This window comes from Bufo gargarizans, chromosome 2 (assembly GCF_014858855.1).
Source record: "Bufo gargarizans isolate SCDJY-AF-19 chromosome 2, ASM1485885v1, whole genome shotgun sequence".
Classification (NCBI taxonomy): domain Eukaryota; kingdom Metazoa; phylum Chordata; class Amphibia; order Anura; family Bufonidae; genus Bufo; species Bufo gargarizans.
The window spans coordinates 716,360,998-716,421,945 of NC_058081.1; the positions used below are offsets into that span (position 1 = coordinate 716,360,998).

Genomic DNA, 60,948 nt, shown 5'->3' on the forward strand with positions numbered 1-60,948 from the left:
ATAGGGACTTTTGTCACAGGGTCATTTTGAAAATGACAGGCAGAGGAAGATATGAGAGAGAGAGAAAGTTTTGAGGGTCAGACAGATCTGTTGGAAGGGATTCCACTGGATCTGAAAAATTTGAGGCGCCTCGGGTTTGTAGGAGTGGGGTGGAAAGGGAGTAGAGGGCTAGATACTAGAGGCTGCTCGGGGTTTGTCAGGTCGACAAGAGTGTCTGCCTGTAAAGAATATGAGAGTGAAGTGAGTAAATAAGCCTAAGATACTACAGTATTTTTTATTACCGTAAATACTCGAGTATAAGCCGACCCGAATATAAGCTGAGGCCCCTAATTTTACCCCCCAAAAAATGGGAAAAGTTATTGACTCGAGTATAAGACTAGGGTGGAAAATGCAGCATATGTGGGGGATCTGTGGAGGACGCTGTTATGTGGGGGATCTGTGGAGGACAGTGTTATGGAGGATCTGTGGAGGACACTTATGGGGACCTGTGGATGGCACTGTAATGGGGTGGATCTGTGGAGGACGCTGTTATGGGGTGGATCTGTGGAGGACGCTGTTATAGGGGATATGTGCTATGACACATAGGGCCATGAGGGGGGGGCAGCATCAGACATATAGCATCTTATGCTGATCCCCCTCATGGCCCTATGTGTCCCCTCGTGTCCTAAACTGCGCACATAACTGCCTTTGCGTGTAAAGTATGTTACTCCTGTGTAAAACAATCTCTCTCCTATTGATAACAGGTCCGGCCTCTGTACTCACTGTTACGATGAATGCACTACAGCGAGCGGGAGCTGGCTGGCCGGCGCGTGACTGACATCACTTAGTAACGCTCCTCCCACTTCAGGAAGCAGTAGCGTTACTAAGTGACGTCAGTCACGCGCCGGCCGGGCCGCTCGCTGCAGTGGCATTTTCGGGTCGGCCAAATCGAGACTCGAGTATAAGACGAGGGGGCTTTTTGAGCACAAAAATATGTGCCAAAAAACTTGTCTTATACTCGAGTATATACGGTATATGTACTCGTATCCTTTTTTAAACAGATTTTACCTATTTGGTACAACCCATTCGCCCTATTACACCACACTATGTCATGTATGACACTAAAAAACACGGTCTCTTAGGCACTTGAGACAGAATGTAGTGTACTTATGCTCATCCATTCCGAATTTGTTACTACCTGTGTGTATATCTTTATATATATATTTATATACAGTACAGACCAAAAGTTTGGACACACCTTCTCATTCAAAGAGTTTTCTTTATTTTCATGACTATGAAAATTGTAGATTCACACTGAAGGCATCAAAACTATGAATTAACACATGTGGAATTATATACATAACAAAAAAGTATGAAAAAACTGAAAATATTTCATATTCTAGGTTCTTCAAAGTAGCCAAATTTTGCTTTGATTACTGCTTTGCACACTCTTGGCATTCTCTTGATGAGCTTCAAGAGGTAGTCACCTGAAATGGTCTTCCAACAGTCTTGAAGGAGTTCCCAGAGATACTTAGCACTTGTTGGCCCTTTTGCCTTCACTCTGCGGTCCAGCTCACCCCAAACCATCTCGATTGGGTTCAGGTCCGGTGACTGTGGAGGCCAGGTCATCTGGCGCAGTACCCCATCACTCTCCTTCATGGTCAAATAGCCCTTACACATCCTGGAGGTGTGTTTGAGGTCATTGTCCTGTTAAAAAATAAATGATGGTCCAACTAAACGCAAACCGGATGGAATAGCATGCCGCTGCAAGATGCTGTGGTAGCCATGCTGGTTCAGTATGCCTTCAATTTTTAATAAATCCCCAACAGTGTCACCAGCAAAGCACCCCCACACCATCACACCTCCTCCTCCATGCTTCACGGTGGGAACCAGGCATGTAGAGTCCATCCGTTCACCTTTTCTGCGTCGCACAAAGACACGGTGGTTGGAACCAAAGATCTCAAATTTGGACTCATCAGACCAAAGCACAGATCTCCACTGGTCTAATGTCCATTCCTTGTGTTCTTTAGCCCAAACAAGTCTCTTCACAGAATCTAAAGTTCTTTGCTGTCAGGTGAATGCCTAATGGCAAATTTTTGGGGCCTGTACTGGAGTGGCAAGTTCTCACAATACTTAGTGCACCAATCACTAAAATCCCATGAGACAAAAATGTGAAGTTGTGTGTACCACAAAAAAAAGTTGCCAACTATCTTTTCTGATCGCATTCAACTTCGGTCTGGTGAAAACCAGTTGCTGTAGTAGGCCGCGCCTATTTCGTGCATGCACATATGCAAAAATTACATTGCCGATATTTTGCATTGAAAAAAATAATGGATGGAGATCGCAAATTTGAATAATACATCTGGTATGTCACTGTCCATGTTGTGGGACTATTTGTGCACTTCTAGTAATTATTTGGTGGCTGCAAATATGACCTGAAGGTTTTTCAGGTTTGCCTGTCATTCAAGTCTATGGGGCCCGCTGCGAAAACGCGGTTTAAAGGCATTTAAAGGTTATGGACACCTTTTGAGGGCAATTTTTTCATGATAGTATTTTACTCATTTTGGGCTAATAATCGTTTATCAGTAGGTCTTTATTAAAAATGTTCAGCATAAAGGGTCAAGTTTTAGCCTAGCTTTGAGCATCTTACTCTTTCATTTTCACTTTGTGCCATTATCTGATTCCCTTATCCCTAAATTACTTCAACAGCTCATAAACACTTATTTAGGCCACAATCTCAACAGTAAGATTAGAATTGGGCTATTCTATTCTTTCCGTGTACAATGACCTCTGCACAGGTCACAGAGCACGACTAGAAGAGTATCTCATAGAAGTCAATGAGGTCCTCTCTTGACCATTGTGTATGGACCATGGGGCTGCTGTAAAGCAATTTTATTAATACTTTCTAAATACTGTTGAGGACAGTTGAGTCAAGTAGGACACCCCCATAATCATGTTCAGGAAATATAATTTAAAATCTGTCCTAGAGGTCTACATAACATTCTTCAATGGGAGCTTTATAGACAGGGAGGTCTGCACAAAGAAAGGAAAACAAGCACCCCCACTGTGTAATATTTTTTTATTTTTTATTATGGACTATGATGATCATGTCCATCGATTGTGCACCACCAGAAATTTTCAACACAGTAAGCAGACCCTAGACAGCTGTGTTGGACATACTATATGATGTCAAACTAGCATATGGATACCAAGAGACTATTTGGCCAAAGGACTCTATAGGCAAGTAGGTCAGCTGAAACCTTGAAACAAAAACAAGAACACTGGTTCCTCCTTTATTTATTATACTCACTTAATATACTGACATATTCCGCAGAGCTTTACAGACATTAACTACAAACAGTCCCCAATGGGGCTCACAATCTAAGTTCCCTATCATTATGTCTTTGGGGTGTGGGAGGAAACCCACGCAAACACAGGGAAAACATACAAACTCCATGCAGATGTCTTCCTTGGTCGGATTTGAACCTAGTGCTAAGCACTGAGCCACCATGCTGCCCATATTCTTTCTACTAGATTATATATAATTACTAGAAATTCAGATAAATTGGTGTCTTCCAGAAATACACTACTCACAAAAAATTAGGGTATATTTGGCTTTCGGGTGAAATTTATAGAAAACTTAAAAAGTTCTGGCTCCAGTGATATTATATCCTGAAAGTAGGGCATTAACCGCCTCCGGACTGCCTAACGCAGATGTGCGGTCCGGAGGCGGCAGCGCTGCGCAGAGTCACGCATATACGCGTCATGCGCAGTTCGGGCCGGCATTTCGTCAAGGGGGGGTCGCGTCATCAGCTTGCCAGCCAATGATCGCGGCTGGCAAGCTGATGATTTTTAAAAAAAACAATCAAGTGCCAGATAACAGATCATATTAGTAAATATGATCTGTTATATGGCTGCCTGCTCCTCTGCTGGTTCTTTTCGTCGGTTGGATCCAGCAGAGGAGCAGGCTTCACAGTGAGTAGCACCAACAGTACACACTTAGCCCCAGATCACCCCCTGCACCCCAATTAACCCTTTGATCACCCCTTTGATCGCCCCTGTCAATCACTAGTGAAAGGAAAAAAGTGATCAGTGCAAACTGTCACTTTTTTTTTCACTGGTATTGACCGTTAGGTTTTAGGATAGTTTAGGCCCCTTGGTTAGGTAGTTTAGGGATCGGTTAGCGCCCAGCCCACCGCACCGCAGTCACTGATTCGCTGATTAGCGTATCGCTAATCAGCATTTGCACTTTTATAGTATCTGGAAGTGATCAAAACTGATCACGGTCAGATCTATAATAGTATTAGTGTCACTTTAGTTCGCCCTCCACCCAAAACGCAGTGTTTGCCCGATCAGGCCTGATCGGTCGCCCACACGTGCGTTCGCCCACACCCGCCGCACCGCAGTGACAAAAAATATTTTTTTTTTGATCACTGCACATTCACTTTACACGCGCTGCGGCGATAAAAAAATCAGTTTTGATATTTTTTATCAACCGCAGCGGCCTCCGGTACTTCGCTAGCCTCCCCTTTGTAAGACAGGCTTGCTTTTTTTCTTGGGTAGTCTCAGGGAATACCCCTAAATTTAGTTGCCCACATGTCTAACAGGGGGTATTCTTCTGAAGAGGCCTACAGGCTTCTGACCCAGTCGGATGAGGAATGGGAACCCTCATCTGATGAATCTAGCGGGTCAGAATACGAACCTGTAGAAAGCAGTGGCTCTCTGACCCAAAGTTCGGACGAGGAGGCTGAGGTCCCTGATAGCACCAGGCGTACCCGGCCCCGTGTCGCTAGACCGCAGGTTGCGCAGGATCCGCTTCAAGAGCAGCAGAGTGGGGCTGGTGCTGTCGGATTACGTGGTGAGGCATACACCAGCAGCCCAGCCCTCCCTGGACCTAGTACCAGCACTGCCGTACAACCTGGTGAAGTGGCGAGCACCAGAAGGGCAGTTGAAGCTGGTACAGTGGCACGAGCAGTAGTGACCCCGTCGCAGCCACCGCAAAGACGGGCCCGTAGAGCCCCTAGAATCCCAGAGGTGCTGGCAAACCCTGATTGGCAGTCCCCAACTTCTGCCGCACCTGTAGTTTCCCCTTTCACTGCCCAGTCTGGAGTTCGGGTTGAGACAGCTCAGATCGGTTCGGCCCTGGGATTTTTTGAGCTGTTCTTGACTGCGGAGCTCTTAGACATAGTCGTGGCCGAAACAAACAGGTATGCCACACAATTTATAACCGCCAACCCGGGAAGCTATTATGCCCAGCCTTTCCGGTGGAAACCAGTCCAAGTTTCCGAAATTAAAACTTTTCTGGGCCTTCTCCTCAACATGGGTCTAACTAAAAAGCATGAATTGCGGTCATATTGGTCCACAAACCCAATTCATCACATGCCCATGTTCTCTGCTGCTATGTCCAGGGCACGTTTTGAGGCCATCCTGCGGTTCCTGCACTTTAGCGACAACACCGCCTCCCGTCCCAGAGGCCACCCTGCTTTTGACCGGCTCCACAAAATTCGGCCCCTCATAGACCATTTCATCCTGAAATTTGCAGATTTGTATACCCCAGAGCAAAACATCTGCGTAGACGAGTCCCTAATACATTTTACCGGGCGCCTTGGCTTCAAACAATACATCCCAAGCAAGCGCGCCCGGTATGGGGTCAAATTGTATATGCTCTGTGAAAGGGCCACAGGCTATACCCACAAATTTCGGATCTATGAGGGAAAAGATCAGACCCTGGAGCTGGTCGGTTGCCCTGACTACCTGGGGAGCAGTGGGAAGACAGTCTGGGACTTGGTGTCACCCTTATTCGGCAAGGGGTACCATCTTTATGTGGACAATTTCTACACAAGTGTGGCCCTCTTTAGGCATTTGTTTCTAGAACGGATTGGCGCCTGTGGCACCGCTCGAACTAGTCGCGCAGGCTTCCCCCAACGGCTCGTTACCACCCGTCTTGCAAGGGGGCAGAGGGCCGCATTGTGTAACGAAGAACTGCTCGCGGTGAAATGGAGAGATAAGCGTGACGTTTACATGCTCTCCTCCATTCACGCAGACACGACAATACAAATTGAGCGAGCAACCCGTGTCATTGAAAAGCCCCTCTCAGACCACGACTATAACCTTCACATGGGAGGGGTGGACTTTAATGACCAGATGTTGTCTCCGTATTTAGTTTCCCGCAGAACCAGACGCTGGTATAAGAAGGTGTCTGTATATTTAATTCAATTGGCTCTGTACAATAGTTTTGTTCTCTACAGTAAGGCTGGGAGAACACGATCCTTCCTCAAATTTCAGGAAGAGATCATCGAGAACCTCCTGTACCCAGGAGGTTCCGTGGCCCCATCCACCAGTGTAGTTAGCCGTCTACACGAGCGACATTTCCCCAATGTCGTTCCTGGTACCTCAACCCAACCGTCACCCCGAAAAAGATGTCGTGTCTGTAGCAGGAGTGGAATAAGGCGTGACACCCGCTATTTCTGTCCTGACTGTCCTGACCACCTTGCCCTATGCTTTGGAGAGTGTTTCCGGAAGTACCACACACAGGTACACCTAGCATAGGGATCATCTCACCAGGACAGGCACACAGGGCTATTAGGGCCCATTCACTCACAGCTGCTGCAAACGTCTCCTTTCACCTGGGACAAAGTGCATAACGCACTTCGCCACATCTTTGGGCGATTTGCGCTTTGCACATTGACCCATGGGGAAGGAGAGGTTTGTTCTATAAAGGTAAAAAAAAAAAAAAAAAAAACACCAGTAAGCAAAAAGGTTAATGTTTAGTTCAAAAAGTTAAAGTTTATATGTTCTGTTCCAAAGTTAATAAAATTATTGCGTTGCGGGCTGGTTTTTTCATATTTTTTTTTTACCTTCCAGGTGGACCAACCGATCGACTAGCTGCAGCACTAATGTGCATTCTGACAGAAGCATTGCGCTGCTGTCAGATTACACGCAAGTCGGTGTATGCGGCGCTGCAAGACGAGATTTCTACTCTGCAGTAAAAGATACGTTTGCCAAGGCATACGAGCTGAGGAGGAGGCGGCGTTCCTATGCTTTGGCAAACACTTTGTATATAAAAAAAATAAAAAAAAACCCTGGCAATAATTTATTCTTCCACATCAATTGATGTGAATGAAGAAATCTGGTTTGCCAGGGCATACGAGCTAAGTGGGTATGGATGTTGGGCGGAGTTCCTATGTCCTGGCAGACGCCTTTCCCCTCCTTTTTTTTTTTTTGGCAGAGATTTTTTCATCCACATTGATCGATGCGAATGAATAAATCTGTGCCGTTCATTTTTTTCTTTCAGCCCAGAGGCTGAACGGAAAAAAAAAATCTCATTACCTGTATGCTCAATATAAGGAGAATAGCAGAAACTCCTAATGCTGGCCATACATGTAATGATTGCGGAGACCCTCAAATGCCAGGGCAGTACAAACACCCCACAACTGACCCAATTTTGGAAAGAAGACACCCCAAGGTATTCGCTGAGGGGCATATTGAGTCCATGAGAGATTTAAATTTTTGTCCTAAGTTAGCGGAAAGTGAGACTTTGTGAGAAAAAAAAAGAAGACACCCCAAGGTATTCCGTGAGGGGCATGGCGAGTTCCTAGAATTTTTTATTTTTTGTCGCAAGTTAGTGGAATATGAGACTTTGTAAGGAAAAAATAAAAAATAAAAAAAATCATCATTTTCCGCTAACTTGTGACAAAAAATAAAAAATTCTAGGAACTCGCCGTGCCCCTCACGGAATACCTTGGGGTGTCTTCTTTCCAAAATGGGGTGACTTGTGGCGAAGTTATACTGCCCTGGCAATTTAGGGGCCCAAATGTGTGAGAAGTACTTTGCAATCAAAATGTGTAAAAAATGGCCTGCGAAATCCGAAAGGTGCACTTTGGAATATGTGCCCCTTTGCCCACCTTGGCTGCAAAAAAGTGTCACACATCTGGTATTGCCGTACTCAGGAGAAGTTGGGGAATGTGTTTTGGGGTGTCATTTTACATATACCCATGCTGAGTGAGATAAATATCTTGGTCAAATGCCAACTTTGTATAAAAAAATTGGAAAAGTTGTCTGTTGCCAAGATATTTCTCTCACCCAGCATGGTTATATGTAAAATGACACCCCAAAACACATTCCCCAACTTCTCCTGAGTACGGCGATACCAGATGTGTGACACTTTTTTGCAGCCTAGGTGGGTAAAGGGACCCACATTCCAAAGTGCACCTTTCGGATTTCACCGGTCATTTTTTACAGATTTTGATTGCAAACTACTTCTCACACATATGGGCCCCTAAATTGCCAGGGCAGTATAACTACACCACAAGTGACCCCATTTTGGAAAGAAGACACCCCAAGGTATTCCGTGAGGGGCATGGCGAGGTCCTAGAATTTTTTATTTTTTGTCGCAAGTTAGTGGAATATGAGACTTTGTAAGGAAAAAGAAAAAAAAGAAAAAATCATCATTTTCCGCTAACTTGTGACAAAAAATAAAAAATTCTAGGAACTCGCCGTGCCCCTCACGGAATACCTTGGGGTGTCTTCTTTCCAAAATGGGGGTCACTTGTGGGGTAGTTATACTGCCCTGGCAATTTAGGGGTCCAAATGTGTGAGAAGTACTTTGCAATCAAAATGTGTAAAAAATGGCCTGCAAAATCCGAAAGGTGCACTTTGGAATGTGTGCCCCTTTGCCCACCTTGGCTGCAAAAAAGTGTCACACATCTGGTATCTCCGTACTCAGGAGAAGTTGGGGAATGTGTTTTGGGGTGTCATTTTACATATACCCATGCTGGATGAGAAAAATATCTTGGTCAAATGCCAACTTTGTATAAAAAAATTGGAAAAGTTGTCTTTTGCCAAGATATTTCTCTCACCCAGCATGGTTATATGTAAAATGACACTCAAAAACACATTCCCCAACTTCTCCTAAGTACCCAACTTTTTTGCAGCCAAGATGGGCAAAGGGGCACATATTCCAAAGTGCACCTTTCGGATTTCGCAGGCCATTTTTTACACATTTTGATTGCAAAGTACTTCTCACACATTTGGGCCCCTAAATTGCCAGGGCAGTATAACTTCGCCACAAGTGACCCCATTTTGGAAAGAAGATACCCCAAGGTATTCCATGAGGGGCATGGCGAGTTCCTAGAATTTTTTATTTTTTGTCGCAAGTTAGTGGAATATGAGACTCTGTAAGAAAAAAATATATAAAAAATAAAATAAAATAAAAAATAAATCATCATTTTCCGCTAACTTTTGACAAAAAATAAAAAGTTCTATGAACTCACTATGCCCATCAGCGAATACCTTGGGGTGTCTACTTTCCGAAATGGGGTCATTTGTGGGGTTTTTCTACCGTTTGGGGATTGTAGAACCTCAGGAAACATGACAGGTGCTCAGAAAGTCAGAGCTGCTTCAATAAGCGGAAATTCACATTTTTGTACCACAGTTTGTAAACGCTATAACTTTTACCCAAACCATTTTTATTTTTATCAAAGACATGTAGAACAATAAATTTATATATGGATGTCGTTTTTTTTGCAAAATTTTACAGCTGAAAGTGAAAAATGACATTTTTTTGCAAAAAAATCGTTACATTTTGATTAATAACAAAAAAAGTAAAAATGTCAGCAGCAATGAAATACCACCAAATGAAAGCTCTATTAGTGAGAAGAAAAGGAGGTAAAATTCATTTGGGTGGTAAGTTGCATGACCGAGCGATAAACGGTGAAAATAGTGTAGTGCAGAAGTGTAAAAAGTGGCCTGGTCATTAAGGGGGTTTCAGCTAGCGGGGTTGAAGTGGTTAAGTAGAAGCAGCAATGGGGATTTCCTCATTTCAAACAATTTATTGAAACAAAAGCTGATTTTCGTGGTGGGTACACGAGAACTTGTCATGTGGCCTTGAGCATCAATTCAAGCTTGATAATGATGTCTCATGCTGTTCACAAGTCGATTTATTGTCTGCTGAGGCATGGCATCCCACTCTACTTGAAGGGAGGCCCTCAGGTGATTGAGGTTCTGGGGTACAGAGTTACGAGCCTCTGCACGACGACTTAGCTGATCCCATAGGTTTTCAATGGGATTCAGGTCTGGAGAAAGTGGCCACTACATTTGAGGTATCCCAGTCTCCAGCAGCTGTTCCCTAATGATGCAACCTCGATGAGCTGGTGCATTGTCATCCATGAAGATGAAAATAAGCCTATGTTGTTCATTCTGAGGCACAATGACTGGATTAATGATGTTATTCAAGTAGTATGGGCTTGTCACTGCATTCACAAAGTGTAGGGCAGTTCTGTATTGACTAGACACACTTGGCCACACTGTAACACCACCACCACCAAAGGCTCGCATAGCACTCTCCTTGATGCTTTCACCATCGTTGGTGGCCATTATTTCTGCTCAGAGTGAATCAACTTTCATCAGTGAACAACAGTGAGGCCCACTGGTCCCTCGTCCAGCGTAGATGGTCCCTGGTCCATGCAAGACGAGTATGCCTGTGGTCAAGTACCCTTGCAGGTCATCTAGCACACAGACCACACTGATGTAAACGTCTTCAAATGGTCTCACGTGACACTTGGGTGCCTCTCAACTTCCTTAAATGTGCTTGAATTTGTATAGCATTCAAAGCATTGTTTACAATGAAGTGGTCATCAGTGTGGGATGTGGCCGAAGAACGTCCACTTCTTTGCCTTTCTGTGACTCTTCCAGTCTCTGTATCTCTGATACAACCTGCTGATCACACTCTGTGACTGTCATTCCCTGCCCTGTGAGTGACCTGAGAAGATCTGTCAGACTTGTGGCACGTGAGCCTATCTGACAGATTGCTTTTTTTTGGTGTTGGGCAGGATCCCACCTCCTCACAGGTTCTGCTCATTTGTTAGTTAATGATGCTATTTATCTCAGCCTCTCGCTATAGCCCTTGCGGATTATAGTTTTCTACAGGATTCTCTCCTGGTGCTTGGTGGATCTCCTGCTCCCAGTCCGTCTTGAGATAAGTCCTCTTTATCCTCCTTTTTGTTTTATTTCCTGGCTAGGCCTCAGGAAGACACTGGTTCCTTCATCTCGTGCAAGGAACCGGTTGTCTTATCGCCTGCTCCCTAGCCTAGGGTTTTTTTCAGTTGCAGCAGGTATTAGGTTCCTGTGCATAAACACTTCTACCATTAAGATTTGTTTATGTGGTTAGCAGACAGGGAAAGGCTTAGGGATTTTCAGGTGGTGACCTTTCCCTATTCCTTAGCTGTAGGGCCTAGCCTGTTGTTGTTTTTTTCACTTGTTAAGTTGTGTTTGGTTTGATTTCCTTCCCTTACCTTCCGTGACAGTGACACTCTAAGCTCAGTGGCCACTTCCGGCTGAGAACATCCTGTTTGAAGCCTGATTAATTGTTAGGTGTCGTCTTGGTCTCATGATATCAACATTTGAACAGCATGATGAGGAGGACTGTTTAATACCAGTTCTACTTGAAACAGGAGATTTATTGGGTGATTCATGGATCAAGTACCTGTTGTGAATTTTGCTGTTCAGCTCCTTGTTAAAGAACAGCAAGTTGTACAAAAAGTACTGAAACACTGAACAGTTGGACATGTGCATTCAAAAGCTTAGAGAAGGTCACATAAAGTTCAACTGTAAAGGCTAGAGGGCATTTTAGGTTTGTCTTGAAATTTCAACCACAAGTTAAATATCCCTAACTTTTTGTGAGTACTGTACATGCCACATTCTTGAGTTGTTAGCCAGATAAATCAGAAAGTCCTTTAAGGCATCTTAGTCCAAGCAAATCAATGATTTGCACTATAAGCAAGAAGGCTTGTCAGAATACATAAAAATATTCAATTTTACAATGTGCTATTACCAAAAAATAACAATGAAATAAAAAAAAATAACAATTTAATTTTTTATTTATTTATTTTTCTTTTAATTTTCCTGGTTGTAAAAAATAAAATAATTTAAAAAATTTAATAAAAAAATACTAAAATAAACATGACATAAAAACAAAGCCCCAAATCGAAAAAAGTTCTGGTTTTCAAAATGTATGTACTAAAAAAACATGGAAAATGAGCCCAGTCTGCAACTGGTTAAAATATGTCCCCTCAGTGGGACCTATGGAGAAATCTTTAATGGTCCCTGTGGCTCATAGGCCGTCTTCACCGGACTACCGATCCACGTCTCTTAATTTCTCCATGTACAGGGTCACGTGTGCCCTTGCAGCCAATGACTGGCTTCAGTGGTGATATCTTCCTAAGTGGCCCATGACACAGCAGTGATGTTTTGCTTGGGAACAGGTCACTACTGAGGTCAACCGTTGGCTGCAGTGGTGCACGCGACCCTGTCCATGTTGACAGATGGTGACTGGAAGTCCAGTGAAAAGAGCAAGGGAGGTGAAACCAAGTGCAGGGACCAGGTTTCTCTACAGGTTCTCTTAGGAAGGTTTATCTAGCGAGACGTGAGATACTGTATCTCATACATGACCACATATAATTCTTTCACAGGGGCCCTTTGTCTATGTCTGCTCTGATGGTCAGTTACAATATAGGAATCTAGATTGCATTGGCTGAAGAAACCAAGACTATTAGCACATGGTAACTGCTTCCCTAAATAACGTCTGGTAGGTGCATCTCAAGATGGAAATTCACCCGCGGCATTACACAATGATTTCCTCCTTACTGACTAATTACTTCCCTTTTAAAGCCTGTCTTTAGTCTAACGATCATACTTGCTGGATTCGGTTGCGACCATCATGAGGTACTGTATACTTTTACTATACACAATTCCATAATACAATGCATCAGTCCTATGCAAAACTATATAAAACATACAGCAAAATTCCATATAAATGGACCTGGACACATGGGCTGGATCAGCAATGGTCCTGCAGGAAGCTACACTTAACAAGGGATCACCATGACCCAGATTATACCAACAGACCAACTCTGCTACATCTTGGATGGTCCGTATGTCGTGAATATATTGTGTAAATAGGCTTCCAACTTTTTTTTTTTTTTTACAGAAAACTGAATTGAAATAACCAATGAATCCAAATATAACTCGAACTCTGAGACAATGAAGTCACCTTTTGATTGCCTGATACTAACCTTTTGCTTATTCGTCCTTCCAGGTAACATTTGTATAAATTACAGCTTGTTAATATTTTTATCTCCTTATTACAATGTTGTAAAACCATAGCATAACTTATTATAATGAGGGCATATTGTATGATCGTTTTAAGGCACATTCTAGATACATTATAATTATATCCCAGAGCTGAAATCACGATTCTAAGGTTTGATCGGGAAATGTTCATCTCGATTTTGTCCTCCCAGACTCAGCTCCTAAAATGCATGACTAGTTTTGAGCGAATCAAAGTTCATAAAGTGGACTTCGATCTGAATTTCAGGAAAAACTTTAATCGCCGCAAAGCCAGATTTTCTTGTGCTTCGTGGTAACGAATCGATTTTCCCTGAAATGGCGGTAAAAATCAATAAAAAAACATGCTTACCTCATTTATTTGAGTGCAAAGAGGCTGCTGCGGCCATTTTGCTTGAAGATCTTGTGCGCAATCTTATGCGCCGTGATGTATGACGTCACCACGCCGGCTGGATCTTCAAGCAAGATGGCCGCCGCGGCCTGTGTGTGAGATGATAATGGATGCTAATTGCAATTTTTTTTTATTTTTTTATTGCAAACACTAAAATGATCTAATATGGATCTCAGATGAACGCAACATCTGAGGGATTCAATAGGGCCCATGTCATTGTACCCGCTATTTACAAAGAAATTACTTTGTCACAAAGCTAATTTTTTGGTAAAATTCGGCAAAGCAGCCTAATCAAATTTTAGAGAACTTCTCTCATCTCTAGCATTGACCTCTGTACTACTCATTACACTTCTCAAATGATGCTGAACATGCAGTGAATATAGACAGAACTCAGCTTCTACAGAATTATGAATGCAGCTCTGGATGACAATGGCCTAAAATAGAACCCCCAACGCAGTGTTAAATAATGTTAAAAGTTATGCCAGGTCTATAGTATAACATATTATCTAAATCACCAATAAACCAGACTTTTCTGTTTTTCTAGTCAGTTATATATTTTGTACTAATTTGCTTTCCATTTATGGATTTATTTTATAGGCCACTTTGCAGCATTAGGACAAACTAACTGGACCTTTACATTACCAGAATCCATAGAAGCCCCAATAAATTCCACTGTGGAAATTCCCTGCACCTTCACCGCCCCCGATGTCCCTGGAAAGTACGACCTGACATGGTATAAATACGGGAGCATCACACATGAGGAGGTTTATAACAGTGATAACCAGAGTCGAGTCCACCCGGATTATATCCATCGCACCTTCCACGTAGGGAACGGAACAAACTGCTCGCTGACAATCACAGGCGTGAGAGAGACGGCGTGGTACTTCCCAGCCATAAGGAATGACTCTTTTAACATAAGCAGTGAGCAGAAGCCAGTCAAGATTAATGTTACAGGTAAGTTATTGATTTAAAGGGGTTGTCCCACAATAGGTATTCTACATTTTTCAAAACAGCACCTGGATCTACCTTAAATAGAAATTGCATGAAAATTGAAATTTAGTATAGCCCCTGATTCACTCAATAGAAATATATCTGTAAAGCGTCATACTCTTTTTGTTATTTTTTACAAATTTCTCTGTCCACTTCATTGAGGTGGTCGCACATGCTCATTTAAATCCTTCAACTGTGGCAAAAAGTACATGCCCCCTGAGCTTAAAAAAAATTGAGGAATGCAATTGGAGCGATGAATGGGGAGATCTCTGGATCCATGTGAGGTACAGGGCTGGTTCTAGCTCATTTTCATGTCCTATATGATGTCTGATTTTTATTTTTCACTCAAATTAGAAGATAACCTTTTTAAGCACATCTATTCTCATATTTTGGCATATACTGTACATAATATACGATGGTGTATGGCGCATGTAATATCTATCTATCTATCTATCTATCTATCTATCTATCACTGCTGAGTGTTTGAAGCCCCACAGCAGGAACTGGTCCTTATTAGGAATGAGCGGACCCGTGGATGTTCGGGTTCGCCGGGTTCGGCCAAACTTCGGGCAAATATTTGGGTTGTAAAAATAATAATCTTGAACTAGGAGGCGGAGGTCAAAGTGGAGTAGGAGGTTTAGGGGGCGGTGGATGTGGCAGTGTAGGTGGAAGCGGCTGTGGAGGAGGAGGTAGCCAACACTGTTTTTGTTGTTTTTTTATTTACATTTTTTTCCCTTTATTTTTTTATTTTTATTTTTTTTATAAATTTGGGCAGATCCCAAAACATTGGGAAATAGAAAAGAGAATGCAAAGAGAAAGTGAGCTGGAGTCTAGCAATGGCTGGGTGAGGCCGGTATACCTGTCTGTTTCGCACAAGGTACGGACAAGTCCTGTGGGATCCATGCCTGGTTAGTTTTAATGAACGTGAGCTTGTCCACATTGGCTGTGGACAGGCGGCTGTGCTGGTCTATGATTACCCCCCCCCCCCCCCCCGCTGTGCTAAACACACATTTGGACATTACACTATATTATTAGCGCAACCTGCGCTAAATTGCATGCAATTGTTTGGCTGCTGCTGACAGTGACACAACCTCTGCTACATCTGTTGTGTTACATTAGCGCATCCTAAATATCTGTGACATTCAGCGCAATTGTTTGGCCGCTGGTGACAGCGACATTACCTGCGCTACATCTCCTGTATAACGTTTGCAAATAATAAATATCTGTGATATTCAGTGTAATTTATTTGCGCATACACTTACAAAATCTGCGCTAATATACGTGTGACATACTTGCAAGCATATATACCATTTAATATGCTCAAGATGAGTAAGGGACGGGGAAGTGGCAGTGCTGCTGATGGTGCACACAGAGGATGTGGCACTGGATGCGGTGAAACTGTGCCTGCTGCCAAAGCACAAGAAACACACTCATCCACGATACCTAGCTTCATGTCCCAGTTTGCAGGGCGGCGCAGGACACCACTCTTGAAGTCACACTAGTGCGACCAGGTGGTCAGTTGGATTGCAGCAGATAATGCTTCCAGTCGGTTAAGCACCACCCTGTCTTCCACAAAGTCCAGTCTCAGTAACCAAGAGTCTGGTCAACAGAATCCTCACACTGATCCTCCTTCCTCCCACCATGGAGAGTATTGGTAAACAATTGATCCCACACTCGGATATTCCAAGGAGCTCTTTTCACCACCATTCCTTGATTTGGGCCTCTCGCCAAGCCCGCTTGAAGAGGGACATAAAGAGATCTTGTGCACTGATTCCCAAACTCTTGAGCATCCACAGTCAGAAGAAGATGACGGTGGGGAAAGGCAATTAGTGTTTCACGAGGTGGATGATGATGATGAGACACAGTTGCCAATAAGTCAACGGCAATTAGTGTCTCAAGAGATTGATGATGAGGATGAGACACAGTTGTCAATAAGTGAGGTTCTTGTTAGGTCAACAAGTCAGGAGGATGACCACAGTGAGGAAGTGGAAGAGGAGGTGGTGGACGATAAAAACACTGAATCAACCTGGGAAGGTGGCAAGCCGAGCGAGGACAGCAGTACAGAGGGGGAGGGATCTGCAGCACCGCAACAGGCTGGAAGAGGCAGTGGGGTGGCAAAAGGGAGAAGCCACACCAAACAGGCCCGCAACTGTTCCCCGGAGCACCCCCTTGCGGCAATCTCCCTTGCCATGGGGTAGGTGTTCCACAGTATGGTGCTTTTTTGATGAAAGTGTGGACGATAAAAGAATTGTCATTTGCAACCTGTGCTGTACCAAAATGAGCAGGGGCGTGAACACTAGCAACCTCACCACCACCAGCATGATCCACCACTTTGCATCAAAGCATCCTAATAGGTGGGTCGAACGTCTGGGTCCACAATCAGTGTCTGCGGATCACACCACTGCCTCCTCTTCCCCTGTGTTACGTGCTGGCCAATCCCCTGTCCAAGACGCAGGCCCGGATGCCTCCCTCCCTGCACCTGGACCTTCACAAGCACCATCAGCTAGTACATCCACTTCTGTGTCCCAGAGTACAGATGTCCATACCCCAGGTGTCATGGTCTTACCTTCTCACTGTTCTCCTTCGTTTGACATGTGCTGGCGGCCATCTTGGTTTCTGGGTTTCTTGTAGCCTCCCACCCTGCGGCTTCTCCTTCCCACTGGGAGGAGCTGGATGCCCAGCTCATATATATAGGAGGTCTGTGGCTTCAGTTCCTTGCTTGGTCCTCCTGTGTTCACATGCTTCTAAGACTGCTGCTGCTTCTGGTTCCTGATCCTGGCCTCATCTGACTACCCTGTTGGTTCCTGATCCTGGCTTCGTCTGACTACCCCGTTGGTTCCTGATCCTGGCTTCGTCTGACTACCCTGCTGGTTCCTGATCCAGGCTTCGTCTGACTACCCTTCTGGTTCCTGACCTCTGTCTACGCAAGACCCTGCTTCGGTTTAGCCATCCGTTTGGACTTTTGCTTACAGCTTGATTTTCAATAAAGCCTTCTTATTTCCCCTTATCTCTTGTTGTACGTCTGGTTCATGGTTCCATGACATTAGGACCAAGCCATGAATTCTGACGGTACAGGGCCATCCTCGCTACCTACGCTGGTTGCCAGACTTGATCAGCAGGATCACCTGTTGGGTCGGTTCGCTGTGGCGTTGCAAACCCTGCTTGAACGCACGGCTCATTTCGCTTCCGTTGCCGATGGGTCGGTTGTCGCTCCTGGGCCCGCTCCTACTGCCGCTCCGGTTGTTGCGCCAGAGTCTACCCCGACACCTGTTGCTGCGCCTGCGGTGTCTCAGGGTATGACCGGTTCTGCCCCCCTTCCACAGCGCTTTGGGGGAGAGCCAACTCAGTGCCGAGGTTTCCTTAACCAGGTGGGCATTTATTTTGAGTTGCTGCCACATGCCTTTCCCACTGAGAGATCAAAGGTGGGCTTCTTGATCTCGCTGCTCTCGGACAAGGCCTTGGCCTGGGCCAGCCCTTTATGGGAGAACAACAATCCGGTGGTTGCCGAGTTTTCCGGTTTTGTTGCTTCTCTTCGGAAGGTATTCGATGTGCCGGCTCGTGCTGCCTCTGCTGCGAAGCTCCTTATGTCCATCAGACATGGTTCACGATCCGTAGCTGAATACGCCATTGAGTTTCGTACCCTGGCAGCAGAGGTGGGCTGGAATAATGAGGCTCTGGTCGCTGCTTTCTCTCATGGTCTCTCGGATGCCTTGAAGGATGAGGTTGCAGCTAAGGACCTACCAGTGGAGCTCGAGTCTCTTATTTCTTTCCTGATTTTGATTGACACCAGACTCAGGGAGAGACCTTCCTTTAAGGAGAGCCTGCGGAGGTCTTCTAACAGATTGGCGCCTACGTTTGCTGTCCCACCCGTGCCTCCCTCTCCTCCCACGCCTCCTGGGGATGACTTGTCTGGGGGTGAACCCATGCAGCTGGGGTTTGCTCGCCTGTCCGAAGGGGAGAGGGTACTCCGGAGACGCGAGGGCCGATGCATGTACTGTGGTCTCGGTGGACATTTTCGGTTGGCATGTCCGAACCGTCCGGGAAACGCTCGCACCTGAGATCCTGTCGGGGGCAGATCTTGGGTGGAGTCTCCTCGTCCCCGGTTTCCCGTGTTGACAAACCACTGATCACTGTTGTCCTCTCCTGGGTCGGGGGCTCGGTGACGACCCAGGCGTTGGTGGACTCTGGTGCTGGTGGTTTGTTCATTGATAGTGTGTTCGCTGCCGCCAATTCCATTCCTCTGCAGCCTCGAGGTTCCCCACTGGCTCTTGAGGCGATAGACGGCAGACCCCTTCTGCCGCCACACGTGACTCATGAGACCCTTCCAGTGGGGATAGCCATTGGTGCCGTTCACAGAGAGTCGGTCTGTCTCCAGGTGATTTCGTCTCCACACTACTCGGTGGTCTTGGGGTACCCCTGGCTCCAGAAGCATAATCCGACTTTCGATTGGAGATCGGCCGAGATCCTCTCGTGGTCACCGCAGTGTGGGGCTAGTTGCATCCATGGGCCTGTCAAGTTGCTGTGTACTTCCTCGGACTCTCTGTTGCCTCCTGAATACGAAGAGTACCGGGATGTATTCGATAAGGTGCGCGCGGTTGCCCTACCTCCGCACCGCCCATACGATTGTGCCATAGAGTTACAATCTGGTGCCGTTCCTCCTCGTGGCAAAGTCTATCCACTGTCGGTAGCGGAGAATGAGGCCATGGAGGAGTACGTGAGGGAGGCGCTTTCACGCGGACACATTCGCAAATCCTCGAAAAAGAAGGGCGGTGAGTTGAGGCCTTGCATCGATTACAGGGGTCTCAATCGCATCACGATCAAGAACACTTACCCGATACCCTTGATTTCCGAGCTGTTCGATCGCCTCAAAGGGGCCACGGTCTTTACCAAACTCGACCTGAGGGCGGCATATAACCTGGTAAGGATCAAGGCGGGCGATGAGTGGAAGACCGCGTTTAACACCAGGACCGGTCATTATGAATCCTTGGTTATGCCCTTTGGGTTGTGCAATGCGCCCGCAGTCTTCCAGGAATTCATCAACGATGTTTTCCGTGACCTGTTGCAGCAGTGTGTGGTGGTCTATTTGGATGACATCTTGGTATATTCTGAATCCATGGAGGCCCACATTATGGATGTCAGACGAGTGTTGCAACGGTTACGAGAGAACAGGCTGTTCGGTAAGCTTGAGAAATGCAAATTTCACCGATCCCAGGTAACCTTCTTAGGTTACATCATTTCCGCTGAGGGGTTCTCCATGGATCCTGAGAAGGTTTCGGCTGTCTTACAGTGGCCCCAGCCCAGTGGTCTCCGTGCCCTGCAGCGCTTTTTGGGCTTCGCCAATTATTATCGGAAGTTCATCAGGGAATTTTCCATGCTAGCCAAGCCTCTCACGGATCTGACCAGGAAGGGCAGTAATTTCCAGGTCTGGCCGCTCGAGGCCATCCGAGCTTTTGAGGCTCTAAAGTCCGCCTTTGTGTCGGCTCCGATTCTGTCGCTTCCCAACCCTGGGTTGCCCTTTGTCCTCGAGGTGGACGCGTCTGAGACGGGAGTAGGCGCCCTTCTGTCTCAGCGTAGAACACCAGAGGGTCCCCTGCTTCCTTGTGGGTTTTACTCCCGGAAACTGTCTTCCGCGGAGTGCAACTATCAGATTGGTGACAGGGAGTTATTGGCCATCGTGCAGGCCCTTAAAGAATGGAGGCACTTGCTCGAGGGTTCGGTGGTTCCGGTTCTCATCCTGACGGACCACAAGAATCTGACCTACCTTTCTGAGGCCAAGAGATTGACACCACGTCAGGCCAGATGTCCTCTGTTCTTGTCACGTTTTAATTACGTGGTCTCCTACCTACCCGGTTCCAAGAACATCAGAGCGGATGCCTTATCACGGCAGTACTCCGAGCTGTCCGGGGAGGAGTCGATCCCGACTTCGGTCATACCTCCGAATCAGATCCTGGCCGCCATTCGCATCAGCCTGACCTCTCCCCTGGGTGAGCAGATTTTGGCGGCTCAATCTGGTGCTCCCTCTGGGAGACCCAACGGCAGGTGTTTTGTGCCTGAGGAGTTGCGCACTCGGTTGTTGCGAACCTACCATAACTCCAAGGCCGCGGGGCATCCTGGAAAGAATCAGCTGTCCTGGGCTGTTTCACGTCTGTTCTGGTGGCCTTCTCTACGTTCCGACATCGCCGCATATGTAGCGGCATGCTCCGTTTGTGCCCAGAGTAAGTCCCCTCGGCACCTTCCGTTGGGCCTTTTGCAACCCATAGCCACCGGGGAGCGCCCATGGTCACACCTGGGGATGGATTTCATTGTGGACCTCCCTGCATCCCGAGGCCATACGGTCATTCTCATGATTGTGGATCGGTTTTCCAAAATGTGCCACTGTGTTCCTCTCAAGAAGTTACCCTCTGCACAAGAGTTGGCCACGATTTTCGCCAGGGAGGTCTTCCGGTTGCACGGTTTGCCCAAGGAGATTGTGTCGGATCGGGGGAGTCAGTTTGTGTCCAGGTTCTGGCGCGCCTTTTGCTCCCAGTTGGGGATTCATCTCTCTTTCTCCTCGGCCTACCACCCTCAGTCCAATGGGGCCGCAGAACGATCCAATCAGGCCTTGGAGCAATTCCTTCGTTGCTATGTCTCCGATCACCAAGACAATTGGGTTGACCTCCTGCCTTGGGCTGAGTTTGCCAGGAACACGGCGGTGAACTCTTCCTCTGGGACGTCTCCCTTCATGGCCAATTATGGGTTCCAACCTGCCGTGTTACTGGAGGTATTCTCTCCCCAGGATATTCCGGCTGTGGAGGATCACCTTTCCGTCCTACGTGCTTCTTGGGTACAGATCCAGAGGTCCCTTGAGGTCTCTGTCGCTCCAGGCTGAGACTCCAGGCTGATTGCAGACGAGCGCCCGCTCCTTCCTACCAGGTCGGAGACCGTGTATGGTTGTTCACCCGCAACCTCAACCGTCGAGTGCCCACTCCCAAGCTGGCGCCTCACTTTGTTGGTCCCTTCCGAGTGCTTCGCAGGGTAAACCCGGTAGCCTATGCCCTTGCGCTTCCTCCTGGCATGCGGATCTCCAACGTGTTTCATGTCTCCTTGTTGAAGCCATTGGTGTGTAATCGTTTCACTTCCTCGGTTCCTCGGCCCCGTCCGGTCCAAGTGGGCAATCGTGAGGAATATGAGGTGAGCAATATCCTGGACTCACGCCTGGTCCGCGGTCGGTTGCAGTTTTTGGTCCATTGGCGTGGTTATGGTCCAGAGGAGCGTTCCTGGGTTCCCTCCGCAGATGTCCATGCTCCTGCTTTGCTCCGAGCCTTCCACGCACGCTTCCCTCAGAAACCGTTCATTACTCCGCGGAGGAGGGGCCCTTGAGGGGGAGGTACTGTCATGGTCTTACCTTCTCACTGTTCTCCTTCGTTTGACATGTGCTGGCGGCCATCTTGGTTTCTGGGTTTCTTGTAGCCTCCCACCCTGCGGCTTCTCCTTCCCACTGGGAGGAGCTGGATGCCCAGCTCATATATATAGGAGGTCTGTGGCTTCAGTTCCTTGCTTGGTCCTCCTGTGTTCACATGCTTCTAAGACTGCTGCTGCTTCTGGTTCCTGATCCTGGCCTCGTCTGACTACCCCGTTGGTTCCTGATCCTGGCTTCGTCTGACTACCCCGTTGGTTCCTGATCCTGGCTTCGTCTGACTACCCTGCTGGTTCCTGATCCAGGCTTCGTCTGACTACCCTTCTGGTTCCTGACCTCTGTCTACGCAAGACCCTGCTTCGGTTTAGCCATCCGTTTGGACTTTTGCTTACAGCTTGATTTTCAATAAAGCCTTCTTATTTCCCCTTATCTCTTGTTGTACCTCTGGTTCATGGTTCCATGACACCAGGCCTTTAATTGAAAGCGCAAATACCCATCCACCCACCCACAGGCCATAGCACTAAATGCGCACCTTTGCAAATTGCTGGCCCTGGAAATCTTGCCATTTAGGCTTGTGGGCACTGAGGCTTTCTGCAGCCTTTTGGCAGCGTCAGTCAATCATTACTCAGTTCCCAGCTGCCACTATTTTTCCAGGTGTGCCGTCCCTACTTTACACCAGCATGTGTCCCGTAACATTACCCGCAGTTTTTGGGAAGGTCCAATTAACGACTGACACATGGACAAGTGCTTTTGGCCAGGGACGCTACATTTCCCTGATGACACACTGGGTGAACGTTGTGGAGGCCGGGAGTGAGTCGTACCATGGAATGGCACACCAAGGATTGCGGGCCCTACTTCCATCAGGATTTCCGCCACCACCTACATTAGTGGCTGCAAACCCTCCTTCTCCTCCTCCACCACCTCCTCCACTTCCACCTCTGTATTCTGATCTTGCAGCACCAGTCAGACATCAGTCGGTAGCTGGATGCAGTGTAGTACTGCAGTGGGGAAGCGGCAACAGGCTGTTCTAAAAATAATTTGCTTAGGTGACAAAAAGCACACCGCCGCAGAGCTGTGGCAGGGTATAAGGGACCAGACTGAGCTGTGGCTCTCGCCACTCAACCTACAACCAGGCATGGTTGTGTCTGATAATGGCCGTAACTTGGTGGCGGCTTTGGAGCTTGGGAAGCTCACACACATACCATGCCTAGCCCAGGTGTTCAAATTAGCAGTTCAGCGGTTTCTCAAAACCTACCCCAATTTGCCTGAGCTACTGGTGAAGGTGTGCCGCATGTGTGCCCATTTCCGAAAGTCATCTACAGCTTCTGACGGTCTGGCAACGCTGCAGCAGCACTTGCAATTGCCAGCTCACCGACTGATGTGCGACATGAGCACACGCTGGAACTCCACATTCCACATGTTGGTCAGGCTTTGTGAGCAACAGAGGTCAGCTGCAACATAGTCGTCACCTTTCCAGTCAGCTTCCGCTCTTCACAAGCAACGAGTGGGCATGGATGTCTGACCTCTGTGAGGTTTTACACAACTTTAAGGAATCAACACAGATGATGAGCGGCGATAACGCTATTATCAGCTTAACTATCCCACTCCTGTATCTATTGAAATGCTCGCTGCTCACAATGAAGTTGGACGCTTTGCATGTGGAAGAGGTGGAAATTGGGGAAAACAGCACACAGGGTGATAGCCAGACCACCCTCAGTTCGTCTTCTCAGCTCAAATTGGATGATGATGAGGAGGAGGAGGAGGAGGAGCAGGAGACTGTTGCCTCCGCTACAGAGGGTAGTACCCATAGCAGGTTTATTCCATCTGTTCAGCGTGGATGGGCCGAAGAGGAAGAAGAGGATGAGGAGATTGAGAGTCATCCTCCTGATGAGGACAGCAAAGTATTGTCTATTGGGAATCTGACACACATATCTGACTTTACGTTATGCTGCCTTTCTCATGACCCTTGCGTTATACGCATTTTGGCCAACACAGATTACTGGTTGTTCACCCTTATCGACCCCAGCTATAAAGAGAACTTCTCATCTCTCATTCCTCTGGTGGAGAGGACTAGCAAAATGGTGCAATACCAGAATGTTCTTGTGAAAAAATTGCTCCAAAAATTTACAGCTTACAACGCTGGCGGCAGAGTGTGTAGTTCCTGGGGCAACTAAGGAGGGGAGATGAGGGGAACACACAGCAGTTCCAACAGAGGCATGGCAACACTCTCCAAGGCCCGGGACAGTTTTATGACACCCCGCCAGCACCCTCACCCTGATGCGCGGCCTAGTGTAACAAGGAGGGAAACATTTTGGAAGATGGTGAAGGAGTATGTAGCAGACCATGTCAGCGTCCTCAGTGATCCATCTGTGCCTTACAACAAGCTGGACACATGTCATGAACTGGCACTCTACGCCTTGGAGATGCTGACCTGCCCTGCCGCCAGCGTTTTGTCAGAGCAGGTATTTAGTGCTGCTGGTGGCATAATAACTGATAAGCGCATCCGCCTGTCAACTGAAAACGCTGACAGGTTGACTCTTATCAAAATGAACAAGGCCTGCCTTTCCCCTGACTTCTCTACTCCACCAGAGGAAAGCGGCTGAACATAAAGGCACTTTAAGTGTGGTTTTTATGGTGTATTAAATACACTGTTTTCCCATGCACCCCTTCCACCACAAAAAAAGGTATATGGTTCAATCTTCCTTTTCTCATCCACCTCCTCCATCATATCAACATGCTTATTAGGCTGCCCTTGCTCCTAATGTTTTAGAGGGTCACCAGCAGACCCTCACCCCTAATGTTTTAGAAGGTCACCAGCAGACCCTCACTCCTAATGTTTTAGAGGGTCAGCTCAGCAGCAGATCCTCACCCCTAATGTTTTAGATGGTCAGATCAGAAGCAGGCCCTAGCCCCTAATGTTTTAGAGGGTCAGCTCAGCAGCAGACCCTCACCCCTAATGTTTTAGAGGGTCACCAGCAGACCCTCGCCCATAATGTTTTGGATGGTCAGCTCAGCAGCAGACCCTCACCCTTAATGTTTTAGATGGTCAGATCAGCAACAGGCCCTTGCTCCTAATGTTTTTGAGGGTCACCAGCAGACCTTCAATCTTAATTTTTCAGGGCTGTGTATGATGCCCTCCTTTATGTGTAATAAAGGGTGTATTGGAGTGCCAGCCCCCTTGTAATTTTTGGCAGCCCTTTCACTTAGTGCATAGGCTTTATGAGTGTAGGAGTTTCACCACCTGAACTATTGTACCACAATGTGAATGAGGCCCTCCATTATGTGATATACAGGTTGTATCGGAGTGCCTCTTCCTTGTAATTTTTTGGCAGCACTTGCACTTTATATACAAGTAAATATACAGGAAAGAATGTTTCCTAACAATGTTTCCTCTAAAATCAATTTTATCTTCGGTTTGGTGCGTATTATTGTCAGTCTGTAAAAGTGGCAAACTACTCGGACGAGATATGGATGGTGTAGAAAGGACAAAGGAAGAAAGGCCCTTCACACCCGTGAAGAAAAGTTTGAAACACGTATCAGGCGCCAAATCACTCAGTCAATAGTCGTGATGTAAATGCAGATGGATTCTTATTAGTATATAAGATGTAGATAGGACCTTCACCGGGGTCTGTGTGATGTTAGAGGTCATAAAATAGTGATAATAATAAAATTAAGGGTAAGAATAAAATCAAGGATAAGAATAAAATCAAATCCACTCACTTCACGGGGGGGCAGTCACCAGGATAAACTCAATACACCTGGGACTATTTTTCCCCCCCAGCCAGGATCGTATGTAGAGATGTAAATAATTGAACGCCGCCTACACATGTGGCTTCTGGTCAATCATTTTATTAATACAAGGCTCAACGCGTTTCGAGGGTCTGAGGCCCTCTTCTTCAGGAGTGCTTTGGTGGATTCCAAGACCAGTCAGGAGTCATGTGAATGACTCCTGACTGGTCTTGGAATCCACCAAAGCACTCCTGAAGAAGAGGGCCTCAGACCCTCGAAACGCGTTGAGCCTTGTATTAATAAAATGATTGACCAGAAGCCACATGTGTAGGCGGCGTTCAATTATTTACATCTCTACATACGATCCTGGCTGGGGGGGAAAAATAGTCCCAGGTGTATTGAGTTTATCCTGGTGACTGCCCCCCCGTGAAGTGAGTGGATTTGATTTTATTCTTATCCTTGATTTTATTCTTACCCTTAATTTTATTATTATCACTATTTTATGACCTCTAACATCACACAGACCCCGGTGAAGGTCCTATCTACATCTTATATACTAATAAGAATCCATCTGCATTTACATCACGACTATTGACTGAGTGATTTGGCGCCTGATACGTGTTTCAAACTTTTCTTCACGGGTGTGAAGGGCCTTTCTTCCTTTGTCCTTTCTACACCATCCATATCTCTTCATAAGTGGACAAGGGCAATCCTTGATCCACTGAAACACTTGAGCTGCCTATCTTGTTCCATAACTTCAGATGAGCATAACTCCTATATTGTTCTGTATAGAACCCTCCTCCGACCCCTGGTGCCTCTAATAGCCTCTACTCTAGGTACTTATTTTGCGACTCCTGGTGCACGGTTAGACCAGGTAGTTCAAATTGTACCATAATCCTCTTTTTGTATCTCCACATTTTTAAACTACTCGGACAACATCAATCCCAGCAGCGACCTGGGAGTCCAAGATGCATCCAGACATCCTCCCCATGCTGTTCCCGAACCATTTCAGTGGTGTTTCCATCAATTTCTGACCTTTTCCTGTGAACCAGACACCTTCCCCTCTTCAGAGCAGTTTAATGCTCGGGTTCTCCCATTGACTTTGATTGTGCTCTTCAGAGAACCCGAGCACTTTGGTGCTCAATCAACACTAATCACCACCACCAAGTAGTATAAATTCAACCTACCCAACCAAATTGGCCTAATGGTATATAGAGGTACGTATATGTATAGTTTATGTAGCTTATGACAAAATTATTTAGATCCTCTGCAGTACTGTATATGGTGGCATTCAGGGGCATCACAAGTAACCATGGAGCCCGATAGCAAAACCTGAAATGGGGGGGCAACTCCACTACAACCAAGTTTAATTTGATTATTTTGGTCTCTCTTATGCACTGAGATAACACACACAGTGATATCACAATAAGGGGATAATACATACAGTAATGTCACAAGACAGTGACATTGCTCAAATTGATTAGTGTTGAGTGAATCGAGCTTCAGATCATAGATCCGAAGTCTATTCGTTCAAACATTCATTTGAATGCTGTACGGCGATCCGTCTCCGTACAGCATTCAAATGTATGGGCTCTGACGAAGGAAATTTGTTATTCCCAAAGTCTCGCTGGACTTTGGTGAATACCTTTGGGATTTGATTTAAAAGTTAAAACTATTTTAAATCATGGGTCCGAAGTCAGCTTCGGTTCTAAGGTGCCAGTCGCTACTGAAACCAACTTCAGGTCCATGATTTAAAATGGTTTTAAACTTTAAAAATCAATGGCCGAAGTTATTCACCAAAGTCTTGCGAGACTTCGGGAATAACTCACTTCCCTTGCCGTGGCCCATACATTTTAATGTCGTACAGCATTAAAAGAAGTTTGGAGCGAATCAACTTCGGATCTAGGATCAAAGGAAAACAAAACTATATTATAAGATTGGTTTTTGGACCCCAGCTGCTATGCCTGTTACTCCGGTAGTGCTGCCAACGGTGGCATTGTTTATAAGTACAGTAAGCAGTTTTCATTAATAAGTAAAAAGTATAACTGCACTTTCAGATTTTTTTTTTAATATTATGAAGACAGATCAGAAGTTTTTTTGATGGAGGTCTGGATGCTATGAACCCTGCAATTTATCTCCTCATCTCTCCTTCCTGGCTGAAGATGAAATTCTATAAACATGTCCTTAGCTAGTGAGAGACAGTGCTTAACTGAGCGCTTCAGTCTTTTCATTTATTTATTTTTTTACATTTTTTTTTTGGGGGGGGTGGTGCATTTTAGCACACAGATCCTATTGATCAAAACTTCTGACATGATTATATTACATGCCAAGAGTTTTTGCGAATGATATATTTAAACAAAGTTTCTAAAATGAACTAAAAATAAAAGATTCCCTGAAAGAAGTAGAGCCGAGTACATAAATAGAAATATAGACTACTTGGAGGAGCACCTTGGACCTACATGGGTAACTGAGATTATTGTACTAGACCTACTGCATCTTGCAAACTTAGGCTACTTTCACACTTGCGTTTTTCTTTTCCAGCATAGAGTTCCGTCACAGGGGCTCTATACCAGAAAATAACTGATCAGTTTTATCCCCATGCATTCTGAATGGAGAGCAATCCGTGAAGGATGCATCAGGATGTCTTCAGTTCAGTCTTTTTGTCTGATCAGGATGAAGATAAAACCGTAGCATGCTGCGGTTTTATCTCCGGCCCAAAAATCTAAACACTTGCCTGAATGCCGGATCCGTCATTTTTTCCCATAGGAATGTATTGAAAAAATTAATGCCGGATCCGTTTTTCCAGATAACACCGGAAAGGCGGATCCGGCATTTCAATGCATTTTTATGACAGATCAGGGTCCTGATCAGTCTTAAAATGCCATCAGTTGGCATACGTTTTAACGGATCTGCCTGCCGGATTCCTCTGCCGCAAGTGTGATAGCACCCTTAGGGGTCATTTATTAAGACCTGCATAATACACCGGTATTAATAAGCCCCTGCGCTGGTGCCAGTTTCTACATAACTTTGGTGCATCCACCTGCCTGTGGCCCTTCCCATTCCCTGCCCACGCCACATCCACTTTTTTTTTGTCTTGGCGTGAACAGGAAAAAGTCACAGATTGAGACGCAGATAAACTTTGAGCCGCCATCTGCACCAGAAATATGCCTAATATAGGCAAAATTATTTTTATAAATGACCTCCTTAATGTTTGTACTTTAGTAATGAAATAAGCAGTGGGTACATATCAAGAGCACTTACTACAACAGAAGGAGAAATGAGGGCAGCACTCAAATGGATGCAAAAACGTTATGTTACTGTACATACTGTATTTTGTGCCTTTCATACATATGTCTAGCAAGTTACCTTTATTCTGCAGATCATTATGTTTATGGCGATACCAAATACGTATATTTTTTTTTTTTGTTCTACTATTTTTGGAAAAAAATTGAAAAAAATTGTTTTTGTGTTTCCATATTTATAACTTTAGTTAATTTTTTCCTCAGCGTTGCTGTGTGAGGGCTTATTGAGGGATCAATTTAAAGTCTTTATGAACAAATAGGGCAATTCTAACGTTTTTTATTTTACTTTTACAGCGTTCACCATAGGGGCTAATAAGGTGAAAATGTTATAGTTCAGTCACTACAGTTGTAACAATATGAATTATTTTTGCACATTATCTTTAAATAATTTTTGATTAGATTTTTTTGCCCCCTTAGATTTTTTTGTATCCGTTGACAGGACTACATCTTGCCTGAGACATTTTTTGATAATTGAGAAAATAGTATAGCATTAAGGCTACATGTTTTTTGCGGTACACAAATAGCGGATCCGTGTTCCTGTTTTTTTTACATCCACATCCGTTCCGTTTGTCCGCAAATTTTGTAGGTTGTGTTTCCGTGTGTCTTCCGGTTTTTTTTTGCGGTCCGCAAAAAAAACCTGAAGGCTGTAATTCTTGAAATTTAATATATACAGATTTCCCAGCAACCATCCGCAAAAAAAAAAAACGGATGCGGATGACATATGGATGGCTTCCGTTGGTTATCCGCATTTTTTTGCGGACCCATTGACTTCAATAGGTCTGCAAAACGTTTATTACAGACAAGAATAGGTCATGCAATTCTTTTTTTGCGGACGGGAAACACGGACAGGGGACGCGGAAAAGAAATGACTACACCGCAATTTTAACGGCTCCATAGAAATTCATGGATAACCATCCGATCAGCAAAAAAAAAAACGGAACAGACACAGAGAAAAACAACTTCCATGTGCATGTAGCCTAAAAGATATATTTTTGACCCCACATAATCTTTTACAGATGTATTTTTTCTCCCCACCTCAAACTTTCCTTTGGTATCGTAGACTAGTTTTGGGTGTAATTAAATACCTCTGTCTTTTATTAGAGCTTAACTCCCACAAAACATTTTAAAAAATTTAAAAATGAAGAAGCTATAAATTTATATTCTCATTGGCAGGTTGCACTAACAGATCAACTTGCTCTTCCTGGAGCTTTACCTTCCCTAGAACCATCACAGCTTTGGACAGTTCCTGTGTGGAGATACCCTGCACATTAACCCACCCAGCTAATGACATGGATTTTAACTTGGTGTGGTTCTTAAGAATGCCGTCGGGAGACGTCAAAGTTTACGACAACAAGACTCGTCATAATGTAGACAGGAAGTACGTAAGACAAACATCTCTGCTCCGGATGAGGAGAAGCAGCTGCGCATTGAAGATCAATAATATCAAAAAAGATGGACAATATTATCCAGGAATAAACCAGATAATCAATGCCTACAACCTTGATGGAAAAGTCTGTACAGTGACCGTCTCAGGTAGGGTGCGTAACATTTGGAATAGGGTGTAGGATAAAGTTCACGCTCAGGGATAGAAGTTGATAGTAAACTAAACCATTAATTATAGGCTGGTAAGTCTAACAACACTTGTAGGTAAACTCAAGGTTTTCTAAGAGATGCCATTCTGGAGTATCGCAATGATATAAGTGTATAACGCCGTTTCAGCACGGGATTATGAGGGATCGGTCCTCTCAAACTAATCTAATCGAATCATAATATAATTATAAGGGGCTGAGTACTAGACTTGATTGGGGTGAGTTAATGGATGTCATATATCTTGACATCTCCAAAGCATTTGGTACAGTGTGAATACTTAATCTGGGGGGAAGGAAGGGGACGATACGTGTAACTTGGTAAGTAACTGTGACATGATTGGGTCACTATTACTATTAGGCCTTAATCTCAATAATGTAACACCAGCAGATGTACCCACCGTCATCTCAATGCTCCTGGTACATCTGTTGTAATGCTTATCTGACCCCCTGATCCGATCTGCCCTTATACTGGGCCAATGGAATCTCTCTGCTCCTTCTCAGCAGGCGATGTCACCAGATTAGTTCTGCTGCATGCACTTAGGTGCCAGGGTGCCTCTAGCACTTAAATGCCCAGCATCGGTGTCGTAGTCTGCCAGACAGGGGCATAGCTATAGGGGGTGCAGAGGTATCAGTCACTACTGGGCCCAGGAGCCTGAGAGGGCCCCAAGACCATTGTGACTCATAAGAAGTTAGGGGTGAAGTTTCAATTTCATAAATAAAGTACAATTTTTTTTTTTTTTAAAAGGGTTTTTAATAAAATTAATAAAGTAATAAAATGAATTAAAACAGTGTAAAAAAAAGCAATTTTTGTCACCTTACATCACAAAAGGTGCAACATCAAGCGATTAAAAAGGTGTATGTCCCACAAAATGGTATCAATAAAACCGTCACCTCATCCCGCCAAAAAAAAGGCCCTTCCTAAGACAATTGCCCCAAAAAATTAAAAAAAACTATAGCTCTCAGAACATGGAGACACTAAAACATCATTATTTTTGTTTCAAAACTGCTATTATTGGGCTAAAGTGAAATACAGGAAAAATATATATATATACATATTAGGTATCGCCACGTCCGTAACAACTAGCTCTTTACAAATATCACATGACCTAGCCCCTCAGATGAACACTGTGAAAAAATGTAAAAAATAAAACAATGTGTAAAAAAAATGCCATTTTTGTCACATTACATGACAAAAATTGCAACAGCAAGTGATCAAAAAGGCGTATGCCCCCAAAAATAGTACCAATCATACTGTCACCTCATACTGCAAAAAATGAGACCCTACCTAAGAGAATCGGTCAAAAAATAAAAAAAGCTATCACTCTCAGACAATGGAGACACTAAAATATCATTATTTCAGTTTCAAAAATGCTATTATTGTGTAAAACTTGAATAAATAAGAAAAAGTAGACATATTAGGTATTGCCACATCCATAACGATCTGCTCTATAAAAAAATCACATGACCTAATTCCTCAGGTAAACGCTGTAAAAATAAAAATAAAAACGGTGCCAAAACATCCATTTTTTGGTTACCTTGCCTCAGAAAAACGTAATATAGACCAATTAGTACCAATAAAACTGGCACCTTATCCTGTAGTTTCCAAAATGTGGTAACTTTTTTGAGTTTCTACTGTAGGGGTGCATCAGGGGGGTTTTAAATGGGACATGACATGTAAAAACCAGTTCAGCTAAATTTGCCTTTCAAAAACCATATGGCGTTCCTTTCCTACTGCACCCTGCCGTGTGCCCGTACAGCAGTTTACAATCACATGTGGGGTGTTTCTGTAAACCGCAGAATCAGGGTAATAAATATTGAGTTTTATTTGTCTGTTAACCCTTGCTTTGCTACTGGAAAAAAAATTAATTAAAATGTAAAATCTGCCAAAAAAGTGAAATTCTGAAATTTCATTTCCATTTTCCATTAATTCTTGTGGAACACCTAAAGTTAGTAAAATCAGTTTTGTATAACTTAAGGGGTGTAGTTTCTAAAATGGGGTTATTTTTGGGTGGTTTCTATTATGTAAGCCTCACAAAGTAACTTCAGACCTGAACTGGTCCTTAAAAAGTGGATTTTGGAGATTTTCTGAAAAATTTCAAGATTTGCTTCCAATCTTCTAAGCCTTCTAACTAGGGATGAGCGAACTCGAACTGTATAGTTCGGGTTCGTACCGAATTTTGGGGTGTCCGTGACACGGACCCGAACCCGGACATTTTCGTAAAAGTCCGGGTTCGGGTTCGGTGTTCGTCGCTTTCTTCGCGCTTTTGTGACGCTTTCTTGGCGCTTTTTGAAAGGCTGCAAAGCAGCCAATCAACAAGCGTCATACTACTTGCCCCAAGAGGCCATCACAGCCATGCCTACTATTGGCATGGCTGTGATTGGCCAGAGCACCATGTGACCCAGCCTCTATTTAAGCTGGAGTCACATAGCGCCGCCCGTCACTCTGCTCTGATTAGCGTAGGGAGAGGTTGCGGCTGCGACAGTAGGGCGAGATTAGGCAGATTAACTCCTCCAAAGGACTTGATTAACTGATCGATCTGCAGCTGTGGATCATTGAGCTGCTGATCCTCAATTGCTCACTGTTTTTAGGCTGCACAGACCGTTTGTCAGTCTCATTTTTCTGGGGTGATCGGCGGCCATTTTGTGTCTTGTGGTGCGCCAGCACAAGCTGCGACCAAGTGCATTTAACCCTCAATGGTGTGGTTGTTTTTTGGCTAAAGCCTACATCAGGGTGAAGCTGTCACACCAAGTGCATTTAACCAGCAATAGTCTGTTCATTTTTTGGCCATATACAAAATCAGGGGCAAGCTGCGCCTGTCACCAAGTGCATTTAACCCTCAATGGTGTGGTTGTTTTTTGGCTAAAGCCTACATCAGGGTGAAGCTGTCACACCAAGTGCATTTAACCAGCAATAGTCTGTTCATTTTTTGGCCATATACAAAATCAGGGGCAAGCTGCGCCTGTCACCAAGTGCATTTAACCCTCAATGGTGTGGTTGTTTTTTGGCTAAAGCCTACATCAGGGTGAAGCTGTCACACCAAGTGCATTTAACCAGCAATAGTCTGTTCATTTTTTGGCCATATACAAAATCAGGGGCAAGCTGCGCCTGTCACCAAGTGCATTTAACCCTCAATGGTGTGGTTGTTTTTTGGCTAAAGCCTACATCAGGGTGAAGCTGTCACACCAAGTGCATTTAACCAGCAATAGTCTGTTCATTTTTTGGCCATATCCCAGTCTAATTCTGTCACTAAATCCATACCGGTCACCCAGCGCCTAAATACTAGGCCTCAAATTTATATCCAGCTAAATCTGTCCCTAGTGCTGTAGCTGGGCGAGTTATTTAGTGTCCGTTCAAGCACATTTCTTGTTCTGGGTTGAAATACAATTCCCAATTTAGCAATTTCATAATTTAGTGGTTCCTGCTATATCAGAGCTCTTTGAAATCTATCCCAAAAAGGGTATATAATATTGAAGGTGCACATAGGGTCATTCAGAGTAACTTCACACACACCCGCTACTGTGTATTTCCAAGTCTAATTCTGTCACTAAATCCATACCGGTGACCCAGCGCCTAAATACTAGGCCTCAAATTTAATTCCCTCTAAATCTCTCGTTACCCACCGCTGTACTGTTGTTGCTGGGCAAGATATTTAGTGTCCGTCAAAGCACATTTTTTGTTCTGGGTTGAAGTACAATTCCCAATTTAGCAATTTCATAATTTAGTGGTTTCTGCTATATCAGAGCTATTTGAAATCTATCCCAAAAAGGGTATATAATATTGAAGGTGCACATAGGGTCATTCAGAATAACTTCACACACACCCGCTACTGTGTATTTCCAAGTCTAATTCTGTCACTAAACCCATACCTGTCACCCAGCGCCTAAATACTAGGCCTCAAATTTAAATCCCTCTAAATCTCTCGTTACCGTTGTCCTGTTGTAGCTGGGAAAGTTATTTAGTGCCCGTCAAAGCACATTTTTTGTTCTGGGTTGAAGTACAATTCCCAATTTAGCAATTTCATAATTTAGTGGTTCCTGCTATATCAGAGCTATTTGAAATCTATCCCAAAAAGGGTATATAATATTGAAGGTGCACATAGGGTCATTCAGAATAACTTCACACACACCCGCTACTGTGTATTTCCAAGTCTAATTCTGTCACTAAATCCATACCGGTGACCCAGCGCCTAAATACTAGGCCTCAAATTTAATTCCCTCTAAATCTCTCGTTACCCACCGCTGTACTGTTGTTGCTGGGCAAGATATTTAGTGTCCGTCAAAGCACATTTTTTGTTCTGGGTTGAAGTACAATTCCCAATTTAGCAATTTCATAATTTAGTGGTTTCTGCTATATCAGAGCTATTTGAAATCTATCCCTAAAAGGGTATATAATATTGAAGGTGCACATAGGGTCATTCAGAATAACTTCACACACACCCGCTACTGTGTATTTCCAAGTCTAATTCTGTCACTAAACCCATACCTGTCACCCAGCGCCTAAATACTAGGCCTCAAATTTATATCCAGCTAAATCTGTCCCTAGTGCTGTAGCTGGGCGAGTTATTTAGTGTCCGTTCAAGCACATTTCTTGTTCTGGGTTGAAATACAATTCCCAATTTAGCAATTTCATAATTTAGTGGTTCCTGCTATATCAGAGCTCTTTGAAATCTATCCCAAAAAGGGTATATAATATTGAAGGTGCACATAGGGTCATTCAGAGTAACTTCACACACACCCGCTACTGTGTATTTCCAAGTCTAATTCTGTCACTAAATCCATACCGGTGACCCAGCGCCTAAATACTAGGCCTCAAATTTAATTCCCTCTAAATCTCTCGTTACCCACCGCTGTACTGTTGTTGCTGGGCAAGATATTTAGTGTCCGTCAAAGCACATTTTTTGTTCTGGGTTGAAGTACAATTCCCAATTTAGCAATTTCATAATTTAGTGGTTTCTGCTATATCAGAGCTATTTGAAATCTATCCCAAAAAGGGTATATAATATTGAAGGTGCACATAGGGTCATTCAGAATAACTTCACACACACCCGCTACTGTGTATTTCCAAGTCTAATTCTGTCACTAAACCCATACCTGTCACCCAGCGCCTAAATACTAGGCCTCAAATTTAAATCCCTCTAAATCTCTCGTTACCGTTGTCCTGTTGTAGCTGGGAAAGTTATTTAGTGCCCGTCAAAGCACATTTTTTGTTCTGGGTTGAAGTACAATTCCCAATTTAGCAATTTCATAATTTAGTGGTTCCTGCTATATCAGAGCTATTTGAAATCTATCCCAAAAAGGGTATATAATATTGAAGGTGCACATAGGGTCATTCAGAATAACTTCACACACACCCGCTACTGTGTATTTCCAAGTCTAATTCTGTCACTAAATCCATACCGGTGACCCAGCGCCTAAATACTAGGCCTCAAATTTAATTCCCTCTAAATCTCTCGTTACCCACCGGTGTACTGTTGTTGCTGGGCAAGATATTTAGTGTCCGTCAAAGCACATTTTTTGTTCTGGGTTGAAGTACAATTCCCAATTTAGCAATTTCATAATTTAGTGGTTTCTGCTATATCAGAGCTATTTGAAATCTATCCCTAAAAGGGTATATAATATTGAAGGTGCACATAGGGTCATTCAGAATAACTTCACACACACCCGCTACTGTGTATTTCCAAGTCTAATTCTGTCACTAAACCCATACCTGTCACCCAGCGCCTAAATACTAGGCCTCAAATTTAAATCCCTCTAAATCTCTCGTTACCGTTGTCCTGTTGTAGCTGGGAAAGTTATTTAGTGCCCGTCAAAGCACATTTTTTGTTCTGGGTTGAAGTACAATTCCCAATTTAGCAATTTCATAATTTAGTGGTTCCTGCTATATCAGAGCTATTTGAAATCTATCCCAAAAAGGGTATATAATATTGAAGGTGCACATAGGGTCATTCAGAATAACTTCACACACACGCTTCTGTGCATTTCCAAGTCTAATTCTGTCACTAAATCCATACCGGTGACCCAGCGCCTAAATACTAGGCCTCAAATTTAATTCCCTCTAAATCTCTCGTTACCCACCGCTGTACTGTTGTTGCTGGGCAAGATATTTAGTGTCCGTCAAAGCACATTTTTTGTTCTGGGTTGAAGTACAATTCCCAATTTAGCAATTTCATAATTTAGTGGTTTCTGCTATATCAGAGCTATTTGAAATCTATCCCTAAAAGGGTATATAATATTGAAGGTGCACATAGGGTCATTCAGAATAACTTCACACACACCCGCTACTGTGTATTTCCAAGTCTAATTCTGTCACTAAATCCATACCGGTGACCCAGCGCCTAAATACTAGGCCTCAAATTTAATTCCCTCTAAATCTCTCGTTACCCACCGGTGTACTGTTGTTGCTGGGCAAGATATTTAGTGTCCGTCAAAGCACATTTTTTGTTCTGGGTTGAAGTACAATTCCCAATTTAGCAATTTCATAATTTAGTGGTTTCTGCTATATCAGAGCTATTTGAAATCTATCCCTAAAAGGGTATATAATATTCAAGGTGCACATTGGGTCATTCAGAATAACTTCACACACACACGCTTCTGTGCATTTCCAAGTCTAATTCTGTCACTAAATCCATACCGGTCACCCAGCGCCTAAATACTAGGCCTCAAATTTATATCCCGCTGAATTTGAATACAATACATTGGGCCAAATAATATATTTGTTGTTGTGGTGAACCATAACAATGAGAAAAACATCTAGTAAGGGACGCGGACGTGGACATGGTCGTGGTGGTGTTAGTGGACCCTCTGGTGCTGGGAGAGGACGTGGCCGTTCTGCCACATCCACACGTCCTAGTGTACCAACTACCTCAGGTCCCAGTAGCCGCCAGAATTTACAGCGATATATGGTGGGGCCCAATGCCGTTCTAAGGATGGTAAGGCCTGAGCAGGTACAGGCATTAGTCAATTGGGTGGCCGACAGTGGATCCAGCACGTTCACATTATCTCCCACCCAGTCTTCTGCAGAAAGCGCACAGATGGCGCCTGAAAACCAACCCCATCAGTCTGTCACATCACCCCCATGCATACCAGGGAAACTGTCTCAGCCTCAAGTTATGCAGCAGTCTCTTATGCTGTTTGAAGACTCCGCTGGCAGGGTTTCCCAAGGGCATCCACCTAGCCCTTCCCCAGCGGTGAAAGACATAGAATGCACTGACGCACAACCACTTATGTTTCCTGATGATGAGGACATGGGAATACCACCTCAGCATGTCTCTGATGATGACGAAACACAGGTGCCAACTGCTGCGTCTTTCTGCAGTGTGCAGACTGAACAGGAGGTCAGGGATCAAGACTGGGTGGAAGACGATGCAGGGGACGATGAGGTCCTAGACCCCACATGGAATGAAGGTCGTGCCACTGACTTTCACAGTTCGGAGGAAGAGGCAGTGGTGAGACCGAGCCAACAGCGTAGCAAAAGAGGGAGCAGTGGGCAAAAGCAGAACACCCGCCGCCAAGAGACTCCGCCTGCTACTGACCGCCGCCATCTGGGACCGAGCACCCCAAAGGCAGCTTCAAGGAGTTCCCTGGCATGGCACTTCTTCAAACAATGTGCTGACGACAAGACCCGAGTGGTTTGCACGCTGTGCCATCAGAGCCTGAAGCGAGGCATTAACGTTCTGAACCTGAGCACAACCTGCATGACCAGGCACCTGCATGCAAAGCATGAACTGCAGTGGAGTAAACACCTTAAAACCAAGGAAGTCACTCAGGCTCCCCCTGCTACCTCTTCTGCTGCTGCCGCCTCGGCCTATTCTGCTGCTGCCGCCTCGGCCTCTTCCTCCGCCTCTGGAGGAACGTTGGCACCTGCCGCCCAGCAAACAGGGGATGTACCACCAACACCACCACCACCACCTCCGTCACCAAGCGTCTCAACCATGTCACACGCCAGCGTTCAGCTCTCCATCTCACAAACATTTGATAGAAAGCGTAAATTCCCACCTAGCCACCCTCGATCCCTGGCCCTGAATGCCAGCATTTCTAAACTACTGGCCTATGAAATGCTGTCATTTAGGCTGGTGGACACAGACAGCTTCAAACAGCTCATGTCGCTTGCTGTCCCACAGTATGTTGTTCCCAGCCGGCACTACTTCTCCAAGAGAGCCGTGCCTTCCCTGCACAACCAAGTATCCCATAAAATCAAGTGTGCACTGCGCAACGCCATCTGTAGCAAGGTCCACCTAACCACAGATACGTGGACCAGTAAGCACGGCCAGGGACGCTATATCTCCCTAACTGCACACTGGGTAAATGTAGTGGCAGCTGGGCCCCAGGCGGAGAGCTGTTTGGCGCACGTCCTTCCGCCGCCAAGGATCGCAGGGCAACATTCTTTGCCTCCTGTTGCCACCTCCTCCTTCTCGGCTTCCTCCTCCTCTTCTTCCACCTGCTCATCCAGTCAGCCACACACCTTCACCACCAACTTCAGCACAGCCCGGGGTAAACGTCAGCAGGCCATTCTGAAACTCATATGTTTGGGGGACAGGCCCCACACCGCACAGGAGTTGTGGCGGGGTATAGAACAACAGACCGACGAGTGGTTGCTGCCGGTGAGCCTCAAGCCCGGCCTGGTGGTGTGTGATAATGGGCGAAATCTCGTTGCAGCTCTGGGACTAGCCAATTTGACGCACATCCCTTGCTTGGCGCATGTGCTGAATTTGGTGGTGCAGAAGTTCATTCACAACTACCCCGACATGTCAGAGCTGCTGCATAAAGTGCGGGCCGTCTGTTCGCGCTTCCGGCGTTCACATCCTGCTGCTGCTCGCCTGTCTGCGCTACAGCGTAACTTCGGCCTTCCCGCTCACCGCCTCATATGCGACGTGCCCACCAGGTGGAACTCCACCTTGCACATGCTGGACAGACTGTGCGAGCAGCAGCAGGCCATAGTGGAGTTTCAGCTGCAGCACGCACGGGTCAGTCGCACTACAGAACAGCACCACTTCACCACCAATGACTGGGCCTCCATGCGAGACCTGTGTGCCCTGTTGCGCTGTTTCGAGTACTCCACCAACATGGCCAGTGGCGATGACACCGTTATCAGCGTTACAATACCACTTCTATGTCTCCTTGAGAAAACACTTAGGGCGATGATGGAAGAGGAGGTGGCCCAGGAGGAGGAGGAGGAGGAGGAGGAAGAGGGGTCATTTTTAGCACTTTCAGGCCAGTCTCTTCGAAGTGACTCAGAGGGAGGTTTTTGGCAACAGCAGAGGCCAGGTACAAATGTGGCCAGCCAGGGCCCACTACTGGAGGACGAGGAGGACGAGGATGAGGAGGAGGTGGAGGAGGATGAGGATGAAGCATGGTCACAGCGGGGTGGCACCCAACGCAGCTCGGGTCCATCACTGGTGCGTGGCTGGGGGGAAAGGCAGGACGATGACGATACGCCTCCCACAGAGGACAGCTTGTCCTTATCCCTGGGCAGCCTGGCACACATGAGCGACTACATGCTGCAGTGCCTGCGCAACGACAGCAGAGTTGCCCACATTTTAACCTGTGCGGACTACTGGGTTGCCACCCTGCTGGATCCACGCTACAAAGACAATGTGCCCACCTTACTTCCTGCACTGGAGCGTGATAGGAAGATGCGCGAGTACAAGCGCACGTTGGTAGACACGCTACTGAGAGCATTCCCAAATGTCACAGGGGAACAAGTGGAAGCCCAAGGCCAAGGCAGAGGAGGAGCAAGAGGTCGCCAAGGCAGCTGTGTCACGGCCAGCTCCTCTGAGGGCAGGGTTAGCATGGCAGAGATGTGGAAAACTTTTGTCAACACGCCACAGCTAACTGCACCACCACCTGATACGCAACGTGTTAGCAGGAGGCAACATTTCACTAACATGGTGGAACAGTACGTGTGCACACCCCTCCACGTACTGACTGATGGTTCGGCCCCATTCAACTTCTGGGTCTCTAAATTGTCCACGTGGCCAGAGCTAGCCTTTTATGCCTTGGAGGTGCTGGCCTGCCCGGCAGCCAGCGTTTTGTCTGAACGTGTATTCAGCACGGCAGGGGGCGTCATTACAGACAAACGCAGCCGCCTGTCTACAGCCAATGTGGACAAGCTGACGTTCATAAAAATGAACCAGGCATGGATCCCACAGGACCTGTCCGTCCCTTGTCCAGATTAGACATTAACTACCTCCCCATAACCATATATTATTGGACTCCAGGGCACTTCCTCATTCAATCCTATTTTTATTTTCATTTTACCATTATATTGCGAGGCTACCCAAAGTTGAATGAACCTCTCCTCTGCCTGTGTGCTAGGCCTAAATATATGCCAATGGACTGTTGCAGTGGTGGGTGACGTGAAGCCTCATTCTCTGCTATGACATGCAGACTGATTCTCTGCTGACATGAAGCCAGATCCTCTGTTACGGGAGCTCTCTCCTCTGCCTGGGTGCTGGGCCTAAATTTATGACAATTGACTGTTGCAGTGGTGGGTGACGTGAAGCCTGATTCTCTGCTATGATATGAAGACTGATTCTCTGCTGACATGAAGCCAGATTGTCTGTTACGGGACCTTTCTCCTCTGCCTGGGTTCTGGGCCTAAATTTATGAAAATTGACTGTTGCAGTGGTGGGTGACGTGAAGCCTGATTCTCTGCTATGATATGAAGACTGATTCTCTGCTGACATGAAGCCAGATTGTCTGTTACGGGACCTTTCTCCTCTGCCTGGGTTCTGGGCCTAAATTTATGAAAATTGACTCTTACAGTGGTGGGTGACGTGAAGCCTGATTCTCTGCTATGATATGAAGACTGATTCTCTGCTGACATGAAGCCAGATTCTCTGTTACGGGACCTCTCTCCTCTGCCTGGGTGCTGGGCCTAAATTTATGACAATGGACTGTTGCAGTGGTGGCTGACGTGAAGCCTGATTCTCTGCTATGACATGCAGACTGATTCTCTGCTGTCATGAAGCCAGATTGTCTGTTACGGGACCTCTCTGCTCTGCCTGTGTGCTAGGCCTAAATATATGCCAATGGACTGTTGCAGTGGTGGCTGACGTGAAGCCTCATTCTCTGCTATGACATGCAGACTAATTCTCTGCTGACATGAAGCCAGATTGTCTGTTACGGGACCTCTCTCCTCTGCCTGGGTGCTGGGCCTAAATTTATGACAATGGACTGTTGCAGTGGTGGCTGACGTGAAGCCTGATTCTCTGCTATGACATGCAGACTAATTCTCTGCTGACATGAAGCCAGATTGTCTGTTACGGGACCTCTCTCCTCTGCCTGGGTGCTGGGCCTAAATATATGCCAATGGACTGTTGCAGTGGTGGCTGACGTGAAGCCTCATTCTCTGCTATGACATGCAGACTAATTCTCTGCTGTCATGAAGCCAGATTGTCTGTTACGGGACCTCTCTGCTCTGCCTGTGTGCTAGGCCTAAATATATGCCAATGGACTGTTGCAGTGGTGGGTGACGTGAAGCCTCATTCTCTGCTATGACATGCAGACTGATTCTCTGCTGACATGAAGCCAGATTGTCTGTTACGGGACCTCTCTGCTCTGCCTGTGTGCTAGGCCTAAATATATGCCAATGGACTGTTGCAGTGGTGGGTGACGTGAAGCCTCATTCTCTGCTATGACATGCAGACTGATTCTCTGCTGACATGAAGCCAGATTGTCTGTTACGGGACCTCTCTGCTCTGCCTGTGTGCTAGGCCTAAATATATGCCAATGGACTGTTGCAGTGGTGGGTGACGTGAAGCCTCATTCTCTGCTATGACATGCAGACTGATTCTCTGCTGACATGAAGCCAGATTGTCTGTTACGGGACCTCTCTGCTCTGCCTGTGTGCTAGGCCTAAATATATGCCAATGGACTGTTGCAGTGGTGGGTGACGTGAAGCCTCATTCTCTGCTATGACATGCAGACTGATTCTCTGCTGACATGAAGCCAGATCCTCTGTTACGGGAGCTCTCTCCTCTGCCTGGGTGCTGGGCCTAAATTTATGACAATTGACTGTTGCAGTGGTGGGTGACGTGAAGCCTGATTCTCTGCTATGATATGAAGACTGATTCTCTGCTGACATGAAGCCAGATTGTCTGTTACGGGACCTTTCTCCTCTGCCTGGGTTCTGGGCCTAAATTTATGAAAATTGACTCTTACAGTGGTGGGTGACGTGAAGCCTGATTCTCTGCTATGATATGAAGACTGATTCTCTGCTGACATGAAGCCAGATTCTCTGTTACGGGACCTCTCTCCTCTGCCTGGGTGCTGGGTAGTGTTGAGCGCGAATATTCGAAAAGCAAATTTTTTTCGCGAATATCGCAACTTCGCGATTTCGCGAATATTTCGAATATAGTGCTATATATTCGTAAAAACGAATATTCGTTTTTTGTTTCCCCCCCCCCCCCCACAAAATTACAGTACACATATAATTGATTGTTTCCCAAAGGTCCAACAGCTCAGATCTTACTCACATTGCCTAGAAAGTGATTGAGGCGCGAATCTTCGTAAGGCGATTTTATTAGCGCACATGCGAATATCGGCACGTCCCAGAACAGAGGCAAAGGGCTTTGCATTCATACATTAGTGAATTGAGTTGCGAATCTTCGTAAGGCGATTTTATTAGCGCACATGCGAATATCTACACTTGTCCCAGAACAGAGGCAAAGGGCTTTGCATTCATACATTAGTGATTGAATTGAGCTGCGAATCTTCGTAAGGCGATTTTATTAACGCAAATGCAAATATCTACACTTGTCCCCAGAACAGAGAGGCAAAGGCCTGTGCATTCATATAGTATAGCACCATATTCGCGAATACGTAGAACTTCGTAAAATTCGATTTACGAATATTCGTATTTTTTATTTTACTTTCCACCTTACAGATTACATTGATCTGTACTCTGTCAACTACTGTCATCACCCCCCACTGTATCTCGATTGATTCCCAAAAGTCTCACATTCCCTAGAAAGTGATTGAGGTGCGAATCTTCGTAAGGCGATTTTATTAGCGCACATGCGAATATCTACACTTGTCCCAGAACAGAGGCAAAGGGCATTGCATTCATACATTAGTGATTGAATTGAGTTGCGAATCTTCGTAAGGCGATTTCATTAGCGCACATGTGAATTTTGCATAGCATATGTATTATGCGATAATTCGAATTATCGCATATGCGAAATAATAACGAATTTGAATAATCGCGAATATTTTACGAATATTCTTTCGAATATTCACAAAATTTCGCGAATTCGAATATGGGACATGCCGCTCAACACTAGTGCTGGGCCTAAATTTATGACAATGGACTGTTGCAGTGGTGGGTGACGTGAAGCCTGATTCTCTGCTATGACATGCAGACTGATTCTCTGCTGACATGAAGCCAGATTGTCTGTTACGGGACCTCTCTCCTCTGCCTGGGTGCTGGGCCTAAATATATGCCAATGGACTGTTGCAGTGGTGGCTGACGTGAAGCCTCATTCTCTGCTATGACATGCAGACTAATTCTCTGCTGACATGAAGACAGATTCTCTGTTACGGGACCTCTCTCCTCTGCCTGGGTGCCGGGGCCTAAATATCTGAGAATGGACTGTTCCAGTGGTGGCTGACGTGAAGCCTCATTCTCTGCTATGACATGCAGACTAATTCTCTGCTGACATGAAGACAGATTCTCTGTTACGGGACCTCCCTCCTCTGCCTGGGTGCTGGGCCTAAATATATGCCAATGGACTGTTGCAGTGGTGGCTGACGTGAAGCCTCATTCTCTGCTATGACATGCAGACTAATTCTCTGCTGACATGAAGACAGATTCTCTGTTACGGGACCTCCCTCCTCTGCCTGGGTGCTGGGCCTAAATATATGCCAATGGACTGTTGCAGTGGTGGCTGACGTGAAGCCTCATTCTCTGCTATGACATGCAGACTGATTCTCTGCTGACATGAAGCCAGATTCTCTGTTACGGGACCTCTCTCCTCTGCCTGTGTGTGTGCTGGGCCTAAATATATGCCAATGGACTGTTGCAGTGGTGGCTGACGTGAAGCCTCATTCTCTGCTATGACATGCAGACTGATTCTCTGCTGACATGAAGCCAGATTCTCTGTTACGGGACCTCTCTCCTCTGCCTGTGTGTGTGCTGGGCCTAAATATATGCCAATGGACTGTTGCAGTGGTGGCTGACGTGAAGCCTCATTCTCTGCTATGACATGCAGACTAATTCTCTGCTGACATGAAGACAGATTCTCTGTTACGGGACCTCCCTCCTCTGCCTGGGTGCTGGGCCTAAATATATGCCAATGGACTGTTGCAGTGGTGGCTGACGTGAAGCCTCATTCTCTGCTATGACATGCAGACTAATTCTCTGCTGACATGAAGACAGATTCTCTGTTACGGGACCTCTCTCCTCTGCCTGGGTGCCGGGGCCTAAATATCTGAGAATGGACTGTTCCAGTGGTGGGTGACGGGAAGCCAGATTCTCTGCTATGGAACCTCTCTCCAATTGATTTTGGTTAATTTTTATTTATTTAATTTTTATTTTAATTCATTTCCCTATCCACATTTGTTTGCAGGGGATTTACCTACATGTTGCTGCCTTTTGCAGCCCTCTAGCTCTTTCCTGGGCTGTTTTACAGCCTTTTTAGTGCCGAAAAGTTCGGGTCCCCATTGACTTCAATGGGGTTCGGGTTCGGGACGAAGTTCGGATCGGGTTCGGATCCCGAACCCGAACATTTCCGGGATGTTCGGCCGAACTTCTCGAACCCGAACATCCAGGTGTTCGCTCAACTCTACTTCTAACGTCCCAAAAAAAAATCAAAAAATAAAATGTAATTTTCAAAATTATCCAAAAATGAAGTAGACATATGGGGAATGTAAAGTAATTACTATTTTTGGAGGTATTACTATAATAAAAGTAGATAAATAAAAATTTGCTAATTTGCAAATTTTTCCAAATTGTTGGTAAATTTGGTATTTTTTTATGATTTTTTTTTGCTCATTTCTACCACTGTCATGAAGTATGATATGTGACGAGAAAACAATCTCATAATGGCCTGTATAAGTAAAAGTGTTTTAAAGTTATTACCACATAAAGTGACACATGTCAGATTTGTAAAAAATGGCCTGGGCAGGAAGGTGAAAACAGGCCCGGGGTTGAAGGGTTTAATGTAGGGAATAGACAAAAATAAAACTGTTGAAAAGGTTAAAAGGTAGTGGTGTAGTTGGTCAACTAAAATAAGGAGGTATATGAGATATTCGAGGGATTAAAAATGGTGGAAAGAAGATTGATAATGGATGGAAAATATTAATAATGAAAAAAAATATATAATATTAATAAAATCACAATATTGTCCACTGTATAATCCAAGGAATAGTTCCTATTAATGTCCAGTAGGGGGAGCAATCACATCAAAAATGGTTAGTGGTCCAGGTACATTCCGTATGGTAAAAGATGTAATGCTGGATTATATGAATCTCCCCTGTGGTGTGTAGGTAACTCTGTGTCTAATTAATACACCAGAGAGCCTAGTTCTGGGTTTGAGTATTCCCTTTTGACTGGATAATAATTATATATGTCTCTCTAAAATTGAGAGGGGGAACAAAATGTTCCAATATAGTTTGTGGTAATAACACATTAAATGCACACTTACCCTATGATTGATTTAGGGTATTTGTTGTGCTATCTTGTATACGTCAGTAGTATGTTGTTCACTGTTGTGAATAATATGCCGCTTCAAGGAAAAAACACATATACTTAGTACAACAGATCAGAACGAGTGTCTTGTACAAGTTGCAGGCCGTTCGTTACATTACCCATCCTGATGGGATGATGGAATGCTTGCCGGCCGGGCTCTGCCTGCCCGTTGTGTGGCATCCCACGTGGGTGGGAGTGGTCGGCTGGCTTTTAGTATTTCAAAAGGAACAAGTCGCAATGCAGGTCCTCGGGTGGTGCTTGTCTTGGGGAGACCGGCGGTACCTTTTCGGTCTAGTTCCCAGATTCAGTGCTATGGATGATTGTAATACTGCAGGGTAACCATATTTTTAAAATACTGTACTTTGTTCTTTATGTTTCATTTGCTCTGTATTTTACATTAGGCTGAGTTGTGATTCCGCACACGGTAATGGTACTGCTTTAGGAAGAAAGAGGCAATGTTTTTGAAATCTTGTAAGCCGGCAATTGTGGTCTTCAGGGCTTGATTTAATTTTATTACCTTTCCAAAATTGACTTTCTTATAACTTTAAGAGGTTGTTCACCCTGGGGTCATTTTCTACAGACCCTCAACCATGCCTGGACCTGCAGTGGTAATCATACTTACAGTACCTGCTCCCTGATGCTGGGTCCTGTCTCCTCGTATCGTAGCCCCACTGACTCTGCAGGTCCTGGGTCCAATGTCTGGCTGAAGCAGTGACACGTCACCAATGCATTAGGTCACAGGGTCATGTGATGCATTGACACATCACCGCAGCAACCAGTCATGTTACCCTCATCAAAATGGATGTTGAGGTGGGTAGACCAAGGATCTGCAGAACTGACAGGGCAGTAATTAGGGCAGGGCAGGGATTAGGTAACTATGATTACCATTGTGGATCCAGCCACATTGTGAAAGGGGGAAGGTCTGTAGAATAGGTCCCCAGAGGTGAACGACTCATTTAATCCTTTTAGGGGTTTAACAACCAATATCAGAGGTTTCTCATACTTATGTGTATTAGAAATCCTGAATGTGATATACAATTCATGTCAAGCTGTGAGAATGTACTTCAACTCTCGATCGCCATAAACATTATGGGCAACAATAATTTACCCCAAATAGATTTTTTTTTTGAAAATGTGTATATTTTATTCCCCTCTCTCTTTAGAGTTTCCACAGAAGCTAGAAATAACAGGGACTGAGAACCTTAAAGAATCCATAGCTGTCAATATCTCATGTGCTATAAATCATACTTGTGGCTCAAGCCCTCCAGAGCTCCAATGGAATATCAAAAATGACAATGCCAATGTCCGTAATGTGAACAGAACTCGAGGTACCTGGACAGTCATATCTGAAATAAGCTATCTGCCTTCCTCCAAGGACAATAACAGTCCCTTGGAATGCAAAGCAACTTTCCAAAATGGTGTCACATCTGTTCAAACAGAGACCCTGCTTGTTGAAGGTAGGTGACCTCTTGTTTATTGTTCTAACACGATGAATGCCTACAGTATACTTTAGGCTACTTTCACACTAGCGTTAATATTTTCCAGTATTGAGATCCGTCATAGGGTCTCAATACCGGAAAAAAACGCTTCTGTTTTTTCCCCATTCATTGTCAATATGGACAAAACGTAACTGAACAGAACGGAGAGCTCCAAAATGCATTCTGTTCCGTTCTCATACTGGAAAGCATGATTCAGTTTGAATTCCGTCCTGGTATGCAGACACAATAGAAAACTGATCCGTCCCCCACTGACTTTCAAAAGTGTTCATGATGGCTCTGTCTTGGCTATGTTAAAGATAATACAACTGTATCAGTTCATAACGGATGCAGACGGTTTTATTATCAGTAACGGAAGTGTTTTTGCTGAGTCCTGTCGGATCCAGCATAAATGCTAATGTGAAAGTAGCCTTAGTTAAAAGAGGATCTCAGTGACTTCAACAGTGAGGTCTGTAGTTAGTATTTGACATCAATATTAGCTAGGTTGAGTCTGATCCCAAGGAATGGGACCAAAATTCGATACTAGAACAGCTACTCATTAGAATGATCATAGTTCAATTATATGGAGGGCACAAGGGACATGCCCTGGGGGATTCAACATCTTCAGGACCTAAGGGGACTTCCACAACCCTAAGAGTGTAAAATTTATATTAGTTACATCATATATATGCAATATTGGTTGGTCATGTATCCCGCATCTCTCCTCTCCTGGTTGTCACCCTCCATCCTGAGCTGTGGGAAGTTCCGCATTTGGATGTCTCCAACTCCTTTCTCCTACTTATGCCGGTGTGCACTCCCATAGCAGGGTGCCCAAGAAGTAAGGTTCTTAGCTCGTCTAGCTCCTGTGAAGGTATGCCACTACTGTATGTTCTGACCTCCCATACCTGACTTCTGTCTGAAAATAGTTTGGGCTGAGTGCTGCCTATGCTGACTTCTGCCTGATTACCATATTGAACCTGCCCTGAACTGTTGCCTGTTTTACCATATTGCATGAACTCTACCTGTCCTGGTGACCCATGTAGGGAAGCCCAGATCCATGTATGGGGATAAAAGAGCAAATACCAGGGGACCCCATAGCACGATAGGGAACTGGTCAGGTTTCAGTCATGCTGCTGTCAAGAACCGTGTGGCCAATCAGCCTGCAGCTGCTTTTATTTTAACTTTATTGTTAATGGCCGTGCGGTATTGAAGTTGCCTACTGCCTGGATGAAGAAGGGGATATGTCTGGGTTCAGAGGTGCCCCTTTAAAATAAGTGAAAATAGACACCATACAGGGAGTGCAGAATTATTAGGCAAATTAGTATTTTGACCACATCATCCTCTTTATGCATGTTGTCTTACTCCAAGCTGTATAGGCTCGAAAGCCTACTACCAATTAAGCATATTAGGTGATGTGCATCTCTGTAATGAGAAGGGGTGTGGTCTAATGACATCAACACCCTATATCAGGTGTGCATAATTATTAGGCAACTTCCTTTCCTTTGGCAAAATGGGTCAAAAGAAGGACTTGACAGGCTCAGAAAAGTCAAAAATAGTGAGATATCTTGCAGAGGGATGCAGCACTCTTAAAATTGCAAAGCTTCTGAAGCGTGATCATCGAACAATCAAGCGTTTCATTCAAAATAGTGAACAGGGTCGCAAGAAGCGTGTGGAAAAACCAAGGCGCAAAATAACTGCCCATGAACTGAGAAAAGTCAAGCGTGCAGCTGCCAAGATGCCACTTGCCACCAGTTTGGCCATATTTCAGAGCTGCAACATCACTGGAGTGCCCAAAAGCACAAGGTGTGCAATACTCAGAGACATGGCCAAGGTAAGAAAGGCTGAAAGACGACCACCACTGAACAAGACACACAAGCTGAAACGTCAAGACTGGGCCAAGAAATATCTCAAGACTGATTTTTCTAAGGTTTTATGGACTGATGAAATGAGAGTGAGTCTTGATGGGCCAGATGGCTGGATTGGTAAAGGGCAGAGAGCTCCAGTCCGACTCAGACGCCAGCAAGGTGGAGGTGGAGTACTGGTTTGGGCTGGTATCATCAAAGATGAGCTTGTGGGGCCTTTTCGGGTTGAGAATGGAGTCAAGCTCAACTCCCAGTCCTACTGCCAGTTTCTGGAAGACACCTTCTTCAAGCAGTGGTACAGGAAGAAGTCTGCATCCTTCAAGAAAAACATGATTTTTATGCAGGACAATGCTCCATCACGCGCGTCCAAGTACTCCACAGCGTGGCTGGCAAGAAAGGGTATAAAAGAAGAAAATCTAATGACATGGCCTCCTTGTTCACCTGATCTGAACCCCATTGAGAACCTGTGGTCCATCATCAAATGTGAGATTTACAAGGAGGGAAAACAGTACAACTCTCTGAACAGTGTCTGGGAGGCTGTGGTTGCTGCTGCACGCAATGTTGATGGTGAACAGATCAAAACACGGACAGAATCCATGGATGGCAGGCTTTTGAGTGTCCTTGCAAAGAAAGGTGGCTATATTGGTCACTGATTTGTTTTTGTTTTGTTTTTGAATGTCAGAAATGTATATTTGTGAATGTTGAGATGTTATATTGGTTTCACTGGTAAAAATAAATAATTGAAATGGGTATATATTTGTTTTTTGTTAAGTTGCCTAATAATTATGCACAGTAATAGTCACCTGCACACACAGATATCCCCCTAAAATAGCTAAAACTAAAAACAAACTAAAAACTACTTCCAAAAATATTCAGCTTTGATATTAATGAGTTTTTTGGGTTCATTGAGAACATGGTTGTTGTTCAATAATAAAATTAATCCTCAAAAATACAACTTGCCTAATAATTCTGCACTCCCTGTATAACATTAGTTTTCCTTCAGGCATTAAAAAGTGCAACAAAAAAAGGGTACACAGCGATACCCAAACTCCCAAACAAAAGATATACTACCAAGATAATCCTACCATGTCCTGGGTTTTGCCGGGTGTCAATATGGTATCCACAGGATCTGGTACAATTTATTTGTAAGGCTGTAGAAAGGAAAAGTCACTAACAAAAGATGGTAACTATCCCTGTTCAAACCCTATTAGGAGGGTGCTGTTACCATCCCTTGTTAGTGACTTTTCCTTTCTACATTCATACGAGCAAACCGCACCGAATCCAGTGGACACCATACCGACACCTGGCAAAACCCAAGACATGGTAGAATTACCAAGTTCTTTTGGTTTATCTTTATTTTGGGTGTTAGGGTACAACCGTTTACCCAGGCAACTGCTGATCTATGGAGGAATCAAGGTTTGAACCGCCTTAAATGATGATTACCAATCCGAAAGATAGACCTTCAGGTCCTGAAAAGACCCCTTCAGTCTTGTTCAATCTCCTCAATCCTAGAGCCTGAAACCCATCTTTGTAGACATTCATGAAAAGCAAAGTTAAAAGATAAAATTATTTAATTTTAGACCTACAATGATTAAATAAAACTAAACTGTCTTCAACCAACTTTTTAAACCCCGGCACTATCACAAGCCAACAGGAATATTAAATGTTAACTATAATTTACTTTAATACATTATATTAAAAAGCTAATCATAACATTTTGGACCTAAATGATATAATGTATAAACTTTCTCCAATGCACAAAATCTGTCAGACCATAATTCCTATTTCTGGTTCTATCTGATCTCACTCTCTCTTTATTTGGCATTAGCAAGGAGGGGGAGGATGTTACACATGGCAGATCACAATGTGGAGAGGGGGGAAAGTATCTAAGAAAGTCAGATCAGATGGGCAGGATAGGCAGGAAAGCAAACACAAGGCAGTTTGCAAGGGGAGAGTCACATAGGGTATGTAGAGAGAAAGAATATCACCCACAGCAGACCCTGCAAGAGAAGAAAGGTGGAATTACTCATCCCTAAGTTTCAATGAATGCCATTACAAGAGAGAGGAGGTGTTTTGTGAGCAGCATCCTGGATAAACAGACCTCAGATCCATCATGTATTACTAAAAAAGACAATTGTAGGCTAAAGGTTAGGGCAACTTTTTTGTTGTTGTTTGTTTTTAATTCAAGGTAATGGCTAAAATATATATAAAAAATACTTTTCCATGTCAAAGTTGCCTATAGCCTTTAAGGTAATATACAATTTCAGATATTGTTACTAGCTATTGTCTAAGGTCAGGGCCTAATGCTCCAATATCATAAATGCCAATTGCTAATTACTTATTTTAATATTGCTCTCTCTTTTTCTCTCTGTCTAGCTTCCGCTGATCCAAACGTTTCCGTTATCACTATTTCTGTTCTGGCTGTAATCGCTTGTCTTGTTTTGATTGTATCACTTGTCTTCATTTATAGGAGGTACAGTATTCTAACAATACACAATATTGTATGCCCCACAAAACCACTTCCTGTATCAGATTTGACAAGGAGACTGGTCTCATGGCCAATGGGAAGTTTTTGTTTTTCTAGAACAGGTGGTAGCTATTAGATGTCCCTATGAAAAAACTCAAATATACAAGGGCAGAAAGTGTGGCTTTGGCATCAGACAGAAATGCTCTGAAGTGATGAGCGAATCGAAGTCCATGAAGTGGATTTCAATTCAAATTTCAGAAAAAATTTGATGCGCCGCAAAGCTGAAGTTCCTCATGCTTTGCAATATCAAATTTATTTTACCTGAAAGAGTGTAAAAAAACTAAAAGAATAATAGTAATAATAGTAGTTCCCTATCATTGCACCCACTACCTACAAAGAAATGCTCTTCATAATGAAGCAATTCATCGCAAACCAAATTTTATTGTAAAATTCAGCGAAGCCACCGATTTGAACTTTTACATACTTTGCTCATCACTTATGCTCTGCCCACGATCTTCCTGTAAAAATGATCAGATTGGATAAAAGTCACATTCGGATAATACCCTAAAGCTTCATGCACACATTATTTGATTTGTCTGATCGATTCTAGTGGAATCCATGGAATGTACTTGAATATACATTGAATGTTCCTAAATTGGAGATGAGCAAATCTATTCATATGAATCAATTTGTTCATCTGAATGAATTCTCCGTCTGTGAGAGGCTGTCCCTCTATTGACAATCCCCTATCCTACCGGTAGGCTGACATAGCCGCACATCTTGAGAGCCCCCAATGATCTTTCGCATGCGCCATTACGGTGGATGCACGTGCATGCGTAGATGATATGCCTGCAAATACAAAAAAAGCGATTCTGCACATCTTGCCAAAATATGCTTGGTGGCGTATGCAAATTCATTGAGGCTGATTTGTACGTAGAACATCTGCCCATGTGCCGCTACTCAGTAACGGATGGGCCTCTCAAGATGTACGGAGCTATAATCAAGGGTCTGAGGGGAGTATCCACAGCTATGGGGAAACTCATAAAAATCCATTCACTCATCCCTAACTGGAATGTACATTCAGTTCTCCAAAAATTTGCCAATTTTTAAAAAAATTTAAACAAATTTTTTATTTGTTTAAAATTCATTATTCATTATTTTTAATGAATTCAAATAATATATTTTTGTGTTTTCTCCTCTAATTCCTATTTTGTGAGAATCATCTTTGTATGTTTTTATTTTATTTTCCAGAACTAAATGTTTTCACGCATCAGCAATCGGAGAGGTAGGTAATGAAAATGAGTTTAATTTCAATATATATGACATATTCACTATAAGGATAGTTTCACACTAGCAGCAATGGAGCTGCCAGAATTAATCGTATCTGGCATAGCAGGAAAGGGCCAGAGCACCCCCTTGATCTTATTGACTATAACGGGACCCGGCGGCCTGTCTTCTACATGAGTGCCTAGATTTGGCTTGCATCAGTTTTTTTTGTCTGGTCGAAACCTGGCACTCATGCTGGGAACAGGCCGGATCCCCACCAGGTCCCATAGGGCTCCGGTGGGGATAAGCAGTATTCGGCTACGCTGGATACGATGAACTCCGGCAGGCTGTTCCTCTGTCGTAAAAGCCTGCCAGATAGCCTTAATGCTAGTGTGAAACTATCCTAAGCCTTTTTTGGGCAGTCGACTGAGGCAATTAGGGACACGCCTACGTTGGATGATGTAAAACCGCATTATTCACAATTTGATATACTGTATAGTGCTCAAAGTTTAAACATACAGAAGCATTAAGGGGTTATCCCATGAGTGATATAAAAAATTGAAAATCATACATAGTCTACTAAATCACAACTTCTTTATAACAAAGCTAGAACCAGCCCTGTACCTCAAATGGATCCAGAGATGTCTTCATTCGTTGCTCCAATTGTTCATCTAGATTTATTTCACGCTGGCAGCTCGAGGGGGGGGGGGGGGGGTCACTCAGAGGGAGTGTCCTGTCTGCTGAAGTTGTTGGCACTTGAAGGATGGAACTGAGCATGTGCGGCCATCTCAGTGAGCAGGACAGAGAAATTACAAAAAGAGCAAACAGCAGGTGGCACTGTTCCGATTTCATTGAATAAATCAGTAGCTATAATACAATTTTTATTACATGTAAATACAAAAGTCTTGAGATCCAGGTGCTGGTTTCGGAACTGTAGAATATTATGTATGTGACAACCCCTTTAAAGACAGTCCCACATGGCGTCTAGAGAAGATAGAAATAAAAGTTCCTCAGTCACTGATACCTTTTAATGGTCCACTGAACTTATGATAAGTAGCAAGCTTTCAAGTCTGTTGAAGGGTCCTACTTAAGTCCTAAGTCTTGCTATTAAATATCATCTCCTGGGTAAAGGTCTCTTCACACAAGACAATTATCAGGCTGATTATTTGGAATGAATGTTCGAAGAAAAGTTTGTTTTGAATAAGTCCCACCAATCGCCCAACGAGAGAACAAATTGTCATTCATAGAGTGAAGGCATCGGTGATGTGTTAACATAAATCATCCTTTTTGGGAAGCAGATTGTCCCATGTAAACCAGGATCTGCTGCCCAGAAACAAGGTATCTGTATGGGGAAAAGCGATCATTCATCCCCACACAGAGTAGATGATTGCTGCATGCAGATCACAGTTAGCTCCTGATATTGCCCGGCTCTTGTCTCTTGTAAATGGGTCTTAACTCAGTAACAAATTGTCTTTCCATTAACAATGCCTCTAGATATTGTACAAGTCTAAATATTGCTTACAGGGTTCAGATCAATTTGAGGAACTATAACATCTTTTGGAATCCTGACCTGCCGGATGCGGAAATTTATCAATTTCTAAGTTCCATTTTTTTGGTGCAATGTTTATCACATAGCTGAGCCTACTCGTATCATTTTGTTTTCTTATTAAAAGGTTGATACTGATGAATAAAATGGCACCTCAGTCCTTAGCAAATTCACTTTTTATTTAACTGTAAATTAGGTGTTTGGTCCCTGAGGTATGGACCTGAGCCCCAGAGCTTCTCCACACCTACTGCATCGCCCGCTTCCCCTTGATTGACAGTACCATGTGCCTTCACCATGCATGACACTAGCAGCGCATGTGCCGTACATCAGCCTCTACTTCTCCAGCAGTGCAGATGACCATTGTGCATGTCCCTCTAATGTCAATTTCCACCCAGAAGAGAAGACAGTTGGCTTTGTTCTGGTGGAGAGTGATGTTATCTGCGCTGTCAGGGAAGCAAAAGCTGTGCATGTGTCAAAAGTGTTATCCACAGGACAGGCACAAAATTGCAAAACCTGTCGATTAAGGAGAGAGGGGAGCAGCAATAAGTGAAGAATTGAAGTGCACAGGATCACCCATCAGTGCACCAAAGTGAACCTGCTCAGGAACAATGCAGAGATCAACCCTATCAAGTATTATGGGTTGGTCGGTCCTGCTGACAGGTAGTAGCTGTATCAGTAGCTTTTTTTAGGATAAAAAATAATTACAATCTTACACTTTTTTATGCTGTATAATGCATGCTACTGTGAATTTTGTGCAGGTGGGAGAAAGCCCCGAACTCACATATACAACTCTGAACAGGAGAGAGGTGGCGGAAGATTACGACACATTGAAGGTAGTACTGCTAGTCTAGTCCTCTACATTCATCATAATGAACAGATCACTGACTGAACACTTACTGTAAAGGGACCCTTCCATCAAAAAGGTTTTATTTTTTAACTTAAAAATCATAGAACATTTTTTAGAACATTTGGCTATTTTTCTTATTCATTTTGGCAGTACAGTGCCACTGGCAAATGCAAAATGCTGTCATTCTGGAGCAGCTAAAAATGCCTGCTCTGTTTACTGCAGCTATGAATGTACAAGGCTATCTGCAGGGTAATTGTCACGATAATAGTAGGTGTAGAATTAGGATAACAGTTATTGTTCTCTTGATAAGCCTACACACTCGATCTACAATAAAACTTGACCCATCTTAGATGATTAAGTCAGAAATGCATAAGAAGAGTGATTTGTACCATATTCCTCATATCTGGCATTCCAGTTTGCATGCTTTTAACCTCTTCAAGACACAGGGCGTACAGGTACGCCCTTATGTCCTGGTACTTAAGGACACAGGGCGTACCTGTACACCCTGTGTATTTCTGATCACCGCCGCGTGGTGGACGGTGATCGGAAGCCGGTGCCTGCTCAAATCATTGAGCAGGCACCTCGAATAAATGCCCAGGGGGGTCCCGTGACCCCCTCATGTCGGTAATCGCCGCAAACCGCAGGTCAATTCAGACCTGCGGTTTGCGGCTTTTACCTATTGCGGAGGCGGCGGCGGGCAGTGCCATCGGGTCCCCATGCGGCTGTAGGGGGGACCCAATGGCATGGAAGGCAGTGCGATGTCTAAGGAAGTGCCTGTGAGATTCAGCCCCCTGGATCTCACAGGTCAGAAGTTGTATGAGTAATACACACAGTATTACTCATACAGCTAATGCATTCCAATACAGAAGTATTGGAATGCATTGCAAAGGATTAGACCCCCAAAGTGGGACAAAATATTTGGTGAAAAAAATAGTTGAAAAAATAACGTTTCCCCCCCAAAAAATAGTAAAAATAAACAAAAACGTCATTTTCCCCAAATAAAGTTAAAAAAAAAATGGTAAAAGGGGGGAAAAAAAGTATGCATATTAGGTATCGCCACGTCCGTATCGACCGGCTCTATAAACATATCACATGACCTAACCCCTCAGATAAACACCGTAAAAAATAAAAACTGTGCTAAATAAACAATTTTTTTGTCACCTTACATCACAAAAAGTACAACAGCAAGCGATCAAAAAGGCGTTTGCCCACCAAAATAGTACCAATCTAACCGTCACCTCATCCCACAAAAAATGAGCCCCTACCTGAGACAATCGCCCAAAAAAGAAAAAAACTATCGCTCAGAATATGGAGACACTAAAACATATTTATTTTATTTTTTTTAAAAGCTGTTATTGCGTAAAACTTACATAAATAAAAAAAAGTATACATATTAGGTATCGCCACGTCCATATCGACCGGCTCTATAAAAATATCACATGACCTAACCCCTCAGATAAACACCGTGAAAAATAAAAACTGTGCTAAATAAACAATTTTTTTGTCACCTTACATCACAAAAAGTACAACAGCAAGCGATCAAAAAGGCGTTTGCCCACCAAAATAGTACCAATCTAACCGTCACCTCATCCCACAAAAAATTAGCCCCTACCTGAGACAATCGCCCAAAAAAGAAAAAAACTATCGCTCAGAATATGGAGACACTAAAACATATTTTTTTTTTATTTTAAAAAAGCTGTTATTGCGTAAAACTTACATAAATAAAAAAAAGTATACATATTAGGTATCGCCACGTCCATATCGACCGGCTCTATAAAAATATCACATGACCTAACCCCTCAGATGAACACCGTAAAAAATTTAAAATAATAACTGTGCTAAATAAACCATTTTTTGGCACCTTACATCACAAAATAGTGCCAATAAAACCGTCATCTCATCCCGCAAAAATCATACCCTACCCAAGGTAATCGCCCAAAAACTGAAAAAATTATGGCTCTCAGACTATGGAAACACTAAAACATGATTTTTTTTTGCTTCAAAAATGAAATCATTGTGTAAAACTTACATAAATTTAAAAAAAGTATACATATTAGGAATCGCCGCGTCGTGACAACCTGGTCTAAGTGTAATATAGAGCAACCAAAAATCATATGTACCAACAAGACTTCCACCCTATCCCGTAGTTTCTAAAATGGGGTCACTTTTTTGGAATTTCTACTCTAGGGGTGCATCAAGGGGGCTTGAAATGGGACATGGTGTAAAGAAAAAACAGTCCAGCAAAATCTGCCTTTTAAAAAACGTATTGCATTCCTTTCCTTCTGCGCCCTGCCTTGTGCCTGTACAGCAGTTTACGACCACATTTGGGGCGTTTCTGTAAACTACAGAATCAGGGCCATAAATATTGAGTTTTGTTTGGCTGTTAACCCTTGCTTTGTAAAAGTAAAAAAAAATATTAAATTGGAAAATCTGCCAAAAAAGTTACATTTTGAAATTGTATCTCTATTTTTCATTAATTCTGGTGGAACACCTAAAGCGTTAACGACGTTTGTAAAATCAGTTTTGAATACCTTGAGGGGTGTAGTTTCTTAGATTGGGTCACTTTTATGGAGTTTCTACTCTAGGGGTGCATCAGGGGGGCTTCAAATGGGACATGGTGTAAAAAAAAACAGTCCAGCAAAATCTGCCTTCCGAAAACCGTATGACATTCCTTTCCTTCTGCGCCCTGCCGTGTGCCCGTACAGTAGTTTACGACCACATATGGGGTATTTATGTAAACTACAGAATCAGGGACATAAATATTGAGTTTTCTTTGGCTGTTAACCCTTGCTTTGTAAAAGTAAAAAAAATATTAATTCCATTAATTCTTGTGGAACACCTAAATGGTTAACAAAGTTTGTAAAATCAGTTTTGAATACCTTGAGGGGTGTAGTTTCTAGAATGGGGTCATTTTTGGGTGGTTTCTATTATATAAACCTCGCAAAGTGACTTCAGACCTGAACTGGTCCCTAAAAATGGGTTTTTGAAAATTTCAGAACAATTTCAAGATTTGCTTCTAAACTTCTAAGCCTTGTAACATCCCCAAAAAATAAAATATCATTCCCAAAATGATCCAAACATGAAGTAGGCATATGGGGAATGTAAAGTAATAACTATTTTTGGAGGTATTACTATGTATTATAGAGGTAGAGAAATTGAAACTTGGAAATTTGCAATTTTTTTTACAAATTTCTGCTAAATTTGCTATTTTTTTTATAAATAAAAATGATTTTTTTTTTTACTTCATTTTACCAGTGTCATGAAGTACATGTGTGACAAAAAAAAAACAAAAAAACAGTCTGAGAATGGCCCGGATAAGTCAAAGCGTTTTAAAGTTATCACCATTTAAATTGACACTGGTCAGATTTGCAAAAAATGGCCTGGTCCTTAAGGTGAAATAAGGCTGTGTCCTTAAGGAGTTATTGAATAAAAGTCAAGTTTTTTTGCCGATTGAGTGCTGGACTGCGCTTTGCACAGTAATATTGAAACTGACGCTGATTCCGTGCACTGACGGGAAAATACCAGTTGATACAGTAGAATTAACCAGCACTAAAACTAGACTAAACACTGTGCTGACAGTAGAGAACAGCTTGACCACAGTCATATCACTCCTAACATCAGTAATTGTTGGATCTTTGGACCAACCATGTCTCCTGAGAAAAGCTGAATGTGACCAATGGTAGCAGAAGGGGCAATCCTTAGACAAGTACTACGTAGAGATGAGCGAATTTACCAAAATTTGTCTCAGATCCGCAATGGTCATATTGTCAGAATTCATTCAGTACAGATAAATGTGGTCTACATCGAAAGTGCGCCAGCTGGCATGAGATACCCAACACCTTCCAAGCTCTGTACCGATACAATAGCATTAGTAATGATTGACAGTGACATATATGCTTACGGGTAAATGTATGATAGCCAGTGGTCATCTATAATATGGTGGCTCCCATTTTGAGCAATTTGTGAGGGGCAAATCACAATTCAGTTGCAGATTCGGTAAAGTTAAATTATTTTGTAAAATTTGGAACAAATTTGATTTGTTCAAAATCGATTTACTTATCTATAGTACTACGGTATGTTCTATTCTTTGGTCCAATTAAGAGGGCCTCAGGTAAAAAGTTGCCCAGTTAGCACTAAAATATGCATCACGTCCCTTCAGCTGCCTTTATATTTACTTGAGAGGAGCATGGTTGACCTGTAGACTATACGGTAGTTGGCCAACCATATCATTTCTAAGAATTACTGAGGCAGGCTTATGGAAGCTGAATGGGCATGATGCTCATTTTTGTTAGATGAAGGCCTAAGAGTTTGGGTCCCCTCTGACCAGTCCCCATAGGCGGGAAAACTTTAATGATGGCAGCTGGCAACACTTGCACTTTAGATGTTGTAGTTGTACATTGCCCACGTTAGATCTAATATTCCAACTAGAACCTTTCTGTTATCCATTTTTATTACCTCTTATTGTATCAATAACTACATTTTTTATTTCTTGTCTTATTCCCAGTTTGATAACAGGGGAAATGCAGCGACTGGAAATGAAAATGACGGTCCATATTACGAAAATATTCAGCTTTGATTTATTTATTTTTTCCTCTTTGATACCGTTTAAAGAGGTTGACTATTAGGACTTAGTGATGCCCTTTGAATGGCCACTGTGTGATACACCATTGCTCCTGTAGTGGCCGCTCTATCTTCTGGCAGCAATAACTGATTGTCAGGGATTCAACAACCAGACCCATGGAGATCATCTGGTCCCAAGTCGGCCCTCATTTAAAGAAGGGTTTGCAGTTGTTCCAAGGTGCGGGCAGTTATATTGGACATAACTAGTGCTCAAGAAAGAAGAACCACAGTTCTATGTATGGCAATGAAAGTCATCACAAGCTGTGACATTTGAGTTGGTCATTCCGCTGCTTTTAGTCTCATTCACTCGTCAGTCTTCCACATACGTGTGCTGTACGTGTTCTCCACAGATAGCACGTGTAACTTTTTATTTTAATATGTGCATTCACACATCCATGTTTCAGTACGGATGCATGCTCTATTTTGTCCATGTTCATGGATCCATCAAATATAGTCTATGGGTCCATGAAAATGACGGATGCAACACGGATGCCATCTGTGTTTCATCCGTGTTTCACAAATCATTAGGAAGAGATGCTTTGAAAATTATTTTTCATCTGCACAGTGTCCGTGAAAAACAGATAACACGGATCCTTCACGGGCGTCTTCACGGAGGCATCACTGACCACCTCTTCATGGATTTGAGCACGGACATAGACATGTGAATGAGGCTTCACAC

The 60,948-nt window shown here is 44.1% G+C and overlaps 1 protein-coding gene across 1 annotated transcript; it reads left to right on the forward strand.

Moving 5' to 3' along the window:
- Positions 1-12,673: 12,673 nt before the first annotated feature.
- On the forward strand, positions 12,674-60,700 carry LOC122927100 (sialic acid-binding Ig-like lectin 12). The gene is made up of 9 exons (XM_044278682.1): positions 12,674-12,699; positions 12,965-13,072; positions 14,090-14,446; positions 30,083-30,442; positions 47,350-47,643; positions 51,900-51,996; positions 53,242-53,275; positions 55,561-55,635; positions 60,154-60,700. Exons 2-9 carry the CDS (start codon positions 13,018-13,020, stop codon positions 60,223-60,225), a joined length of 1,344 nt encoding a protein of 447 aa, XP_044134617.1. The 5' UTR covers positions 12,674-12,699; positions 12,965-13,017; the 3' UTR covers positions 60,226-60,700.
- Positions 60,701-60,948: the final 248 nt, after the last annotated feature.

What these genes read in the sequence shown, in the direction of transcription:
- LOC122927100 (XM_044278682.1), top strand. Translation starts at nt 13,018, where the DNA reads ATGAAGTCACCTTTTGATTGCCTGATACTAACCTTTTGCTTATTCGTC. An exon ending in AGTCAAGATTAATGTTACAG is followed by an intron (nt 14,447 to 30,082) that starts GTAAGTTATTGA and finishes TCTCATTGGCAG; the next exon opens with GTTGCACTAACAGATCAACT. An exon ending in CTTGTCTTCATTTATAGGAG is followed by an intron (nt 51,997 to 53,241) that starts GTACAGTATTCT and finishes TTTATTTTCCAG; the next exon opens with AACTAAATGTTTTCACGCAT.